Source organism: Rattus rattus, chromosome 1 (genome assembly GCF_011064425.1).
Source record: "Rattus rattus isolate New Zealand chromosome 1, Rrattus_CSIRO_v1, whole genome shotgun sequence".
Taxonomy (NCBI): Eukaryota; Metazoa; Chordata; class Mammalia; order Rodentia; family Muridae; genus Rattus; species Rattus rattus.
This window is the reverse complement of record NC_046154.1, coordinates 161755539-161822686: the sequence shown is the minus strand read 5'-3', so window position 1 is coordinate 161822686 and position 67148 is coordinate 161755539. Positions and strand designations below refer to the sequence as shown.

The 67148-nt window shown below is 37.1% G+C and overlaps 2 pseudogenes; both read right to left on the bottom strand.

The window, feature by feature from the left end:
• Positions 1 to 30609: 30609 nt before the first annotated feature.
• On the bottom strand, positions 30610 to 51190 carry LOC116910962 (annotated as a pseudogene).
• A 3813-nt stretch (positions 51191 to 55003) lies between these two features.
• LOC116889956 lies at positions 55004 to 55985 on the bottom strand (annotated as a pseudogene).
• Positions 55986 to 67148: the final 11163 nt, after the last annotated feature.

Genomic DNA, 67148 nt, shown 5'->3' with positions numbered 1-67148 from the left:
CTAAGGTAGTTCATCATGTCTTTCTTGAAGTTCTCAGCATCATGGTCAAATATGATTTTGAATCTAGATCTTGCTTTTTCTGGTGTGTTTGGATATTCCATGTTTGTTTGATGGGAGAATTGGGCTCCAATGGCGCCATGTAGTCTTGGTTTCTGTTGCTTGGGTTCCTGCGCTTGCCTCTCGCCATCAGATTATCTCTAGTGTTACTTTGTTCTGCTATTTCTGACAGTGGCTAGACTGTCCTATAAGCCTGTGTGTCAGGAGTGCTGTATACCTGTTTTCCTGTTTTATTTCAGCCAGTTATGGGGACAGAGTGTTCTGCTTTCGGGCATGTAGTTTTTCCTCTCTACAGGTCTTCAGCTGTTCCTGTGGGCCTGTGTCTTGAGTTCACCAGGCAGGTCACTTGCAGCAGAAAAGTTGGTTTTACCTGTGGTCCCCAGGCTCAAGTTTGCTCTCGGGGTGCTGCCCACAGGCTCTCTGTGGTGGCAGCAACCAGGAAGATCTGCGCCGCCCCTTCCGGGAGCTTCAGTGCACCAGGGTTCCAGATGGCGTTTGGTGTTTTCCTCTGGCGTCCGAGATGTGTGTGCAGATTGCAGTCTCTTCTGGTTTCCCAGGCGTGTCTGCCTCTCTGAAGGTTTAGCTCTCCCTCCCACGGGATTTGGGTGCAGAGAACTGTTTATCAGGTCTGTTTCCTTCAGGTTCTGGCGGTGTCTCAGGCAGGGGTCCTGCCGCTCCTGGGCCCTCCCCCACGGGAACCCAGAGGCCTTATACAGTTTCCTCTTGGGCCAGGGATGTGGGCAGGGCTGGGCAGTGTTGGTAGTCTCTTCCGCTCTGCAGCCTTAGGAGTGCCCACCTGACCAGGCGGTGAGGTCTCTCTCCCAAGGGGTCTGGGAGCAGAGAGCTGCTGCAGGCTGGGATCCGCGGGTGTGGGACTCCCGGTAAACAAAGGAAGTGCCCGGTCCTAGAGGAATTCTGCCTCTGTGTGTCCCGATTGCACCAGGCAGGTCACTTGCAGCAGATACCTGTGGTCCCGAGGCTCAAGTTCGCTCGTGGGGTGCTGCCCACGGGCTCTCTGCGGCGGCAGCCGCAACCTTATTTTTAATAGCCAAAAGTTGGAAAGAACCCACATGCCCTCCAAGAGAGGAACGGATTAAAAAATGTGGTACATCTACACAATGGAGTACTACTCAGCTATCAAAAACAATGACTTCATGAAATTCATAGGCAAATGGAATGAACTAGAAAATTTCATCCTGGGTTAGCATACTCAATCACAGAAAACCACACTTGGTATGCACTTATTGATAAGTGGATATTAGCCAAAAAGTTCCAATTACCCAAGATACAATCTACAGACCACAGTAAGCTCAAGAAGAAGGATGACCAAAATGCAGATGTTCCCACTCCTTTTTTAAAAAGGGAAAATATCCATAGGAGGGGATATGGAAGCAAAGTTTAGAGCAGTGACTCAAGAATTACCATTCGCAACCTGACATACATTTGGCCCATATATGTACAGCCACTAAAGCTAGATAAAATTGATGAAACTAAGAAATGCTTGTGGAAAGGGACTGGATAGAGATCTCTTCTGAGAGACACATCCAGAGCATCTCCAATACAGAGCTCAATGCTAGCAGCAAACCACTGAACTGAGAATAGGACTCCCTTGGGGGGAATTAGAGGAAGGATTGAAAGAGTTGAAGGAGCTTGCAACCCTATAAAAGCAACAATGCCAACCAACCAGAGCGTCAAAGGACAAATCACTACCAAAAGACTATACATCGACTTCCCCAGGGCTCCAGGTAATGCAATAACAGAAAAAGACACATGGTATTCACTCACTGATAAATGGATAGCAGCCCAAAAGCTCAAACTACCCAAGACACAATCCACAGATGACAGGAAGCTCAAAAAGAAGGATGAACAAAACTTCCACTTCTTCATAAAAGGGGCAGCAAAAATATCCATGAGAAGGGATATGGATACAAAGTTTAGAGCAGCGATTGAAGGAACAGCCATCAGCCATTCAGATCCTGCCCCATGTGTGTCATAGATAGATAGATACATAATAGATAGATAGATGATAGATGATAGATAGATAGATAGATAGATAGATAGATAGATAGATAGATAGAGCCACCAGAAGCAGATAGGATTGTTGAAGTTAAAAAGTACATGCTGAAAGGGACCAGATATAGATATCTCCTGAGAGACAAAAACCAGAGCATGTCAAACACAGATGTGAATGCTAGCAGCAATCTACTGAACTGAGAACGTGCCCCACTGTTGGGTAATTAGAGGAAGGATTAAAAGAGCTGAAGGGGCTTGTAACCCCATAAGAACAACATTGCCAACCAACCAGACCTTCCATGTACTAAGCTGCTACCCAAAGACTATACATGGACTGACTAAGGGCTCCAAATGCATATGTAGCAGAGAAAAGCCTTGTTGTGGCACCAGTGGAACAGGATAACCTTGGTCCTGCCAAGGTTGGACCCCAAGGGCAGAGGAATGCAGTGGGAAGGCAGTAACAGGGGATGCATAGGGGGAAAACCCTTATTTGGGGAGAGGGAGGGGATGGGAGTATTATGGACAGAAAACCTGGAAAGGGAATAATGTTTCAAATGTAAAAAAGAAACATATCCAATAAAAACTATTGTTTTTGAATGCATTAATGGTGTAAAAATACTTCATCAAAGAACAAAGCTCAGAAAAAAAAAACCAAGAAATTGATACTTATACTTATGCCTTCTATATGAAGTACCTAGTACTAACTGATATATTTATAATGCAATGCCTATACATAAGGGTTAGGGATATTCATGGAGAGGATTGTAGAAATAATGTAACAGTCAGAGTCTGATCAGGGTGCTGGCTGCTAGGAAGTGTCTTCAAGATAAGAAAGGGAAGATTCCTCTACCAAACCCCAGAATGTGTTTTCAAAACAAGGAAAGTATAATGGCAAAACCAATTAACAGTTGAAAACCAATGGGTAACTTCACAGTGTTCCACTACTAGATTGCAACTGCCTACTGGAAAGAGTCAGAAATATCAGTGTTCTCTAGGTAATAGTGCCTTAATAGATTATCAAGTCCTCAATGGTCAATTCTAAATACATGAGCATTATTAAATAAAAATGGTAATCCATACATATTTATATAGAGAAATATATTTGTGTAACAATATAATCAAAGAAGGGCTATTCATTGAGGAGTAGTGAGGAGCATTAGAGTATTAAGAAATGGGAGAGAGAGATGGTAAAATAACATAAATATAATGCCCAAATTTGAAATTCTCAAATAAAGTAGCTTAATTTACAAAAGTTACTTGTGATTGTGCAGTTTTCTTTAATGAAAAATATTGTGCATTATTCATGTGCCAGGCATCTGGCATTAATTACTTATTATCTTCTTAATTAAATATCTATTTTCTGACAGTCTTTTATCAATCAACTATCTTTCCACTTTCTTTAATGTAAACACGAAATAATGTTTTTGGAAATAAAAGATTAATTCTTACCCTGTCTATATAATTCCTGAATTGTCATCAGGGTACATAACACTCATGATTTTCAACAGCAGTAAAGTTCATGTTTATACTTTCTTAATATACTATTATGTTTAAGTGAAGTAACATTTACATAACAATTAGCAAATTGTTTCATGCAACATAAGTATTATAATAATTATCGGTATTCAGGAAGATCAAATTTAGATGTTTATCTTCCTTTCCCATAGAAAATGCTCAAAAATTTATTCCCAGATTAAATTATGAGGAAGTTATATTTTTCTTAGTATTGAACATGATAACTTTAAAACAGTTAGAGTAACATTTGGGTTAGGTTTTGCTACTGACAACTTCATTTTGGGAATAAGTATAAAACGCTTAAGGGTATTGATCCCCAAAACATCTACTTTGTTGCAGTGTGTTCATGGTTATCTTGAATTGATAATGGTGACAGTGACAATAATGAAGATGGTTGTAGCAATTGTCTCAATTACTGATCTATTCTCTGATGAGACACCCTGTCTAATGCAACTTATAAAAGGAAGTGTGTCATTACTGAAGGCTTGTTTACAATTTCAGAGAATTAATCCATGATAATCATGGTGGTGAACATGGGGGCAGGCAGACAACTGGCATTGTGCTGAAACAGTAGCTGAATATTGATATCTGATCTGAGATATGGGGGCTGAGAGCAAGACTGGACCTCAGGTGGACTTTTGAAACATTTAGAGCCCACCAACAGTGACACACCTCCTCCAATAAGGTCATACTTCCTAATCGTTTCTAAACAGTCTACTCACTGGGAATCAAACATTCAAACATTTGAGCCTATGGGAGTCATTCTCACTCAAAGCACCACAATGTTGTTAGCAATGATGATAATTTTTTTGGAGATAGTATCTCTCAACATAGCCTTAGATAGTCTAGAACTTACTACTTATCTTAGGTTTAACTAGAGTTCATTTTATTGTATAGGCTGAACTCTAACTCCCAATTCTCTTGCATCCATTCATTATTTCTGGATTATAGGTTATTACATTTTGCTGAAATGATAATTTTTGATGCAACAAAGACTATTAGTATTTTTTCTCACAATGTTTGCAGCAATAAATGGTGTTTGACAGGGTCACTCTTTATATTCTATCCAACTACTGGGTGAGTGATGCTTGCTCAGCTTTCTAAGTGCCATAATTTAGGATTGAGCCACTAAACCTTTCTCTAATAGACTAAATTATAATGCCAAAAGTCCTACACTAAATGCCACAAAAATTCTGCACTGACAGAGTGACGAGCAGCCAAAGAGAGCAGAGAGAGGAAAGCTAGTGAATTTCCACCTTGTTTCCAATAAAATCAACGTTCTCCAAACAGTGGAATGATATCCTACTTCTTTTATTAAATATATTTAATAATAAGTTTAATTTTCTTTGTTTTTTGTAAAATCTTTAAAGTTTACAGATCAGTATAAAATTTATTTTATAATTTTCTCATTGCCTTTATATTTCTCTTACATTACTTATTTACTTATTGTTCAATTTATTTGATTTTTTGTCCTGTTCTGCAGTTCTGGTAATTATTTGGGAATAATTAAACTATAGTTGACTAGCTGCCATGCCTCACTTCCCAACCACTGAGATTAGAGCTGTTAGCCACTACATTCAGTTTTGAATACTTAATTACTAATATTCTTTCTTCCTCTCTTCATTCTCACTTTATTTAGATTATTTTTCTTACCATTTTTCTTTTTTTACTTTCAAAGAACACCTGAACTATAACATAACTTTAAAAACCTCATAGTTAAGTCTCACCAAGAGACTAGAAGAAAAGAAGAAAGAAATTCAGGTGTTGAAGACAAGTAGAGGAAACAGATAACCCAGTCAAAGAAAATATTAATTCAAAATATTTCAAGTCACAAAATATTCAGGAAATCTGGGACACTATGAAATCAATCTATGAATAATAAATATAGAGGAAAGAGAAAAACAAAAGCCAAAGGAACAGAAAATAATTTCAAAAAGTCATAAAATATAATTTCACCAGTTTAAAGAAAGAGATGTCAGTCATGGCACAAGAAGAATACAGACCACAAAATATGCAGAATGAGAAAAAATTCCTATGACATATAACAATCCAAAAACTACATGGTTATAACAAAGAAAGGATATTAAAGGCTGAAAAGATAAAGGAAAAGGATCAAGTAACACATAAAGGCAGACAACTAAGAATAATACCTGATATCTCAATAGAGACTCTGAACCCATATGAGTCTAGATAGAGGCTCTATAAGCTCTAAGATATCACAGATACCCGAAGAAATATAATCACCTAGTATGGGGCGACTCGCAGTCAAAGGTACCCTGATTCCTGTTCAGGACAGGTCAAATACTGGGAAACCCTAAAATGGTCAGCAGATACCTTTCCAGCCTTCCATATCAGGGCCTCACTAGCTGCAGCCCACCACAAACCAATGTAGAGAGGTTTGTGACAGACAAAGTCATGTAGATCAATGCCCCAAGTCCCTGCTCCACAGGTGAGGACATGAATACAGGTTACATAGGCTCAGGACAGAACAGTCATGGAGACAAGACCATGTCCCCAAATATGTAGATGAGGTCTGACCCATCCAAAAAACTGTATTTAAGGGTTGTTTTCAGAAATAAAAGTGTGCAGGAATTATTCTATTATCTGAGAGCTTCTGTCATAAGAGCTGTAACAACGTTCTTGCAGAAGAGATCTGTTCTCCTGAAATCATTGCTGCCAGAAGCTCCCCTTCACCCGCTCTCACCTGCTAGTCAGTTCCCTGCTGGCTTAACCTGGCCAGAGCAACCCAAACAGCAGAAGCAAAAAGGAGAAAGAACTGCAGCTGGGGTTGTGGAAAGCTGTTCCAATCCCTGACTGAGTTCTCTCTCCCCTCGCCAAGACCCATGCATCTAGCCAGGTGAGAGATCTCCTGGAAGAGCACCTTGGCATCAGAACCTTACAACCTAGGAATTAATTAGAAGTTTCCCCCCCAATCCCCCCCAAAACCCCAGGGCTATGTGGTTTTAGTGCAAAATTCTAACAGATCTTCACAGAAGATCTAATCCCAAAACTTCCCAAACTATTCCATAAAATAAAAGCAGGAGGAACACTACTCAATTCTTTCTATGAAGCCAAAGTTACACTAATACCTAAATCACAAAAAGATCCAACAAAGAAAAAGAACTACAAACCAATTTTCCTTATGAATATTGATGGGAAATACTCAAAAAATTCTCAAAAACTGAATCCAAGAAGACATCAAAACAATCATCCACCATTATAAAGTAGGTTTCATCTCATGAATGTACTGAAATCCATCAATGTAATCTACTATATAAACAAACTTAAAAAAAAACTATTACGATATCTCACTATATGCTGAAAAATAATTTGACAAAATAAAACATGCATTCATGTAAAAGTATTGGAGTGGTCAGGAATTCAAAGCTCATACATAAATATAATAAAATCAATATACAGTAAACCAACATCAAACTAAATGGAGAGAAACTCAAAGCAATCCTATTAAAATCAGGGTCAAGAAAACACTGCTCTCTCTCTCTCTCTCTCTCTCTCTCTCTCTCTCTCTCTCTCTCTCTCCTTATTCATTATAGTGCTCAAACTTTTAGCCTGAATAATTAGACAGCAAAAGGAGACCAAAGGGATACAAATTTGAGGGAATTCAGATATCATTATTTGCATACAATATGGTAGTATACATAAGCAACCTCAAAAAGTCTACCAGAGAGCTCCTACAGCTGATAGACACCTTCAGCAAAGTAGCTGGATATAGAATTAACTCTAACATTTCATCAACCTTCCTCTACTCAAAGAATAAAAAGGCTGAGAAAGAAATTAGGGAAAGAAAACCTTCATAATAACCACAAATAATATAAAATATCTTGGTGTGACTCTAACCAAGCAAGTGAAAGATCTGTATGACAAGAACTTCAATTCACTGAAGAAAGAAATTGAAGAGGACCTCAGAAGATGGAAAGATCTCCCATACTCATGGATTAACATTATTGTTATAGTAAACATGCTATCTTACTAAAAGCAATATGTAGATTCAATGTAATCCCCATCAAAATTCAAACTCAATTCTTCACAGAATTAGAAAGAGAGATTCTCAAATTAATTTGGAATAACAAATATCCCCCGATAGGGAAAGTATCCTCAACAATAAAAGAACTCCTGGGGGAATCACTCTCCCTGACCTCAAGCTGTAGTACAGAATAATCTGATAAAAAACTGCATGGTATTGGTACACAGACAGGCTGGTAGATCAATGGAATAGAAATGAAGACCCAGAAATGAACCCACACACTTATGCTAACTTGATCTTTGAAAAAGGAGCTAAATCATTCAGTGGAAAAAAGAAAACATTTTCAACAAATGGTGCTGGTTCAACTGGCAGTCCCCATATACAAGAATGCCAACTGCTTCACTCTTATCTTGCCGTACAAAGCTCAAGTCAAAGTGGATCAATGAACTTCACATAAAACCAGATATGCTGAATTGAATAGAAGAGAAAGTGGGGAAGAGCCTCGAGTATGTGGACACAGGGAAAACTTTGTGAACACAACACCAATGGCTTATGCTTTAAGATCAACAATCAATAAATGGGAACTCATAAAATTGAAAACCTTCTGTAAGGGAATGGTCACTATCAGTAAGACAAAATGACAATTAACAGATTGGAAAAAGATCTATACATCCTATTGAGGGCTAATATTCAAAATATACAAAAAATCAAGAAATTAATCTCATGAGAAATAAACAACCCATTAAAAATGGGGTAGAGATCTAAACAGAGAATTCTCATCTACAGGATCTCACCTGACTCAAGCACTTAAGGAAATGTTCAACATTCTTAGTAATCAAGGATATGCAAATCAAACAACCTGAGATTCCACCTCACACCAATAAGAATGGCTAAGATAAAAAACTCAGGTGACAACAGATGCTAGTGAAGATGGAGAGAAAGAGGAACATCCATCCATTGCTGATGAGATTGCAAGCTGGTGCAATCACTCTGTATATCAGTCTGGTGGATCCTCAGAAAATTGGACATAGTACTACCTGAGGACCCAGCTCTTCCACTCTTGGGCATATACCTAAAAGATGCTTCAACATATAACAAGGATACATACTTTTCTATGTTCACAGCAGCCTTATTTATAATAGCCAAAAACTGGAGCAGCCCAGATTTCCCTCAAAAAAGGAATGATATCGAAAATGTGATGCAGGTACACAATGGAATACTACTCAGCCATTAAAAACAATGACTTCACCTTCTGGTCTCCATCTCTTCTCAGAGCTGGTGCTATTCCTCAGCCCTCAAAAACAAAACCAGACTGCTGAGAGCTGGTCTGCCAGGACAGCTCTCCCTCCTAAGCCCACAGGTAGGACCCCACTTTCTCTCTACTGACTATCCAACAGCTGCAGTGGGCAAACCCAGACGATACAGGACTGAACCTCCACAAAAAATTTACTCATGACGTGTCCTCAAACAGGTTACCTTAATTATTATGATCTTAAAAGAAATTTTCCACACTTAAGATGTTTTCATAGCAAATGGAGCTAATGACGATAACCATTTTCTTTTAAATACTTCTTTTTAAAACAGTGTAACTGTTTCACAGCTGTTTTACAACTTTAAACCCATCCTTCAGAATTAAAAGTCTTAGTTCAATTTAGAAATTGCCTTTTCTCTATTGGGCATGTTCAAGTTTATTCTATGCTTCCTGGCCCTATACATGAAGATAAGGCTTAATTAAAGTTTTTAACCAAAGCTTGTTGCTTTTACTACAAAGCTAACTTATTAAAATTTTACATCATCAAATCACTTCTGTACTAGTGAAACTACTCCTGCATTCCTTCAAGTACAGCTTGGGAATTGTCCTCTGAAGCCCATGTCCTTTTAATTTAGAACAGACAAATGTAACATATGTCCTATGTTTTGGAAAGTTAAATTTTATTCCTGTACATATATACACTTAATTCTTATTTTTATTTATGCCTTTGCCTAGCTTGGGAAAACTTTCAATGATATGATATAGTTTTTGTTTCATTATTTCATAATCTTGCATATCCCAAGGGCTCAAAATCAGACAATACCCTTGTTTAAACTAAAAAGGCCTTTTAAAATTGGGTTTTGACTCCTAGTTTTCATATTCCACTGACTTCTCCTATATAGTTCACAGGTACATGCTATTGTAGAATGAACTCACCAGACCTTAAAAGATATAGACATCTAAATTATAAAATGAATTCATAATTACCCTTTTTCTTGTCATAATTTATAAAAATAAACCTATTTTTTAAAATATTCTAAAACTCTATAAAACAAAGGACTACTAACTGGATAATAAAAAAAAACTGGATGTTTTTCCAGGAGAAGCTCTGTTTATATATTTAGAGGACCCTGCTGATGCCAGACCAGTTGATCATTCCAGACCTTCTCCATGGACAGAGACTTCTACACCTGCCACTTCCTTCAATTCCTCTTCAGCTATCCTTATCTGCAGAATCTCTACCCATGCCAGAGACTCCAGCAAAAGAAGACAATGAAGACATGGTTCCTGACTGCATTTATTGGACTTTCAATTCTATACCCAGGGAATATAGGGGATATAAAATTGGTAAATATAAATCTATATGTATCATTTCCTGCCAGAATGCTATTTGACCAACTGTATAACTTCACTATGTGTCATAATGCTTTTTCTCATTGTATATTAGCTACTTTATACTTTGTTACCAATTACTTTCTTACTGACTTGATGTAATACTGCATTGTTTGCCTTGGTACAAACTGTTAATTCTCTTTCATGACCTAAGAGATTTATAGCCAAACTTACCTTAGGCTTTACTGCTTAAATTGCTATCTTAGGATCAGTTGCAGCTTCTGCTGCCTCCCTAATCGAACAGGTACACATGCTACTCATGTAAATTCTTTAACCATAAAATATTTCTTTAGCCCTGATTACTCAGTATAGAATTGATAGAGGTTTGACAGATAGAATCAATGCACTAAAGGACGGCATCTTTTACATAGGAACTCAGATTCATAATATTAAAACACATTTTACTACCTCATGTCATGACAATTATATATGTGTCGCATGTCACCCCTCTGGCCTACAATGGATCAGAAAACTCCTAGAAATAGGTACAAGCATATCTACATGGTGTGTGGAACAATTCACAAATTTCTATTGATATGGATACTTTACATTCCCAGATTAGTGCCATCAGTCACTCCAGACTGAAGAGTTCTTCAGTAGCAGAATTGGCTGATTATTTTTCAAATTCAATCATAAAGTTTGTTAAAGATACTTCTTTATGGAATTTTCTTATAATTTTGGGAATTATTATAGGATTAGTTGCTCTGCTTCTGTTTCTTCTTCCAATATTCTTCAAGCACTTAGGATCTATCAGGTCTGCTCAAAGGGAGATTTATATGCTGCTTTTATACTATTTGAAGGGAAGAGATGTCACAAGCCATAATGGGACAAGCTAATTACTAGCAGGTGGTCTCTCTTACAGAGCAAGGCTGTAAGGGAATTTATTTTAGGAAAGATTCCTACTATTAATATGCTTTTCCTATTATTAATAAACATGTATAGCAATCATTAAGGAATAGCCCACCCCTTTGGAGTAGATCTTTGCAGATCTATTAAGACATACTGTCTTATAATGATGCTATAGAGACTAATGGGTGACTTCTTAAATCTTAATGATGATCCTTTAAGAATTTATAAAGTTATATTAGTGATTATTAGCTCTTTTATAGTGGGCCTGCTATTAAGTCCTTTTCTGATAGTCAAACCTGCAGTGAGAACTTTGCCAAGTGTCACCAGTTAATTGCTCTTAGTAACCAGATTTTAACTACTCAGAACACATCCCAAGAGGTTGTAAAACAACTAACCAAAGGTCAGAAAAAGGGAAATAATGATTTATTATATAGGTGCTGGAACAAAAGAGAAAATATTGATTGGGTTTACCTATACAAAACTTCACTAATAAATTAGTTATGGTTTTAAACCTTCAGTGAACCTGTGGAGCTAAGACAGGTGAAGGATATTTAACCATATAATTACTCCTAATGGATATGCATGCAAACATTCTCTGTTGTAAATTTCTATTTCAATTTATGATTTGATATTTTGTGTGAACTTTGTAACATGTGATCATGCATTCTGAAGGATGTATAGGTACTGAGGACAAAGATGAAAGAGAGAAAGAAAAAAAAATTCCCTTAGGAGAATTTTTTTGCCTTTCCCCATTTAAAGTAAAATCCCTTTCCTTTTTCCTTATTTAGAAGAACTTTTCCCTTTTCCCACTTAGGATCTTTCAGCTTTCCCCCTTAGATAGCTTTCATAGAAAAGATGTACAACTTAGTAATAAATGCTGTGATCACTTTTCTATTTTTACTGGATAATTTTTACTTACATTTCAAATGTTATTCCTGGTTTCCCATCCATAAGACGCCTAAACCATCCCCCTCCTCCTTTTTGTATAAGGGTATTCCCTCTTCCCAACCACCTCCCCATTCTCACCTCCCTGCCCTGACATTCCCCTACACTGGGGGATTCAGCTTTCACGGGACCAAGGGCTTCTCCTCCCATTGATGTGCAACATGGCCATCCTTTGCTACATAAGCAGCTGGAGCCATAGGTCTGTCCATGTGCAATCTTTGGGTAGTGATTTAGTCCCTGGGATCACTTTTCAAAGTGTCTTCTTTCTTTCTGTGACCTCCAAATAGCAGGCCAAATAGTTAGAGCCCAGCAGTTCCTGCTGAGATAGAACAAAGAATATTTACTTAATCCTTTCCTGTTTTAAGAAGAGGTGGTAGTGCCAGAGATTGCAGTTTCATACCTAAGAGAAACAGAAGACAGGTCAGCTATAGTAGCATAGTAACTTATACTTAGATAAGTTAAATTTTATTATACAGCAACTCTAAATATCTCATAAGACAAAATCTTATCCTCACTAATGCTCTTCTCCCTCCACTGCTTCCAAAAGAACTGACAGAAAAGAAGACCAACATTGGGGTTAAGCCCTGGCAATGAAGGAACCTCCGACTTCAGCCACATATGCAGCAAAGGATGGCATTGTCCAGCATCAATAAAGAGGAATAGCCCTTGGTCCTGTGAAGATTCATTTCCCCAATGAAGGGCAATGCCAGGGCATTGAGGTTGTAATGAGTGGGTAGGAATGGGAGCATCCTAATAGAAGCAGGGGGTGGAGAAGTGAGTATGGGAGATGGGGAAAGTGGAATAACATTTGAAATATAAATACATAAAATATCAAGAAACATAAAATTAAGAAAAAATAAAGAGGGATTGGGGATTTGGCTCAGTGGTAGAGCCCTTGCCTAGCAAGCACAAGGCCCTGGGTTCAATCCTCAGCTCTGAAAAAAAGAATAGAAAAAAAAAAGAAAAAATAAAGAATGAATACATCCTGAGTTTTGCTGGCAAGTAGATGGAACTAGAAAATATAATACTGAGTGAGATAACTCAGAACCCAAAGGACATGCATGATATGTACTCACTAATAAGTGGGTATTAGTTTAAAAAGTACATAATACCCAGGATACAATCCACAGAACTCAAGAAGGTTAACAAGCCAAAGTGTCCAAGTGAAGATGTCTCAATCCCATCTGGGAAGCAGAAAGCAATCACAGGGGAGAAAGGGATGGGAGAGGGGCCTGAGGGGGGGAGGGGACAAGTAGGGGAAGAAAGGAACATGATCAGGTTTTTGGTGGAGGGAATAGGACTGAAGCCCTGAGGGCCAGCTGAAAGAATGAAAACAGGCAACCTTGGGAGATGGGAATTGGAGGGACCCTATAGAAAGTAACAGAGACCTGGGATGTGAAAGAGTCTTAGGACTCAGATGGAGGGACCATAGAAGAAATGTCCTACAATGGGGAGAGGAGCTTGTAGAGTTCTTCTCCAGTAGAAAGACAAAGCATCATGTGGAGGAATGAGGCTGCCATCCCACAGTCAAAAGTTCTGAACCAGAATTATTCCTCTCTGAAAGAACTACAGGGTCAAAATGGAGAAGAACCTGAGGGACAGGATGTCCACTGACTGACCTAAATTTGAATTGAGCTGAAGGGGAGACTCCAAGGCCTAATACTGATACTATGATATATTTACAAAGAGGAGTCTAGCATAGCTGCCCTCCAAAAGGTCCAACAAGCTGGTGAAAGAGTCAGATGCAAATATTTATACCCAACTAATGGGCAGAAGGTGTTGAATCATGATTGAGTTAGGGAAGAACAGGAAGAAGATGAGGAGGAGGGTGACTCTATAAGAACACCAGGAATCTCAAGTAACCTGGAGCCCTGAGATCTGTTAGACACTGAGCCACAAACCAGGCAGCATACACCAGCTGATATGACGTCCCCAACACACATACATCAAAGACCTTCAGGGTTTTGACTCAATCAGGGAAGATATACCTTACCCTCAAGTGACTGGATATCACAGGGAATGGGGAGGTTTGGTGGGGTGGAGGTAGGGGGATAGGGACATCCTCATGGAGACACAGGGAGGGGGGTGGAGGACTTATGGAAAGTGAAACAGATGGTGCACGTGGAGAGGGATAAAATCTATACTGTAAAAGATTAAATTATATATATATATTAAATTATATATATATATATATATGAATACACACACACACACACACACACAATGGTTTCATAAAATTTACAGGCAAATCGATGGAACTAGAAAATATAATCCTGAGTGAGGTAACACAGTCACAAAAAAACAACTGGTATGTACTTGCTGATAAGTGAATATAAGAAAAAAAGCTTGGAATACCTGTGACAACTGAGAGACCATATGAAGATCAAGAAAAAGGAGGACCAAAGTTTGTGTTCATCTGTCGTACTTAGAATGGTGTTATGTAAAGAGGGTCAGGAAATTGAACAGAGGTGTGTAGTAATGGATTATGAGGAATTGTGGCTAGTAACTAGCAAGTTCCAGATTCCAGGAAAGCAAGAGGACACCAGGACCGAACATGGATGTGATTAGATGAAATGCCCAAGAAAAGGGAGGGAGAACCGGTAGAGACCATACCCAAAGGGGAGGAGTGGCCTCCAGTTGAGAGATAGGTCCAACTGACCCTCACAAAATTTTAAATCGGGATTGCTTCTTTCTAAGGTAAATAAAAGGACACAGAGTGGAGTAGACACTGAAGAAAAGGCCATCCAGACACTGCACAACCAGCAGATCAATCCAATATGCAGCCACCAAACCCAGACACTTGCTGATGCCAAGGAGTGCTTACTGACAGGAGCCTGATAAGGATGTTTCCTGAGAGCGTCTGTCAGAGCCTTACCAATACAGAGTCGATGCTTGCAGCCAACCATTGGACTTAGCATGGGGACCCCAATGGAGGAATTAGGGGAAGGGCTGAGGAGTTGAAGGGGCTTGAACCCCATAGGAAGAACAATAGTATCAAACATCCAGACACACCAGAGCTCCCAGGGACTAAGCCACCAATCAAAGAATACACACGATTGGAACCATGACTCCTGCTGTATATGTAACAGAGAAATACCTTGTCTAGCATCCATGGGATGGGAAGCCCTTGGTTCTGTGAAGGCTTGATGTTCTAGCGTAGGGGAATGCTAGGGCAGTGTTGCTGGGTGTGGGTTGGTGGGTTGGGGAGCACCTACACGGAGGCAGGAGGATGGCCTTGGAATGGGGAGTTTTCGGAGGGGAAACTTCAAGGGAGATGATTTGAAATGTAAATAAACAAAATTCCCAACAACAACAACAACAACAACAAACAACAAACAAAAAAGAAAAATGGAAGATAGCCATACCATTACAACAAAATAACCGGCATCAATAAACACGGCTCATTTTTAACTCTAAACATTAACAATCTCAATTTCCCAATTTAAACAAAACGCAAAAACAGATTGGATTAGAAAATAGAATCCACATTTCTTATGAATCCAGGAAACACATTTCATCACTGATAGAAATCAACATAGTATGAAAAGAAGGAAAAAATATCCTGAGTAAATGGATCCAAGAAGCAAGCAGGTGTACAAAGCAGAAAAGATAATGAGAGATATTCACTATTTTCTTTTTCTAAGTGGATATTGCAATTCTAAATTTCTACAAACAAAACATGCAGGAACCTAAGTTCATAAATACTATTACAAGTAACATCAGTTAATATGAGGCCCCTGACACATATATAGCAGAGGACTGCCAGGTCTGGGTTCAGTCAGAGAAGATGCACATAACCCTCAAGAGACTGGAGGCCACAGGGAGTTTAGAGATCTGGTGGGGTTGGCAGGGGGGGGGAGGGTGGGGAGGCAGGGAGAGGGTGGCAACATCCTCAGAGGACCAGGAGAGGAATAAGTTCTGGAATGAATAAAAGATTAAATAAAATTTAAAAAAGAAGTAGAAAGTTAGAAATATTTTAAAATTGAATGAAAATAAAGACAACATACCAAATATATGGGAGATAATGAAGGAAGTTCTAAAAGGCAAGTTCATAAAACTAAGTACATATATAAAAACTAGAGAGGTCCCATATTAGCTTCTTAATAAAACACCCAAAAACTCAAAAACAAACAAACAAACAAAAACAAAAAGAAAAAACAAAAAACAAATAAAACAACAACAAAACCAACAACAAAAAGAAAGAAGAAATAATACCCAAAATAACAAATGGGAAAATTTGATCAAACTCATTGTTAGGATCACCAAACAATATTAAAAACAGTTAATTGTGAATATCAAAAATAACTCTTCTTTGTTATTCTTCAAATGATATAGAAAGAATATCTAAATTAATTAAATTAGAAAGAAAATGGGCATTATTACAGACACTAAAGAAGGTTTGAGAATCATAAAGATATACTTAAAAAAATCTCTACTTCACCAATAGGGAAAACAGAATATAAGTGGATGAATTTCCTGATGTATATGAACCTCTAAAATGAAATACAGTTCAGATAAGCAATTTAAAAAGGATTGATGGTGCCTATGCTGCCATGGCACTGAGAACCAGACACAGGCCTGCGGGATTTAACAAAAGACAGAGATTCAGGTCATTTGTGCTATGAGAATGCCAAAGCTTCACTAAGGTTCACAGTATATATACACCAAGTCCACTGGGTGGAAAAACCCCAGAAGCACAATGGAAAAACAAGTTTATGTTCTTAGGATTAAAAACAGCAACTGACTCAATTGTGTTATCACTGATCAGCCAAACAGCAAAGGCCAAGATGTTCTTTTCTTAAAAACAAAAGTTTCCAAGGTGTCAGCAAGGCTCAGCAGTGGGCAAAAACTGAGTGAGCCCAGGAGGGTACCACAAATTCCCCTTTCATATTTTTTAAAGTAGAGCATGTCTTACATCACTCTGGGAAAATCAACAGCCTTATCCATCATTGGAAAGCTCTGCCACTATCAGAGGCCCTAACTTATCTGGGGCTGATCCCAAATGGTTGCCTGTTATAGGCTAACTACTTGTAAAGACTGAGCCAGATTTGGGCAGAGGTACTGTCTCTTGCCAAGGAGAGCAATACTTGCTTAGTCATCGCCTGGGACTGGGAATGTTGTCTACAAATGTGACAAATAATTTAAAAGCTCAACTACTCTGGCACCAAGGGTCATAACATGGAGGGCCACTAATCTGGCACAGTCTTTGATTAACAGACCAACTAACTTTAAACCAGCCAACAGCCCTTCCTCAAATAAAGGAGGCACACGGGCTTCATCAATCCCCTGGATAGCAACAGATAATCGTTGTGCAAAATTTAAGAAGCTCCAACTCCAAGGTCCTTCAAAATAGGTGCTCAACCTCCTCAATTCTGCACCAACACTAGACATTTTGACAGGGGTAACACAAACAGTATCATAGCTGGATGAACAAGAACACATATGAGCATCCCACAGTAAATCTAATTGTTCTTGTAACAAGGAAGTCTATTGATTTAAGTTTAGAATTCCCAATTGTCAACAAGTTCTCCTTTAGGTTTATCTACTGTGCTTGCAGATTCGGAGAAGGCAATCCCAGACACTGCGGCCACAGTGGCCCTAGTGGCAAATGTCTGTTATAATAGCAGTGATGATGTCAAAGTCTCTCCCACAACAGTTCAGAATCAGCTGACCCTCTCCCAAATGACTGACAGCAATGGAACCATGCCTAGGAGCTGCACAACTAGAGAAGTGTCCTCTGGTCCCCAGCAACTTCACATAGATGACATTCCTTCGATGAATAGTCAAGACTATCTCAAGCATTAGTACCATTCCAAACCACAAATAAAAATGGAGGAATTGCACAGGTGAAGGAAGAGATACTAAAATTTTTACTAAACCTACTATTTTCAAATTTAATGGAGCCTTCAAAGGTGATAGACATATTCCAAGAGGCAGTGGAATTAAAATTAAATTAAAAGCTAACCCATGTCTTAACATCAGAGGAGCAGCACCTAGGCACGTAAGAGGACCACAAAGAAATATTCCAGGGGGAAGTGGAAGGAAGAATATGTCCTGCCTGTAACTGTTCCTGCACAAGTCCATGCACTGCCTCTAATCTTTCAGAGAAATGGGTCCAGTGCTCCACACACACACACACACGATAAGAAGCAACTTAGCAGTAGCCTCCATGTCAAACCTCCCATTCCTGTCCCATCTACATGGGCACAAACAATTAGGTCTCCACCAGACACAGGTTAAGTGTTCCTCTGTCTTCCTTCCCCAAACCCTTACTTGTGGGCAAATCCCTGTCTGTGCAGCATCCTCTGCATTGGTTGGGGTTGGGTAGTAACCACCGCTCCCATATCATTTAAGATGTCTCTCCCCCATCCCACAGCAACATCTCTCTGAGCTGTCAGAGTGCACTGCTCCCAACATTCTCCTCTCCATATGAGACAATCTCCCCTAGAGAGCACTGCCCTACATAATTTTAAGTAAAGGGAGCACAGGGACCGTAAGCAGAGAAACTCTTTAAAATTCAGAGGAATGTGCTGTCTAATAAATTGACCTGCATTGTTGGAGACCAGAACCTCAACAACAGGATATGTAGCTTCCTGTCTAGGAGGGGGCTCAGGAAAAATTATCCTTCTCCGTGGAGCCTTTTCTCTGAAACACCATTCCAAGGAAATATAGGGTTCATAGGCAAGAGGAGCAGTAGCTCCCTGTTCTTTTTTTTTTTTTTTTTAAAAATGAATTCTTTACTAGGAGGATGTGATTCTAACTTCTTAGCAACCCTGCACTTATTAATCTTTCTCTTAAGCTCCTCTATTTCCTTTTTTATATCTCTTGTTCATCCTTCTCTGAAATCAGAGGTTTGTAAAGATTTATTAGAGGCATCATCCTGTGACCTTCCGAATGTTCTTTCTATCTCTGATATTTGTTCCTTTATTTTAGCGTTAGTACTCAAGACAGCATCCTTGACCAATCTCCACAAAGAGAATATGGCAACAGGAACGTTCTCAGGACCATTTCTCTGCAGTGTGTGTGTGGTTTTTTTTTTTAAATCTGTCTTAACATGTTCCCAATCAGGAATATTAAGTCCTTTTGAATGAACAAACCAGGGACCAGTCTTTTCTAAAGTTTTAATAAATTCTTTAGCTATTTTTACCTTTATCACTGTTCCCTATTTTTTGAGCAGAGCTACTATATGACCTGTTAGCTGTAATGTGCAACTTGAGGTTTCCATGTTGTGGTTCTTTTACTTACTGACAAGTAAATTTTCCTTGGTTCATCGCTGTGAAGCCCACCCAATACATTCCTTTTACATTGCCTGTCAGCTTCCTGGAACAATCCTGTCAGGGGCTTCTCTATTTCCCAATCTCAGTGGGACCTCAACTTCACAGCACCAGGGCTGCCACAGTACTGAGAACTGGGCATAGGCCTGAGGAGTTTAACAAAAGACAGAGACTCAGGTCATTTGTGCTAAGAGAATACGAAAGGTTTACTGAGATACAAAGTATATATACACCAAGTCCACTGGGTAGAAAAAGTTCTGAAAGCACAGTGGAAAAACAATTTTACATTCTCAGGATAAAAACAGGACTCAATGATGTTACTGCCCATCGGACCAACAGCAAAGGCCAAGGTGTTCTTTCCTTAGAAACAAAAAATTCCAAATGTGTCAGCAAGGCTCAGAAGAAGGCACAAACTGAGGGAGCACAGGAGGGTCCAACAAAGGACCATAGCCACCAATGAAAAGGGTGACCTCCACCGCTATAGTCACTTGATCTTTGACAAAGGAGCTAAAACCATCCAGTGAAAAAAAGATAGCATTTTCAACAAATGGTGCTGGTTTACCTGGAGGTCAGTATGAAGAAGAATGCAAATTGATCCATTCTCATCACCCTGTACAAAGCTTAGGTCCAAGTGGACTAAGAACCTTCACATAAAACCAGATACACTCAAACTAATAGAAGAAAATTTGGGAAGAACTTTGAATACATGGGTACTAGGGAAAACTTCCTGAAAAAAAAAAGCAATGCTTATGCTCTAAGATCAAGAATTTACAAATGGGATCTCATAAAACTACAAAGCTTCTGTAAGGCAAAGGACAGTGTCATTAGGATAAAACAGCAATCAACAGATTGGGAAGAGATCTTTACCAATTCTACATGTGATAGAGATATAACATTCAATATATATGAAGAACCAAAGAAGGTAAACCCCAAAGAGCCAAATAACCATATTAAAAATGGAGTACAGGACTAAACAAAGAATTCTCAGCTGAGGAATTTCAAACTACCTACAGAAATATTCAACATCCTTAATCATCAGGGAAATGCAATCAAAACAACACTGAGATTCCACATTATACCAATCAGAATGTCTAAGATAAAAAACTCAAATGACACCAGATGCTGGGGAGGATGTGGAGAAAAAGGAACATTCATCCATTATTGCTGGGATTGCAAGTTTGTACAATTATTTTGGAAATCAGTCTGGAGGTTCCTCAGAAAATTGAACATTGTACTTCCTGAGGACCGACTATACCACTCCTTGGCATATGCCCAAAAGATGTTCCAACATACAGCAAAGACACATGATCCACTATGTTAATAGCAGACTTATTGATAATAGCCAGAGCTGGAAAAAACACATGTTCTTCAAAGGAGGAATGAATACAGAAAATATGATCCATATACACAGTATAGTTTTACTCAGTTATCAAAAAAATGACTTCATGAAATTCATAGGCAAATGGATTGAATTAGAAAATATCATTCTGAGTGAGGTAACCCAATCACAGAAAAACACAAATGATATGCACTCATTTATAAGTGGATATTAGCCCAAATGCTTGAATTACCCTAGATATACAGACCTCATATAGCTTAAGAAGAAAGATGACCAAAGTGCAGATGCTCCCACTCCTTCTTAAATGGGGGAACAAAAATATTCATAGTGAGGAGATATGGAGACAAAGTTTGAATCAGAGACTGAAGGAATAGCCATTCAGAGCCTGCCCCTCCTGGGAATCCACCAAAAATAGACAGTATTGATGATTCAAGAAATGCATGATGATAAGAGCATGATATGGCTGTCTCCTGAGAGGCTCAGCCAGAGCATGACAAATACAGATGTGAATGTTAGCAGCAAAGTATTAAAATGAGAATGTGGTTCTTGTTGGAGGAATTGTAGAAAGGATTGAAGGAGCTGAAGGTTCTTGCAACCCCATAAGAACAACAATACCAACCAACCAGAGCTCCCAGGGACTAAACCACTATCCAAAGTCTACACACGGACAAACCCAAGTGTAAAGTAATGGGCCTGCATATTTGATTAAAGCATATTTATATGCAATATGATGTTCTCAAATAATAAAAATGAGTCATACACTAAAAAAGAAAAAAATGAAAAAGGAGAAAAAGTAAAGGGAGCATTAATTAAAAATCTCCTAGACAAAAAAAAAAGTCTAGGAACAGATAGATTCAGCACAGAATTCTAACATACCTTCACAGAATTAATGACAATACTCCTCAGATTGTTCCCCAAACCAGAAGTTAAGTACATTTACAAATTATTGTACCGAAGTTATTAGTACATAGATCCAAAGACTAAATAAAATCTACACCAAGACTGAATAAGAATATTAATGAATATAGATTCTTAACTCTTAATGAAATGCTTCCAAACCGAATTCAAGTATTATCCATCATGATCAAGTTATCTTCATATAAGAGACACAGAGATGGTTCAATATATGTGAATCAGCTTGCTTTCTTATAGAACCAAGGACCACCAGCTGAGGGTTGAGACCACCCATAATGGCCTGGGCCTTCCCGCATTGATCACTAATTAGGAATATGCCTTACAGATGAATCTCATTGAAACTTTTCCTCAAATGTGGCTCCTTCCTCTCTGATGGGTCTAGCTTCTGTCGTGTGGACTCAAAATAAGCTAGTGCACTATATGAAGCTGAAAATGGTCCTTTAATGATCGTGAATAATTGTGTTGGAATTCTGATGGAATCTGTAGATTACTTTCAGTTGAGTAGCCATTTTTATAGTAAAGCTTGTATAAGAAAAATTGTAAAACATTGAAGAAATTTAAGATGATATCAGAATTTATAAAGTTTTGTCGCACTTAAAGAACAGTATGCTTCCCTAGGGAAGAGCACACCAATTTATTATCCAATGGTCATCCCTGAAAACATTCATAAAAGAAATGTACAGAGTTATATTTAGGAATATATGTGTTTATAATTTTAAGTGGCCTTAATTTAAAAAAGAGAAAAGAAAGTATATGAAGAGGTCTGGAGGTATCAAAGGAAAAGGGGAAATTATCTAAATATATTCTAATATCAAACAGAAAAGAAAATCATTTAAAAAGAGTGGGAAACCCTGTTCCTATTACCATTTCCAAATCCATGGCACTGCTGACTTTACACATGCCTAGAAAATCATATGTACCACAACTTTTGCTTCACCCCACATGCTGACAGGTCTTTCACCAGAAAAATCAGAGCTTAACGTACGGTGGGGAATTGAGTGAGCAAGAGAACTTCTGTCTCCCACTACTCCTGCATGAGCTTCAATATTGCAGAGGCATGATAAGATGTGGTAAATGGGAATCTTTACTGTCAATTAGCCTGGATTTGCAAATATTCAAAAGATACATGTGGAAATGTCCAAGGGTATGTCCAGAAAAATTTAATGGAGGAAGGGCTACCCACACCATATGTGCATAGTATAATCTGATCTTCAGGTTTTCCAGAATGGACAAAAAGGGAAGAATTAGTAGACTATCCTTTCAAAAATATGTTGCAATTAGTGGTTAAATGATAAAAACATACAAAATGATGTGACGTGTGATGTTTGTTTACAAAAAGAATTGATTTATCTTGTATTCCTTCTAGTTCTATTTTTAAAAATTATATTATTTTATTTTTTAATATTATACATTATTACTATTATTATTTAATCTTTTATAGTTCAGTTATTATCCCCCTCCTCATCCACCCTCTGACAGTTGCTTGTACCATTTGTCCTCCCTCATCTCCAAGAGGATGTCCCACCTACCCCCATCCCACCAGATCTCCACACTCCCTACGACCTCAATTCCCTCAAGGCTTAGCTGGGTCTTCTCTCACTGAGGCCAGACTAGGAGGTTCCCTGCTGTATATGAGTTGGGGCCTTCAGATAAGCTAGTGTACACAGCCTGGATGGTGGTTCAGTGTCTGAGAGATCTTGGATATTCAGACTGCTAGTCTTCCTATAGGGTTGCCCTCCTCCTCAGCTCCTTGCAGCCTTTTCCTAATTCAACCACAGGGGTCACCACTTCTGTCCATTGGTTAGGTGTATGATCTATATCTGACTCTTTCAGCTGCTTGTTAGGCCTTCCAGAGGTCAGCCATGCTAGGCTCCTGTCTGTAAGCATATCATAACAGTGTCGTGTCAGGCCTTGGAGCCTCCTCTTGAACTGGATCTCACTTGGGGATTATCACTGGTAATCCTTTCCCTCAGGCTCTTCTTCATATTTTTCCCTGCAGTTCTTTCAGACAAGAACAATTAAGGGTCAGAGTTTTTAACTGTCGGATGGCAACCCCATCCTTCCACTTCATGCCCTGTGTATCTACTGGAGGTGGATTCTGCATGTTCCCTCTCCCCACTGTCAGACACTTCATCTAAGGTCACTTCTTCTGAGTCCTGAGACTCTCCCATCTCTCATGTCTTAGTATAATAACATAATTCTCCCTTTCCTTTCTTCCCTCCAATACCTCCCTTGTTTTTTCTTCCTTTCTTTCAAATTTGTAGTCTCTTTCTCTTTAATTACTTATTTTGCATTTTCATTTTTCTTATATTTCTGTTTTAAGCTTTATGCAACTACTGGAATAGGTATTTATTTTGGTTTTATTTAGGAAAAGAATCAACCTTGTTTTGAAGGTTCATTCTGAAGTACTTCTCAAAAAGGAAAATCAGTGTGAATATCAATATCCATCTATCTATCTATCTATCTATCTATCTATCTATCTATCTATAGATATAGATATAGATATATTAAATAAAGTTACCAAACTCCATAACTATAGCTGTGTGAGAAGATCAATGTAGAGTCAGCTATTACCCTAAAAGCAATTTGAAGTAAAAGTAATGACAATAAATGAAGGAAATAAAAGAAGGGGCTAGGGGGAAAAGGATTGAAAAAGAATAGAAAGAAGGAAAAATCCTCTTGTAGGATATGAGTTATATAAATAAAACTAGGAAATAATAAAAAAAATTGTTGTAAAATCATGGGGAAAATGAAGTGATAGTCATATTAAAATAAGTAAAACAGTAATACAAAAATATTAAAAACAAAACAAAAAATCCCCATCCCCAAGTCTAAATGAATTAGAAGAGTGTTTTTTTCTCTATCTGGAATTTTTCATATAGAGTAGGACGTTGAAACATGGTTCTTCTATTACACTTTTCCTATATTAGCATCCAGGTTTGTGCAGAGCCTAAGTCTCTCAAGATACAGTGTTATGTTTTAGTTGTGTTCACTTTAAAAGTGACCCTTATGTGTGTGCCAGTCACCCTGATCTGTGATCTCTAGGCTACACAGATTTTCCTTCATAGAGGCTCTGAGATTTTGCACTGTAGAATGTAGTTGTATGGTTTACATCCATCCCATGTAGTGTTCTCAGAACACTGGAGAGTGAGGGAGGCAGAGAGATGAGATCTGCTCCTGAGCAGGTAAATAAATGAAACACAGAACTCTGCCTGCTGTTCTCCTTGATCTCAGATCCTACCTAGTAGTGAACCATCATACCCCAGGTAGGAGGCTACAGAAATGAAATAACTTACTGGATATAGACACACAGATTTCAGTGCCACAGTCAATTACACGTGGCAGAACATAACTCTGGAGACAGACTTCTAGAGTCATCTGGCCACAGTCTGAAGGCTGCTAGCCTTTGCCATTATTCACAGGAAATGAGGTCTAGAGAGAAGGACTACTGGCTACCTCAGTCCTCAAAGTTTGAGCCTCTTTAACCTCTCAGTGCATCAGTATCTGGTCTTTCTCTGTCCACTGTTGTCTCTCATAGATCACCACCCTTGTGATTCTCTCAGGTCTTCAGAACATCCATATTCAATGTGGCACTTGCAATAGCCCACCTAAATATGAAAGGCCACAAATGATTTTTCTTTGAATTACAGGCCTGCCACTCAGGAGTAGTTTCTGTTGTAGTGAATCCACCCACTGAAATTAATATTGGTAAAGACTGGGTTTGTTTTACATATCGCTTTTTAAGCAAGTGGCACTTGCTTTATGCAAATATTTACAATCTCAGTATGCTTGATATATGTGAAAGAAATTAATATATAGTGAGATTATATATATTAAGAAAAGTCAAGGAGACTATAAAATGCATTTGCACACAAAAATTAATATATAATTTAAATATATAATTTAAAGAAACTTTAAATGAGTGTGAAATTTTTGAACATAATACTCAATTTTAATTGCACTTTGCACTCCTTTCATGTACTGTACGTTTTTTCTTATACAGCATTTACCATTTACCAACATCCTAGGCTATTTCTTTTTCTACTATGGCTGTTTGATGTGGTTGCATTGTCACTAAAAGCATTCTCAAGAAGCTTACGAATCTTGGTCTTTTTTACTCATTTGGGTAAATACCACTATCTAGAATGGATTTCTATCCATTTATTTATCTGTGATTTCAACCACATATTTTAGAGTGATTAGTGTGTGGGATAACCACAGTTTTGATGATGTTTTTAAGTGTCTGATTGACTGATTGACATGCTGGTTCCTCAAGAAGTAAATGAAAGTACCTGACATGGGAGCAATTACAATCATGTGAAAGGAACAAGTAGAAACAGCCTTTTCCCTTTGCTGGGCAAAGGCATCTTCAGAATTGTTTAAAGGATGAGTGGGAATGAGCAAATCACTGAGGCCAAAATTACTATGAGTAAATATTGCACAGAAAAAATGACATCAACTATCTATCTTTGTATATGTGCAAGCAATCTACAACATGTGAGAAGAGTCATGGGTAAAGTGGATGAGGGTGCAGTAATAGAGTTCCAGCTGTATGCAGATCATCACTGGGGAAATTAATTGACTAAAGCAGCTGACCAGGAAACAATTTTAAGATGGTTATACACTTTATTGCTATGATATCTGTGTAGCACCAAGGTTTGCAGATTGCTGCATAATAATCATAGAACATTGCAGCCAGCAAGGAATACTGGTCACTTCTCGAATGAGAAATAAAACACAAAAAAATTGTGACAAGCAACATTATAGCAAATAGCTGTGCTCCCTGCAGATATGCAGATAAGAAATCATGGAATGCAGACTGTAGAAATTATACTCCTACAAAAGAGAAATTCTCAAGATATAAATACACTGGAGTTCTTAACTGAATGTTTGACAGTGTATATGTAATGACGGTCCTGTTCCTCCTTAAACTCAGTAGGCACATTTGCAGCAAAAAGGAGAATCTCACATTTCATAACTCTCAGCCATTTACAACTGCAGAACAATAAACGTGGTATAACTAAGCTCTGAATTCTGATGAGTTTGAAGATAAAAGAGCAGCTACTAATATAATATCAAATACATGGTTAGTGGTTTTGTGGTTTTTTTTTTTGTTTTTTTACACTTGGTACACAATTTAGCTAGATATATTCAACAAGAAGAGAGAAATGATGTAATTGTATTTAAACCTCAAAATAGAAGATTTAATTAGAAAATATAAAAAGTGTATGTTAGTAGAGAGGAAAATGGTAAACTAGTTATCCATTTGAATTGAAAGTTTGTAGCCAAGGTTTTTAGGACTGGAGATAATCAAAACATATTAAATATTAAATTAATTAAAATATTTTATTCCCACTTGGAAAGTTATCTGTTATATACTTTTGATGATAGCATATGGAAATTATTACTCTTTTAGTTGTAAACTCTTAAAAGTTAGGTATGAAATGTAGTCTCTCACGAAGTTGGTGTCATATATTTCTGAACTATGCTGTGACCAATTGAGAACTATCTAGGCAGAAACACTGCGGCAAGAATTGACAAAATGTATCCATGGCATAATACAGCAAGTTGATTTAGAAAAATAAGCACCAGTGCAGATAGAAGTACATAGATACTCAGCTCCATCTTTTTGCAGGCATAGTCCCCACATACTTTGCTGATTATCTATAATTTCTGTTTCAGGAGGGAAATTTTACTTTACTTTTATCCCTTTATCAGACTGTCACTTTTATATTATAAGGTCAATTATAAAAATTAAGCACATTTTTGATTACTATAATTTATCTTTCTGATCTAAGCTCTGGAATCTGATAAGTTTGAAGATAAAAGAGCAGCTACTAATATCATATCAAATACATGGTTAGCGTTTTTTTTGTTTGTTTGTTTGTTTGTTTTTTGTTTTTTTGTTTTTACACTTGGTACACAATTTAGTACCCCAATTAGTAAGGAGTGAAAATTGAGTTTCCTTACTTCCAACATTTTTGTGGTGTTATTTAAATGCTGTGTTATATTATTATTTTTCTATATCGTCTAGTTTTACAAGCTATCTAGAAGTTTTCTCAAAAGACACAGACACATTCTGCCTGTTTTATATTATATTACAAGGGGAATCATTGGGAAGGAAACAGAGCATACACATCCTTGTAGACAGAAAAACAAGTGCATGTGTGACAAATTAATTTTAGCAACCCTCTACTCTGGTTCCTGTGGGAGCCATTATGTTCTGTGGGAATATAGAATGCCATCTGTGACATTAAGCTTCTCATGAAGCAACAAAACAGCCTGATTATTGACAGATTGAGTGCTGAGAAATTGCACTCTCAATTAGTATTTTTAGGAAAAAGACACTCACTTTGGTTCTTTAGTATTTTCAATATGGAAAAGTGATTTTAAGGCTGGACACATAGCTCTGTCATAAAACAATTTCTAACTGGAAAATCTATACTATGTGCCAAAATAAAGAGAGAATTTTCCAAGGTGGCCGTGAAGGACCTTGGGAAAGACTGTGAGTTCTAGTTGAGTGAATCTGAGTAGTAGTAAAGACTTCTCAAAGTAAATCCAGATTAATGTCGGATTTAGGGAGGGTAGGTGAGAAATCTGACTGTTTATTTCACAGTAAACAATTAGCATCATTTACTCCAGGTTTCCAAGAAATACAAGCATTCATATGTGAGAATGCAGCCTAGGCTTCATACTTTGCAATGATAATCAAATAGAAAATATACTCAATATTCAGGATAACAGGAGTGTTCGTGGGGCTGAGATCATAATAGCGGGCACATGAATCATGAGAGGCTGAGTTTGTTTGGGAAAGCCGTGTCACACATATTGTTATTCACAGAATCCTAAACTTTTGGCCGAGAATGCATGATTAGCTTTCAATCATTTCTTTTTAATTTTCTCTATAAGTGTAATATATTTATACACAAAATAATAAATTTCGTTATGCCATTTTCTTACTGACGTTTAATGTAATTTGATCACTTTTCTTTTTGTTATCTTCCCTTTTTTCCTTTACTCTCTGCTGTCCCTATCCTCTTTCCAAAATAGTCCTTCTACTTTGAAGACTCAGAAAAAAACAAAGCAAAACTAGAATTTGTATATATGAGAGCAAATATAGGATTTCCTGTCTTTCTGAGCCTGGCTCATTTCACTTAATTTGAGGACACCCAGTTCTATTAATTTCACCAAAACTATTTCAATCATTGTTTCTGGCTAAATAATACTCTGTCATGTACATATTCTGCATTCATTTATCTGTTGAAGAACATCTAGGCATTCTCTGTCCCCTTAGGAATATCAGTTGTCCACAGATACGCTGGGATATCAGTTGTATGCTAGTTTAGGTTCTTTCAGGTGAATAATCAGGGATTGTATATCTGAGCCACATACCAGCTCAAATTTCAGGATTGTTTTAATGTTCCTATTGCTGTAGTAGCAGAAATAATTTACATGCCCATGAAATACATAAGAATTCTTCATCCTATATCTCTGCCATTATCAATTGCTTTTCATTCTGCAGATGCCACACTTTTTATTTTTTTAAATTGAAATGAAATCTGAAGAAAGTAAATTCACATGAAGACCGAAGAAAATGTCTGCTTGGATAACATGGTATCCACTTTGTCCATTATCAAACTAAGTACTTTTACATGAGCTAAACAATATAATACTAGAACAGCAGATTCAAAGAATTAGTTGCCAAACTGAATGAAACATTAAGCTAGAAAAATTGATAGAACGGAGGTTTTTGTTTTCTGTTTTAATTTTTTGTTTATTTGTCTGTCTGTTTTGTGAGATGGATTTGCTCTATTATATAACCCTGGCTGTCCTGGAACTCACTGTAAAGAAAAACCAGTCTGGTCTCCAATTTACAGAGATCTACCTGCCTCTGCTGTCTTAGGGCTGGGATAAAAGTTTAATGCCACTATGCCTAAGTCTGAATCAATATTCTAAATTCTAGAATATACTTTTGAAAAAGATCTAGAAATAAGCCAATAAAAAAGGCAGCTAAATTTTTATTATGATTATAGTTGTGTGCCTCTAACCTCATTCTCCTTCAATTGACATTGAATATGTCCCTCAACAAAGTTGCCTGGAGAGATTTATAACTACTTTCACTTGTTGGTTATTAACATAAATTCAAAGTAAATTTTCTATAGTTTACCTTGAAAACGTATACATACAAATAATACTGTACAAAATGAGCATGTTGGTTTCTGACGAACTCACACCTAACAACCTTTCTTGGAATGATGCATATCAGTGTATACAGCAAACATTCTTAGTCCCACATTCTCAAACATATATAAAAAGTCAATGCTTAAAAAAAAAACTAAACATAGACAATCACGTAGAACAAATATTACATTTCACTGGCAGAGTAATTCATAGATCCGGAAATGAATGCCTAGAACATCTTTCCAAGAAAAATTTAGATGAGCTCAAAGTTTGGCATTAGCAAATCAACAAAAAACATATTCAAAATGCTTAATGGTCAGGGATTAAGAGTCTGATGGAACTAGCATAGTAATTTTTAAATCAACTTTTAGAAATTGATACTAAAATCCATTAAGTACAGCGCCATGCAGTATGATAATAAAGGACAGGACACACAGCAAAAACATAACTCATGCATTTTATTACACAGGCCACTATTTAATAAGAATAGACCTTAGGAAATACAGTAGGAAGTAGCCACACAGCAGAGGTGGGGGCCATTAGCTCAGAAAAGAGCTCAATTTAAAATTGCCTATCATTAGAAAATATTTTTTCAAAGTTGCTTATTGCTCTTTGATTAGCTTTTGCTTGTTACTCAATGGATAAATTCTTTGAAAATAAATTCGTTTTTTAAAAATGTCATTCTCATTTGGTTGACATCAAATCAGTCACACTCAGAAAATTTTAAGGTGCAATTAAATTTCTAAATGTTAACTGGGTCCAGTAAAGATGGCATGGAAATTATAAAACATTCAGCTAAGTCGAATACAGTAGTGGGTAAGAAATACTACAATGTAAATTCCCAACACATATAATGTTCCTTTTGTAAATGAAGCAGTGAATTTCTTTATCATTAAATTTTATTTGAAATACATCTTTTGATCAAGGTTTTAAAGGATTCTTTTACTTGTTTGTATCTAAGGGAGTAAATAAAATGATTCAGCATTGGGGCAACAGAGGTGTTGAGCACTGCTATACCCTTAGTCAAAGCCACTCCTTCCTTTGCTGAAGTTTTGACATACATGAATATACAGCTTCCATAGGAAATGGAAACAACAATCATGTGTGAGGAACAAGTAGAAAAGGCCTTTTTCCTTTGCTCAGCAGAGAGTATTCTTAAAATTGTTCTAAGGATGAAGGAATAGGACAGAATCACTATTGCTAAGGTTACAATGAGAGTCAATACTGCCAGGAAGAATGCTAAGAGCTCCAGGAAAGCTGTGTCTGTGCAAGAGATGAGCAGCACTGGAGAAGACTCACAGGTGAAATGGTCAATGATGTTGGAGTTACAGAAATCCAGTTGAAGGCCCATGATCACAGGTGGAAAGATGAAGAGAAATACAGCCAGCAAAGAGTCAACCATGAGCTGCATGCAGACCTAGTTGCTCCTTGTTGTGGCGTAATGCAAAGGCTTACAGATAGCCACATAGCAGTCATAGGACCTAGCAGTCAGAAGGAAAAATTCAGTTGCAGGTAGAGTATGAAGTGGAATTCCTGAGCCATGCATGAGTTATAGGAGATGGTCATATCCCCTATTACAATGCTCACAAGGAACCAAAGAATGGAAACTGAGGTAAATGCAATTTCTAAGAAAGAGAAATTTCGAAGGAAGAAGTACGTGGGTGTCTTGAATTGTGAATCTACCAGAGTGAGGGTAATAATGGTCAGATTTCCAGTAATGCTCAAAATATATGTAAGAAATAAAAACATAAAAATCACAAGGTTTAACTTTAGATACTTTGTTAATCACAAAAGAATAAACTCAGTCACAGATGTTCGATTTTTCTTTTCTTTTTATGTTCTGCCAGATCTGTAATTGTGAAATGAATTAGACAATCAGGATAAGTTTGAATTATATTTGTGGTTAAATGGCTTTGTTTCATCATACCATTCGAAACTTGTAACAACATAAAAGGGAAACATTAAATTATTCACCAATTAAACTGTTTAAAATTGAACATTTTCTGTCTCCAAAAATTGCACAACTAGTGATTTCCTTGAATACATATATTTAGGGTCAAGGTAATCAACTATTAGTTATAAGTACATTGATAGATGAAAACAATTCCACACCAGGTCTTTACTGTAGTACATGAGCAGATATATTTGAAAAATAAAATACTTAAAAATAAAAAAATATTTATTCTGAAATCTATTTCAACAAAGGAATACATCACTTTGTATAAACGAAACTTTTACATGTTATTTGTCAATATTAGAAAATGTTTAAAACTATTCTTGACTGTCTGAAGAATCATTTAGCAAGGGAGTCAGAACCATTAAAATTAACATTTGTATAACCCTAAGGAAACAAACTCAGAAATCTCCAAACTTCAAAAACATTTATAGTGTTTCTTTATTGAATTAAATAATATTTTCATTATATGGAAAAATGTTAATAGCCGGGTAAAGAACTCAGGGCACAGAAAAATTAGAAAATAGAAAAATGAATATATGAATTACAGCACAGAACATATGCTTGCAAGTGTGTAATGCTAAGTGATCTTAGTGGAGGAGGTCAAACACAAATGCTCAGTGGATTTTTAATCATCTGACAGTGTTTTATACCTTGTTTTGGGCCATTGTTTGCACCTCTCGCTATGTCTATGTTTTTTTTTTTTTTTTTTTTTTTTTTACTCTCATACATAACAAACTTATACCACAGGTAGCTGAAATTTAGGGAGGTAATGAGCTATATACAGAAACAGGAACACATTATGGGATTAATCCAAAGGAAACCTAAGTAGAAGTCTGATAGGTGAAATGGTTGGGTGTTGTTAGAAACTGCTAAAAGCCAAACCCTCCAATGTAACATTCTAAAATTTGTGGTTTAAGAAATTTGGGAAATCCTGGGGTCCAAATGAGAAGCAAATTTCTCTGTGGGCCCCCTGACATCAGTGAACACTTTTTAAAAAAAATCTCAAAGCTAAAATGTCTTGTTTTTTTTTTCCTTTGCTTGTTTGTTTGCTTGCTTGATTGTTTGTTTCTATTGAACAGAATTTTTTTCTGGGTACAACTTATGACTTAATAGTAAATCTTAATGTTGTGGAAACAAAACACTGAAGCTGACTAACAGAAAAGGAATTCAGAAACAGAAGTTAACCTACCTTGGGAATGTAGCTAATACTCTTGAGTAAGATGGAGAAGGAAGAGGATAGGGAAGAAAGAAAAAGAAAATGGAGCAAAATGAAGAGAGCGCAAAAGATAGAAGGCATCCACATTGTCACAATATGTGAGGCAATATTTATACCTAAAGCTCTTTCTTGGTAAATGAGGAAAAGAAGCAAAGCATGAAGGAGAATCAAGAATCAACATCCTTGGGTGACGGAGATCTACGTGACCTATTAGTAGAAATTGTTGAGATAGAACATCACCTGTAATTCTTAATTGTAACCCTAACAACCAGTACCTGGTATCTTGTGTTTTCTAAAATTTCACAAAATACCATAGTCCTTACCATGGATATTATGAAATTCAACAAATACCATAGCTTCCTCTTTGGCTTCCAGTAAATCTTGGAAAAGAAAGATGGCCTGTAATTTTAAATTCTAACTTTTACACAATTCTTAGAAAATGATTTCACTAAATATTCTCCCTAGAAGAATCATTTACATTTTATGTATTCACCTACTCCTTTAAGCAGACACAAGGGATTCTTCTAGCAAAGCAAAGATAAACCATTTCTCTCTCTCTCTCTCTCTCTCTCTCTCTCTCTCTCTTTCTCCCTCTCTCTCTCTCTCTCTCTCTCTCTCTCTCTCTCTCTCTCTCTCTCTCTCTCTCTCTCGATGCTGTTGATGCATGTGCCCTAAATCAAAGCTGAATAATTACATAGATTACAGAAATTATCTTTTGAAACAACTATTGTTGGAGAAATGTAGAATGCAAACAATGCTGAAGAAATAGCACCATGTATTTTTATTTCATAAAGCTAATACTTTTACTACAAAAACTTGCAAAGGTCATCTAATCTAATTTCATATTAACATATAACAAAGCACAAAATATCTAGAAGAAATGTCCACTGGGACATGAAGTGTGCCATATAAGTATTTTATTTGATAATAAAAACACAATGGATAATTTAGACAAGGTATGGTGAATAGATAGGCATATTGACAAGAACTAGAGGCAATATTTTTACAAATCACCAAATTAGTACTCAAAAATATTTTCTTAGAATCTAATTCATGTTACTAAATAGGTTTACATATTTTTCATTATAACACTCCAATTTTCTTCTTTGTTAGACAATTTGGGGTCTGCTTTACTGTTGTGAGGCACTAGACATTTTGATTTCTGTTTGTTTGGTATGGATGCTGAGTCTGAATTGCAATTTTTGTTCATAAAATTCCATTTACACTTATTTATAATAAAAGCTGCTAACACTATTTAACCACAGCTTCAGCTTAATTTTCCTCTACAATGAAGTGGGCATTGCTCCTTTTCTATACAAGGATATCTTAGGAGAAGATACATACTAAAATTCTGCCCATCTTCAAAATTATTAAAATGTAAACATTGGCAAAAAGTCAGAAGACATACTGAACATTTACCACCTTTATTCAAAATAGAGGAGCAAATCAGTCTATTGACTAGGTGTAATGTGTGTTTAGTAACCTACCATTATATATTCACTGATCTATTCTTATCTCCTTGTACAAAACTCAAGTCCAAGCAGATCAAGGTCCTCCACCAAAAAACAGATATACTGAATCTAATGGAAAAGAAAGTGGAGAATAGACTAAAAAAATGGCACAAGGGGAAATTTCCTGGACACAACACCAAGAGTTCATGTTCTAAGATCAACAATTGAAAATAGTACCTCATAGAATGGAAAAGTTTCTGTAAGGCAATGGGACAAAACAGCAACCCATAGTTTGGGGAAACACCTTTACCAAACCTATCTGATAGAGGGTTAATATCTAAAATATACAAAGAACTTAAGATATTAGACTCCAGAGAACAAAATAACTCTATTTAAAAATGAAAGATATTTATCAATCCTACAATAGGTAGAGGGTTTATATCCAAAATATACAAAGAAATCAAGAAGTTAGACCGCAGGGAGTCAAATAATCCTATTAAAAAATGGAGTTCAGAGCTAAACAAAGAATTCACAGCTAAGGAATGCCAAATGGCTGAGAAACACCTAAAGAAATGTTCAACATCTTTAGTCATAAGTGAAATGCAAATCAAAACAACCCTGAGATTTCACCTCACACCAGTGAGAGTGGCTAAGATCAAAAACTCAGGTGACAGCAAATGCTGGCGAGGATGTGGAGAAAGAGGAACACTACTCCCTTGTTGGTGAGATTGCAGACTGGTACAAACATTCTGGAAATCAGTCTGTAGGTTCCTCAGAAAATTGAACTTTGAACTATCTGAGGACCCAGCTATACCTCTCTTGGGCATGTTCCCAAAAGATTCCCCAACATATAAAAAAGACACATGCTCCACTATGTTCATAGCAGCCTTATTTATAGTAGTCAGACACTGGAAAGAACCCAGATGCCTTTAAACAGAGGAATGGATACAGAGAATGTGGTACATCTACACATTGGAATATTACTCAGCTATCAAAGACAATGACTTTATGAAATTCATAGGCAAATGGATGGAACTGGAAAATACCATCCTGAGTGAAGTAACCCAATCACAGAAAAACACACATGGTATGCACTCATTGATAAGTGGCTATTAGCCCAAATGCTTGAAGTGCCCTAGACGCACAGAACAAATGAAACTCAAGGCGGATGATCAAAATGTGAAGGCTTCACTCCTTCTTTAAAAGGGGAACTAGAATACCCTTGGCAGGGAATAGGGAGGCAAAGTTTAGAACAGAGGCAGAAGGAACACCCATTCAGAGCCTGCCCCATATGTTGCCCATACATATACAGCCATCCAATTAGATAAGATGGATGAAGCAAAGAAGTGCAGGCTGACAAGAACCGGATGTAGATCTCTCCTGAGAGACACAGCCAGAATACCGCAAATACATAGGCGAATGCCAGCAGCAAACCACTGAACTGAGAATGGGAACCCCGTTGAAGGAATCTTAGAAAGGACTGAAAGAACCTGAAGGGCCTTGAGACCCCATATGAACAACAATGCCAACCAACCGGAGCTTCCAGGACTAAGCCACTACCCAAAGACTATTCATGGATTGACTCTGGGCTCCAACCTCATAGGTAGCAATGAATAACCTAGTAAGAGTACCAGTGGAAGAGGAAGCCCTGGGTCCTCCTAAGACTGAACCCCCAGTGAACATGATAGTTGGGGGGAGGGTGGTAATGGGGGAAGGATGGGAAGGGGAACACCCATACAGAAGGGGAGGGAGATGGGTTAGGGGGATGTTGGCCAGGAAACTGGGAAAGGGAATAACAATCAAAATGTAGATAAGAAATACTCAAGTTAAGAAAGAAAAAAAAAAGGAAAAAAATGTGGTATAGAGCTAAACAAAGAATTATCAACTGAGGAATCCTGAATGGATGAGATACACATATCAAAATGTTGAAGATTCTTAGTCATCAGGGAACTCCAAATCAAAACTACCCTGAGATTCCACCTCACACAGTCAGAATAGCTAAGATAAAAAATCAGGTGACATCAGAAGCTGGCAAGGATGTGAAGAAATAGGAATACTCCTCCACTGCTTGTAGGACTACAAGCTATTAAAATCACTTGGAAATCAATCTAGAGGTTCCTCAGAAAATTGGAAATAGTTCTACTTGAAGACCCAGCTATACCACTACTGAGCAGCCAAAAGATGCTCCAACATAAAGCAAGGATACATGTTCCACTACGTTTGTAGCATCCTTATTTAGAATAGCCAGAAGCTAGAAAGGACCCATATGCCCCTCAACAGAGGAATGGATAGTGAAAATGTGGTACATTTACACAATGGAGTACTACTCAGATATCAAAAACAATGACTTTATGAAATTTACAGGCAAATGGGTGGAACTAAAAAACATTATCCTGAGTGAGGTAGCCCATACACAAAAGAAATCACATGGTATGCACTCAGTGATAAGTGGATATTAGCTCCAAAACTCAGACTACCCGCGATACAACCCACAAACAATATTGAACTTAAGAAGAAACACCAAATTGTAAATGTTTCAACTCTTCATAGAAGGGGGAACAAAACAATCACAGGAGGTAAAGGAAAGGAGGGACCTGGGCAGGAGAGATGAAGGGGAGAGAGGGAATGGGGGCATGATCAGGTATTGAACTGGACAGGAGAGAAGTAGAGAGGGTCAAGAAATTTAATAGAAATATATACCAGTGGGGTTGGGGGAACTGTGCATAGTCACTAGAGAGTCTCAGACCCCAGGGAAGCAAGAGGCTCCCAGGACTCAATGGGGATGACTTTAGCTGAAATGTGTTTCAAAGGTGAGATAGAATCTTTAGAGACTACCTCTGTATGTAGGCATGACTGTCAGTTGAGAGATGGGGCCATCCACCCATCTCAAAATTGTTAACACAGAAATATTCCTGTCCAAAGGAAAGACAAAAAGTGGAACAGAGGCTGAAAAAAAGGCCATGCAGAGACAATTCTACCTAAGAATCCATCCCATCTGCAGATACCAATCCCAGACACTGTTGCTAAAGCAAAGAAGTGCTTACTGACAGGTGCCTGGAATGGCTGTTTCCTGAGATATTCTACCAGCACCAGACTAAGAAAAATGCAGGTATATCCAACCATTGAACTGAGCCTGGGGAGCTCAATTAAAGAGCTATTGGAAGAACTGGAGGGCTGAAGGAGATTGCAAACCCATAGAAATAATAATATCAACTAACCAGACCCTCAAGAGCTAACACAGATTAAACTACCAACCAAAGAGTATACATGGAGGGATCCATGGTTCCAACAGCACATGTAGCAGAGAAAGCTCTTATATGGCATCAATGGGAGGGCAAGCCCTTGGTTCTGAGAAGAATTGATGCCACATCATAGGGGAATGCTAGGGCCATGGAGCAGGAATGAATGTGTGGGAGGGAGACCACCTGCTTGGAGGTAGGGGGGGAATGGAATGTAAGAGTTTTGGAGGGATAACCTGGAAGGGGGATATTATTTAATATGTAAACAAATAAAATGATTAATAAAAATATCATCCTGAGTGAGGTAACCCAGTCACAAAAGGACACACATGGTATGCACTGACTGATAAGTAGATATTAGCCCAAAAGTTCTGAATACTGAAGATACAATTCACAGACTATATGAAGATGAAGAAGAAGGAAGACCAAAACGTGGATGGCTTAGTCCTTCTTAGAGGGAGGAACAAAATATTCATAGGAAGAAATACAGGGATGAAAATTAGGGAAGAGACTGAAGGAAAGTCCATCCATCCAGCGACTGCACCACATGGGGATCGATCCTATATGCAGCTCCCAAATCCAATCACTACTATTAATGCCAAGGAGTTCTAGCTGACAGGAGCCTGATATAGATGTCTCCTGAGAGGCTCTGCTAGAGCCATACTGATATAGAAGTCTATATTTGAAGCCAACCATTGGATTGAGAAATGGATCTCCCCAATGTAGGAGTTAGAGAAAGGACTGAAGAAGCTGAGGAGGTTTGCAACCCCATAGGAAGAACAACAATATCAATTGACCAGAACCACTCAGAGTTCCAGGGAATTCAACAACCAACCAAAGAGTACACATAGAGGGACCCTTGGCTCTAGCTGCATATATAGCAGAGGATGGCATTGCCTAGCATCAATAAGAGGAGAAGTCCTTGGTCCTGGGATGGCTCATTTCCCCTGTGTAGGGGAATGCCAGTGTGTTGAGGTGAGAGTGGGCGGGTGGGAGAGGGAGCATCCTTATAGTTGGGGGATGTGAGAAGGTGGAAAGGGGATAACATTTGAAATGGAAATTCATAAAATATCCAATGAAGAAAGGAAAACATAAAGTAGACAGAGGAGCTAGCTATTGATTGTGAAGCTATTCATTCACTACTCCCATATAGTAGTGTGAGGTCAGCATTGGTGTGTGTGAATATGAGTATTTGTGTGTGCTTATATACCTGAACATTCAGGAGTGTCATCTCCTTAGAGAATGTCTGTGAGGATCCTGTCTTCCCCAAGATAATATGGTTTCTACCCAGCCCCTTTAATTCTCTTGAGTACTCTTGTCTTAAAACAAAACAGAATCCGTATTTGCATATGCAAATTTCTGTATTGAATGGTTGGGGGAGAGAAAGAGGGAGGGGGGAGAGATCAGGAGAGGTGAGGAGCCAAGAGAGGAAAAGAGGTAATGATATTTTGTGTAATAGAGTCACCAAATGCTCTACAATATTTTTATAGCAAGAGCCAAAGAAGGAAACCCACTTATGTCTTAGTGATATTACAAGAAAGCTAATGCAAAACAGAGTAATTTTTTAAAATGATTTAGTTCATTAATTGAATGTGTTTAACCAACCCTGTATTTTAGGGATAAAGCTATGAATAAAGTTTTTAACACACATATCTACATTCTGTATACAGTTAGATTCTCTCTCTCTCTCTCTCTCTCTCTCTCTCTCTCTCTCTCTCTGTGTGTGGTGTGTGTGTGTGTGTGTGTGTGTGTATGTGTGAGAGTGTGTGTGTTGGTGTGTGTTGGTATGTGTTTTCTTTACCTGGTTTTGGTAAAGAGTGATAGATTAGAGTGAAACAAGCCTCATAGAAGAGGTTTAGAATGCTACTTCGGTTTTTATTTGTTTTCATAATTAAAGGATTAGCTAAAGATATTCATTTTATGTCCGGAAGAATTTGCAGTGAATCATAAGGCTCTGGTACTAATTACTCTGATAGTAATGTCTTCTGGACTAACTCTTCCTTTAATTACAATGAAGTGTCTCTCTATTTCCTCTGGTTAGGTTGAGATTGAAGTCTATTTTGTCAGGTATTAGGATATCAATGCCTGCTTGCTTCCTGGTTCCATTTAAGTAGAGTAAATTTGTCCAACTTTTATTCTAAGGCAATACCTATCTTTAAAGCGAAGATGTATTCCTTGTAGACCTCTAGCAAATAGATTTTGCTTTTTGATTTATTAAGTCTCCATCTGTGCTTTAATTAGAGAATCAAGGCCATTGACATTTAAAGTTACTATTGAATGTATGTGATCATTGTGTTGTTGATTTTTGGTGATGTTTATGTTCTCGGTGATATTTTGTATTTTAGTAGTTATGGTTTTGTAGGTCTTTCTATAGTCTCTCAGCTATGTGCATTCCTACACTTCTTGATTGTGAGACCCTCCGGTGCTACCTTGTTGTTCTCCCCCTGATGAGCCTTTCTGTAGCATGTGGAAAAGTTTATTCTTAAGAAAAGAGCATCCTGGCCTTTGCCATTTGGCCAATAACTGGTAACAACATTGAGTCAGTTCCTGTTTTTATCTTAAGAGCATAAACTTGGTTTTTCACTGTGCATCTAGGGATTTTCCATCTATTAGACTTGATGTATATATACTGTGAACCTCAGTAAAGCTTGGGAATTCTCATAGTACAAATGACCCAAGTTTCTGTTTTTTTGTTAAATCCCCCAGGCCTACACCCAGTTCTCAGTACCATAGCGGTAAAGGTTCCATCAAGTGGAGGTCCCAACAAGATCGGGAAAGAGAGGAGCACCTGATGGGATCCTTCCAGGAGTCTGACCGGCAAAGTAGAAGGAACATATTGGGTGAGCAGCTCAGCAACAAACTGAAGGTAAGTTTAGTTTGCAATAAGTAAAAGGGTCACCCGATGGGAACCTTGAGTTCCACATTATAGCTAACAGATGAGATAGTAGCTCTGCTCATACAGCAGGGAACAGGGATAAAGGTAAAAATAGCTAAAGAATTTATTAAAACTTTAGAAAAGACTAGTCCTTAGATTGCTTTTGGTAAAATGGCCATTTTTACTATATTAATCCTGCCAATCCATGAACATGGGAGATCTTTCCATCTTCTGAGATCTTCTTCAATTTCTTTCTTCAGAGTCTTGAAGTTCTTATTGTATAGATCTTTTACTTGCTTGGTTAAAGTCACCCCGAGGTACTTCATATTATTTTGGTTTATTATGAAGGGTGTCGTTTCCCTAATTTCTTTCTCAGCTTGTTTCTCTTTTGTGTAGAGGAAGGCTACTGATTTATTTGAGTTAATTTTATACCCAGCCACTTTGCTGAAGTTGTTTATCAGCTTTAGTAGTTCTCTGATGGAACTTTTGGGATCATATCATCTGCAAATAGTGATATTTTGACTTCTTCTTTTCTGATCTGTATCCCCTTGACCTCCTTTTGTTGTCTGATTGCTCTGGCTAGAACTTCAAGAACTATACTGAATAAGTAGGGAGCAATTCCCATCAAAATAACAATCCATTTATTCAAAGAGTTAGACAGAACAATTTGCAAATTCATCTGGAATAACAAAAAACCCAGGATAGCTAAAACTATCCTCAACAATAAAAGGACTTCTGGGGGAATCACTATCCCTGAACTCAAGCAGTATTACAGAGCACTAGTGATAAAAACTGCGTGGTATTGGTACAGAGACAGACAGATAGACCAACGGAACAGAATTGAAGACCCAGAAATGAACGCACACACCTATGGGCACTTGATTTTTGACAAACTAGCCAAAACCATCCAATGGGAAAAAGATAGCATTTTCAGAAAATGGTGCTGGTTCAACTGGAGGTCAACATGTAGAAGAATGCAGATCGATCCATTCTTATCACTCTGCACAAAGTCCAAGTGGATCAAGAACCTCCACACCAAACCAGATACACTCAACCTAATAGAAGAGAAGGTGGGGAAGAGTCTCGAACACATGGGCACTGGAGAAAATTTCCTGAACAAAACACCAACGGCTTGTGCTCTAAGCTCAAGAATCGACAAATGGGATCTCATAAAACTGCAAAGCTTCTGTAAAGCAAAGGACACTGTGGTTAGGACAAAACAGCAACCAACAGATTGGGAAAAGATCTTTACTAATCCTACAACAGATAGAGGCCTTATATCCAAAATATACAACTAACTCAAGAAGTTAGACTGCAGGGAGACAAATAACCCTATTAAAAATGGGGTTCAGAGCTAAACAAAGAATTCACAGCTAAGGAATTCCAAATGGCTGAGAAACACCTAAAGAAATGTTCAACATCTTTAGTCATAAGTGAACTGCAAATCAAAACAACACTGAGATTTCACCTCACACCAGTGAGAATGGCTAAGATCAAATACCTAGGTGACAGCAAATGCTGGCGAGGATGTGGAGAAAGAGGAACACTCCTCCATTGTTGGTGGGATTGCAGACTGGTACAACCATTCTGGAAATCAGTCGGGAGGTTCCTCAGAAAATTGGACATTGAACTGCCTGAGGATCCTGCTGTACCTCTCTTGGGTGTATACCCAAAACATGCCCCAACATATAAAAAAGAAACATGCTCCATTATGTTCATAGCAGCCTTATTTATAATAGCCAGAAGCTGGAAAGAATCCAGATGCCCTTCAACAGAGGAATGGGTACAGAGAATGTGGTACATCTACAAAATGGAATATTACTCAGCTATCAAGAACAACGCCTTTATGAAATTCGTAGGCAAATGGTTGGATCTGGAAAATATCATCCTGAGTGAGGTAACCCAATCACAGAAAAACACACATGGTATGCACTCATTGATAAGTGGCTATTAGCCCAAATGCTTGAATTACTCTAAATGCACAGAACACATGAAACTCAAGACAGATGTTCAAAATGTGAATGTTTCACTCCTTCTTTAAGAGGGGAACAAGAATACCCTTGGCAGGGAATAGAGAGGCAAAGATTAAAACAGAGACAGAAGGAACACCCATTCAGAGCCTGCCCCACATGTGGCCCATACATATACAGCCACCCAATTAGACAAGATGGATGAAGCAAAGAAGTGCAGGCAGACAGGAACCGGATGTAGATCTCTCCTGAGAGACACAGCCAGAATACAGCAAATACAGAGGCGAATGCCAGCAGCATACCACTGAACTGAGAACAGGACCCCTGTTGAAGGAATCAGAGAAAGACCTGAAAGAGCTTGAAGGGGCTCGAGACCCCATATGAACAACAATGCCAAGCGACCAGAGCTTCCAGGGACTAAGCCACTACCTAAAGACTATACATGGACTGACCCTGGACTCTGACCTCATAGGTAGCATTGAATATCCTAGTAATATCTCCAGTGTAAAGGGAAGCCCTGGGTCTTGCTAAGACTGAACTCCCAGTGAACGTGATTGTTGGGGGGGAGGGCAGCAATGGGGGGAGGATGGGGAGGGGAACACCCATAAAGATGGGGAGGGGGAAGGGTTAGGGTGATGTTGGCCCGGAAACCGGGAAAGGGAATAACACTTGAAATGTAAATAAGAAATACTCAAGTTAATAAAAAAAAAAAAAGAAAAAGAAAAGAAAACTGAGCCTTAGAGGGCTAAATGACATACCTGCCATGACTAGAAACTAAGATATTTACCAAGCTACATCAGCTCAAAAACCCATGATCCTGAACATGTGAGACTCCCATCTTTTAATGCTGCCTCTCCTAATAATGCAGACAGAACAATAGTCACTTTATCAAACACAAAAGAAAAAAAATTAACTCAAGAAATGTATCCAAGGTCACTCAATTCTGAAGAAAAACTTAACACTAGTGTCATTTCCATTACAGCTCTTGAAAGTTAGGAAACTGAACTCATATGTCCCAGAGCATAATCAATACTGCTCGATCCGTTTATAATTCATTGAAGCCTATTTTCCCTGACCTAAGCAGTAGAAGCAAGACATTCAGAAATGCTCTTTTCCAGATGTTGTTAAATCTTCCAAAGCTGCCCTGAATCTCCAAAACAAATGGTCACCTGGCTATTAAGCAGAGGGAGAAAGGAATTGCTCTGCCCAACAGTACACATAAACTGAATTTTTGAGGTGTAATGAATACTTTCTCCTTGAAATTTTTTTTTTAATTTAGGTTGCTGGAGTCCAAAGAGACAAATATAGCTCGCTGCTCCTCTGTATTGGAGGTAAATCACAACGTGCATCTTTGTTTTAAAATCCCATGAATGCCAGAATAGGAAACCATCTAGCATCAGCTCCTAAACGGAGTATTCTATTTGAAACTTTGACAAATGATTCTCTGGTTTTGCTCCTCTTTGTTGAGGAAGAAACAGTGGCCTTCTGGGACAGCTCTTTAAGGTATTTCCCTGAGATTTATGTGGCACAGAGAGCTTCCAAAGACAAATCAATATATCCAAGTAGAGCGTTCTAATATAATCACACTGATGGAGAAGAGGGTGTCATGGCCACGGATCTGTCATCTTTCCTCTCACTGTGTGAAGCTGCCAAAAGTTTTTATGCTCCCAAAGCAAAGCTCTGGATGACACTCTTCACTCGTGTTTGATATTAACTGAATTCCATTCAGTCAGTCATACCCCTAGTCACAAACGCTCTCTTAGGAAACCATTCAAGTCACAACTCAATAGGAGAGATAGCAGACAGAAAGCACACCTATTGAAGAACATGAACCTGGATTATGCCCTTAGAACTTGTTCTGAGTATGAAACACACACAAAGTGAACCTGTAAATTTTTGTTAAATCCTAAAACCTGTACCCGTAATAGCTGTAGGAATGGTGGTCGAATTGCTTCACTGATATCATGATTACTGATATCATGATTATTAGAGGTTGAGTTCTCACAGGGCCCTGTCTCCAACCATCTCCAGTTCGAGATGTGCACATCCCTGCTACTGCCCTCCACTAGTATCTTTTTATTGAGTATCACTGTCTCACTTAATCTTTAAAGAAGCGAAGCAGAACCCTAATTAAAATATCCCTAGTGCTCGGCATTGAAATAGAGTGATATGGTGTGATTGTTAGCTTAAATTTCAACTTGACACAACCTAGAATCACCTGGAAAGAGAGTCTCATTAAGGGACTGTCTATACTGCATTGGCCTGTGGAAATATCCATGGGAGGTTATACCAATAAAGTTAACTGAAGTGGAAAGATGCCCACCGTAGGCAGCACAATTCCCTAGGCAGGGGATCCTGAACTGTACAATAGTGGGAAAATCAAACTGAGCACAAGCAGCAAAATGATCGGACATATTTATTGTTCTCTGACTTTGACTGTGAATATAGATTAACTACCTGTCTGAAGTTCCAGTCTTGACTTCCCCCACGATGGCAGGCTACAGTGTGAAATTGTAAGCTGAAACAAACAAAAGAAAAAGACTAGTCCTTGGTTTCTTCATTCAGGAGGACTGAGTATTCCCAATTGGACACCTGTTAAGACAGATTTGCAAAAAAACACTGCAGAGAGATGACTCTAAGAGCATTCTGCCATTATGTTATCTTTGTGGAGATTGGTGAAGGATGCCCTGTTGAGTACTAACACCAAAATAAAGGAACAAATGTCAGAGATAGAAAGAACATTTGGAGCAGCACGGGATGATGCTTCTCATAAGTCTTTACAAACATCTTATTCAGATCACTATTCAAGCTCAGAGAATGATAAAGAAGAGACATTAGAAATAGAAATTGAGACCTCATATGAACAACAATGCCAACCAACTAGAGCTTCCAGGGACTAAGCCACTTTCCAAAGACTATACATGGACTGACCCTGGGCTCCAACCTCATATGTATCAATGAATAGCCTAGTAAGAGCACCAGTGGAAGGGGAGACCCTTGGTCCTGCCAAGACTGAACCACCAGTGAATGCGATTGTTGGGGGAGGGTGGTAATGGTGGGATGATGGGGAGGGGAGAGGGAAGGATTAGGGGGATGTTGGCCTGGAAACTGGGAAAGGGAATAAAGATCGAAATGTAAATAAGAAATACCCAAGTTAATAAAGATAAAAAAAAAGAAATAGAAATTGAGGAGTTTAAGATGAAGATTAATAAGCACATGGTTGCTAAAAATCAGAATTTCATCTTCCTAGTGAAAATCCCTTCTTTAAAAAAGAGGGAGATAGTGCTCCTGCCTTTGAACCGTAACCATCCTTGGAGTGGTGTTATGGAAAGAAGGCTCAAGGAGAGGGCACATTTTTTTCTGAGCCTCCCCCTGGACAGTGAATGCTGTATGTTGTTTTGAGTTCCTGGACCCCAACAATGAAGGTCTATTTATTAGAAAATATGTTCCTCTAAGTTTTAAGGAATTGAAAATCCTGAAAGAAGCTGTCTCTGTTTATGGCCCCCTTGCTTCCTTTACTTGTGCCATTTTTGAATCCTATATTATGTCCACATTGGCTCCTGGAGATTGGCAACAATTATATAGGGCAGTGTTAAGTGAGGGTTATAATCTATTATCGAGGGGAGAATATCAAGAACAATGTGTGCAACTAGCTAGACTTAATGAACATGAAGGATTCCACCAAAGAAGTCTAGAAATTTTGACAGGAGCAGGACAACATGCTCCCTTTCCAGCCCACATTCAATATGATCCTGCCATTACTGCACAAATTTCCACTATGGCAGTTAGAGCCTGGAAGGCCCTGCCTAATAAGGCAACCAGAGAACAATTATCTAAGGTAACACAATGGCCCTCAGAGTCTTTTCAGGAATTTGTGTATAGATTATTAGAGTTGGCTGGAAAATTGTTTGGAGACGTTCATACTGCTATGCTCATAGTAAGACAATGGCATAGGTAAATTCTAATCAATGGTGCAAGGAAGTGATTAGACCACATAAGAATAAAATTTAAATGATTGTGTTAGTTGTGTAAAGAAATAGATAGGAATTATATGATGGGACAGGTCTTAGCTGAAGCCATGCAGAAGGAAAGTGGAGGGCCAAGACATGTGTTGGGTGTGGACAACAAACATTTTAAAAGAGTGTCCTCAGAACAAAAAGACAGGGGGCCCTGGATTATGCACTTGGTGGCATAAAGGCTATCATCTGGGAAATGAGTGCAGACCTTAACAAGATGCCAAGGGATGGCATTCACACCTTCCAGGAAATGCAAGACAGTGCCCATTGTGGGAGCCATGAAGACTTCGATGGTAGAACCTACTTCAATTCTACTTATCCCAATACATTTGTTCCCTCAAACCAACTACTTCATGTCAAAGACCTTTTAAAAGGTACCCCAGGGAGTGCTGGGCTGGACCTCGGCTCCTCCACCAGAGGAGTATTAACACCTCAAATTGGCCCCCAGACACTTGGCACTGGGGTATATGGGCACCTACCCTCTAGGAGTATAGGCCTTTTCCTAGGCTGCAGCAGTGCCTTCATCAAAGGAATAAGAATTTTCCCTTGACTCTGATTTTATGGGAGAAATTAAAATTATTGTTTCTGTAGAAAGAGGAGTTGTAGTTATTCCTCAAGGGGATGGGATAGCTCAATTGCTTCTTTTTCCCCAGTTTTATACTAACAATCCTGTGTTTAAATCCACCCGAGGAAATCAATGCTTTGGGTCCAAAGGGCCTGGAGCATTTTGAGTGTCCTCTTTAGAGAAAAGTCCCACATTCACTCTATGTGTTGAAGGAAAACATCTACCTGGGATTCTAGATACTGGAGTTGATACGAATATTATAGCTAAAGTCTTCTGGCCAAAGGCCTGGCCCTTAGAGGTATCTCACTCCATGTTATAAGGAGTGGGGACAGCTACAGCTCCTCAAAAATGCAGCAAGATTCTTAAATGGAGAGATGCGGAAGTACATGAGGGATGGTTTCAGCCTTTTGTTTTGAACAAATCCCTATCAACTTGTGGGGACAAGATATACACAATGATATGAAGGCTGTGTTAAAAGCATGATGCAGAAACAAGGTTTCATCCCACGGAAAGGGTTGGTCAAAATATTCAAGGCATACCTTATATTGTAAGTGAAGAGCTAACAGTAATTAAACATCCTCATCATACAACAGGCTTGGGAAATTTATCCTAAGACTCACATAAGCCTTCTCACATTAAACCTTTGCCCATTACCTGGAAGTGAAATGATCTGGTGTGGATTGAACAGTGGCCCCTGTTCAAGGAAAAATTGGAGGCTGCTCATCAACTAGCACAGGGACAGCTACAAGCTGGTCATATTGTTCCTTCCACCTCCCCTTGGAATACACCCATTTTTGTGATTAAGAAAAAGTCTGGAATGTGGAAATTATTACAATATATAAGGGAAATTAACAAAACTATGGTGTCTATGGGATCTACTCAGCCTGGACTCCCTTCTCCTGTAGCTATACCAAAAAATTGGCATATGATAGATATTAAGTTACAGAATTACTTCTTTATTATTCCACTAGATCCTGAAGATTGTGACAGAGTTGCTTTTAGCATTCTTTCCATAAATTTTCAGGAGCATTCTCATCACTTTCTTTGGGTCATGGTACCTCAGGGGATGGTCAATAGTCCTACTATGTGTCAGGTGTATGTAGCCTCTGTGCTAAAGCCTTTGAGCTGGAAGTATCTACAGATACATATTATCCCTCTATGGATAATATTTGTTAGCAGTTTCAAGATGGAAAAGAATTGTTGACAGCATATGCCGATTTACAAGAAGATTTGGGCACTGCATAGTTAATGACTGCTTCTGAAAATGTTCAAAAGAATATCCCTTATCAATATTTATGACATGAATTATTACAAAAAGGGATTCAACCACAAAAACTTAAAATTAGATTACATACACTAAAGACCTTAAATGATTTTCAAAAATTATTAGGGGATATAAATTGGCTTCAACCAACATTAAAATTAACCACAGGACAGTTGAAGCCATTATTTGATATTTTGAAAGGTGATTCATGTCTAAATTCCCCTAGATAATTAAGTCCAGAAGCACATGAATCATTAAATTTAGTACATCAGGCTATGGAAGACACTCACCTTAATTATAATGATAATTTTTGGCCTCTTTTGTTTTGTACTTTTGTATCTGATCTGATTTTGGTAGAATGACCCTTTAATGTGGTTTTATTTACAAGCTTCACCTGCAAAAATAGTGATGGCTTATCCTCATGTCATTGCTTAATTACTGTTCAAGGCTCAAATAATTATCTTACAGACTTTTGGCAAGGAAGCAGATCTTATAATTACTCCCTATACCAAGGAGCAACTACAATATTTAGTCCAGGGTTTTACAGATTCAGTTATTTTAATGAGCACTGTGGTTAGTCAGTTTGATAGCCATTATCCTGATAGTAAGATTGGTCAGTTTATTAAAATGTATGCAGTAATTTTTCCACAAATTATTGTTAGTTCCCCCTTGCAAAAAACTCATTTAGTGTTTACTGTTGGTTCTTCAAATGGATGTGCTGCGGTAGTATCTGGAGAGAATGTAGAGTTTATAAAATTTCTAATTTTTCTGCACACCTAGCAGAACTGAAAGCTTTACAACTAGCTTTGGTAATGTTTCCTGATGAACCTTGTAACATATACAGATAGTGTGTATGTGATTAAGATTGTTTCACCTCTTGAGATTGCTGCATTTTTTGCTCATATTTCATCCATTTTTGCCTGCTTATTACAAGTACAGGCTTTGCTATGGAAGCATCAGGAACCTATTTTTGTAGGCCATATAAGAGGACATTCCATGTTACTTGCCCCTTATCACAAAGCAATGAGTTGGTTGATTCTTACACTCAGTTTCCATGTTATTATACATTAATGAATAGTATTGCCTATGATAAAGCTTTACAGATGCATAAAAATCATCTTATTGCTAATTCTTTGAGGTTTCATAATGGAATAACTAAAGAACAAGCATCCCAAATAGTCAGTCAATGTCCCCACTGTGCCCCACTTATTTCCTCCACTTATAACAATTTGAGAGTTAATCCAAAAGGGCTAAAGTCTAATGATTTTCCTTTGGGAAATTATGGTTTGTCCATGTGTCTACTGATTCCTATTCTGGCTTACATTTTGCCTCTGTACATAGTGGAGAGAAAATTAAGGATGTTAAAAGTCACTGTGTACAGGCCTTTGTCTTTATGGGTGTCCCACAACATTGAAAAACTGATAATGGTACAGGATAGTGGGCCTTTTAAGAAATTTTGTGAGAATTGTGATATTGTACATAAAACTGATATTCCTTACAATCCTCAAGGACAAGCCATAATAAAAAGAGCTCATTTAACACTTAAGAATTATCCTGAAAAAACAAAAGCAGGAAACCTGATTTCCACACTAGCTTAACTTTCATTACTTATATTTTAATTTTTTGTTAATATATAGGAAAAATTGTTCATCAACAGATAGACATTGGAAAGGAGGAAGATGTAAGGAAGGTCTGGTCCATTGGAAAGATTTGACCTCAGGATTGTGGAAGAGAGCTGATCCTGTTTAGTTAGGGTTAGGGGTTCTGCTTGTGTTTTTCCTAGAGATGCTAAAGCACCCATTTGGGTTCCTGGGAGTTGTGTTATGTCTTGTCTCTATGGAGTCTGGTATGGATGGAAACCTATTGAAGCTTCGTAAAAATCCTCTGATCTTTATGCCAGTGGGAATAAGGAGCACAGTTTGGTCAGTAATGATCACCACTAATAGGACCACAGAAAAACAGTTGTCCTGTTTGTTGACAAATTCCTGAGAATATGAAGCTCCTGTGATTCGGGTCCCTGGAGTCATTCCTATTCCCTTGGATAATGATGGAAGATTTCCCCTCACTTTATATTGTCACAAAAGGGATTTTGGCAGTCATTATTACCGTCATTGCCATTTCGGCCACCGCCCCTGACATAGATGGTATTGCCATTTCACAGTCTGTGACTTCTGCTCATACATTGGATAAACTGTCTGGAGAAGTCTGCATCTTTAACTGTTCAGAATGGTTTGAATTCACAGATCCAATTGGGAATTCTGAACTTAAACCAACAGTCTTCCTTGTTACAAGAACAATTGGATTTATTGTGTGATACTCATATGCCTTCTTGCTCATCATGCTGTTTGTGTTACCTGAATGACACTAATGCTGGTTTCTTAATTAGGAGGGATTGTTGAAGGAAGGATTAAGCAGCATCAATCTGATAGCCTCTGAAGTAGAATGTGTAGAATCTAGATTTAAAATCATGAACATTGATTTCAGCACGGGCATGATTAGTAGACTAGGTCACTGTATATGGGGCCCTAGTTAGATCTTCTGGCTTGGAAGTGGGTCATGGAGGATCAAAAGGAATCCCCTGACTAGACCTTTGAGAAGCATCAAAATTATAATATCTAAGTGTTTAAATTTTTCTCCCTTTGTTTCTTGTACCATAATCCTAATTTGCTGATTTTACTTGTGATGTTTAGACGTCTTTGAAATTATTCACATTTTCATGTATTGATATAATTTAGACAAATTTCTTTAGTCTTATTTCTTTGGCATTTAAGATTTGGATTTATTTTTTAATTAATTTATTTACTTATTTTTTCATATAATATATAAAATATATGATCATATTCTTTCACCTACCTACTCCCAGATCTTTCTCACCTCGTATCCACAAAACTTCATGTTCTTCTTCTCTTTCTTCCGTCATTAATTCCTGCAAACAAAAACATAAACAATATACAAAACCAAACACTACAAAACTATCAAAAAAGCAAAAAGCACACATGAAGCATTTAGATCTGTCATGTATAGATCCATCTCATAGAGTGGATCCAAATTTTTTAAAAATGGTTGGTTACTTCCATAACATTTGTGTCACTATTTCACAATATCTTGAGGCAAATAACTATTACCGGTCACATGATTTCCAGATATTGATGATTAGTTTTCCTTTTGGTAGCATGCAGAATACCTTCCAGAACTGTGAAGTACAGATGAACTGTAAGTACAGATTAAGCTTTTAGTTTATTATCAGCTTTATTTCATCATATTCAATAAAATCAGTAAGTTGCATCTTTAGCAATAGGGCCTTATCATCAGGTTGTTGGGGATAACCAATAGACTTGTCAGTAACCTATGATATTGAGGGGGAAATTATGGGACCCTTTTGGAGAAGATTCAACAAGATGATTCATTTCCGGCACTATTTAGTAGCATAATATTCTACTGGGGGCATTGTCTCCATCATTATTTGGTATTCTTCTTAAATTCTTCTCATATATATGATTTAGAAAATTCCTACAGTGGTAGGTTTCCTTATGACATGTCACCTTTATCACTATTTAATAATATTTTTAATTGCCATTTATCTTTTTATATTGATGTAGTTTACTTAGCCTTCCTTGGAAGATCCTCTCTTTCTTCATGGATCCCTACTAGCTACCTAAACCTTGAAACACAACATATCTAAAGGTTAAATGCTAATATCCACAAATGAGAGAAAACATGAAGTGTTTTTCATTTTAGATCTGAGTTATCTTACTTAGGATGGTTGTTTCTAGCTCTAATAGTTTACCTAAAAATTATGATTTCGTTTTTCTTAACAGAAGAATAATATTTATAAAGTAATGATAATATATTCCATAAATATACCATAATTCAATTTCTTATCCATTTATAAGTTGGTGGACTTCACATGTTGTTTTCAATGTCTGGCAATAATTAATAGAGCAGCGATGAACATGAAGGAACAAGATGTAGAATATTTTGTGCATGTCCAAGGAGCTAGAGTGATCCTTAGGTTTTTTTTTGTTTTTTTTTTTAAGAACTACCACACTGTTTTTTTGTAATAACTCTCCCACAAGTGAATTTTCCTTTCCTCATATTCTGCCAACTTTGTTGTCTTGATCTTAGTCATTGTGACTGAATTAAGACATAATATTGAAGTCCCTTTAATTTGCATTATCCTGATGCTTAAGAAGGTTAGAAATTGATTTTCAGTGTTTCTCAGCATGTCGTTTCATCTTTTGAAAACTTTATTTTATATTTTATTTTAAATTGCATTATTAGCTTTCTTGATGTTTAGTATTGTTTAGTTCTTTTTATATATAAATCCTAACTGCTGTATCAGATATATAATCAGTAAATTTTTCAATTATGTAGGCTTCTGTTTTACTCAAATGATGATACATGTTGCTATTTAGAAGTTTTTACTAGCTTCATGAAATCCCATTCACTAACAGTTTTACTATCAATATGTTATCAGTGTCCTATTCAATTTGACTGTCTCATATATGATTTCATATACTTGACTTTATGCTGGTGTCCTCGACTCTTTTAAAATTGAGCTTTGTTTAGCATAGTAGGTATTGATCTACACCTTCATTCTCCTACATGTGCACATTTGTTTAACCAAGACCATTCGTTGAAGATTTCTTTTTTAATGTGTGGGTTTTTTGTCTAAATACTTGTCCAGAGGTGTATAAAGTATCAGCTGAAAATTCAATTTGATTCCATTGATCCATGTGTCTGTTTTTATGTTGATACCATGATATTTTTATTCCTATATCTCTGTAACACAGCTTAAAAATCTGAGATGGTGATACCTTCAAGAGGTCTTTTATTATTAAGGATTATCTTAGCTATCTTATTTTTCATGTTTCCATATGAAGTTGAAAATTGTTACCTAAAGTTTCTGTTAAAAATGTCTTGGAATTTTGGTGGGGATTACATTGAATTTTTGATTCCTTTTGGCAGGATGCCCATTATCACAATATTTAGCCTACAGGTCCATTATCATGGGAGATAACTCTATCTATGCATGGTATATACTTTAATTTCTTTCTTCCATGTCTTAAAGCTTTTATTATATACTTCTTTCACTTTCTTTTTTTTTCTTCCGGAGCTGGGGACCAAACCCAGGGCCTTGCGGTTGCTAGGCAAGCGCTCTACCACTGAGCTAAATCCCCAGCCCCTTCTTTCACTTTCTTAATTAGAGTTACCCCAAGGCATTTTTTGAGGTTATTGTAAAAGTTGTTTCAATGATTTGTGTTTTATTTCATTTGACATTTGTATATAGGGTAGGTGCTTATTTTTAATGTATTAATTTATGCCTTGCCACACTGATGAACATATTTATCAATTACTTAGTTTTACTGGTTGATATTTTCCTTGGGTTGATTTATGAGAGAATAATAATCATCTACACATATGGATACTTTGACTTCTTTCTTGTGTTTGTCCTCTTGATCCCCTTCATTTGTATTATTTCTCTAGCTAAGACAAAGTGTACTATATTGAATAGGTATGGAGAGAGTGGATAAGCTTGTCTTGTTCCTAATGTTAGTGGAAATATTTTTGAGATTCTATCTGGATAGGACGATGTTGGCTGTAATATGGTTGAAGATTTCCTTTTTTGACAGTTGTAATCTACATCTATCCATATTCATTTATTGCAAATGAATATTGGATTTGATAATTTTATTTTGTCTTTGCATCTGTTTACCTTATCAATTTATTTATATTGAACTATCCCTGAATTTCTGGCATCAAGCCAACTTGATCATATTGGATTTCTTTACTTATGCGTTCTTGAATTTAATTTGCAAGCATTTTAAGTAGAATTTTTATATTGATATGTGTTCATGAGGGATATTGATCTAATTTTTTGTATTTGTTTTTGTGCGGTGTTAGTATCATGGTACCACAGTAACAGTAACTTAATAAAGATAATTGGAAAATATTTCCTCAGATTCTATTTTGCATAATAATTTTAGTAATAAAGTTATCCATTCTTCCTTGAATTTCTGCCTTGAAATTGTCTAACAGTTGGCTTTTTTGGTTGTGATTTTAAATTATTACTTCTATTCTACTAGGGTTTGTGGGTTTGTCAAATTCACTGGAGTTGGAGTTACAGGTGATTGTGAACTACCAAATAAAGGTTCTGGGAAATGAAATCCATTCCTTTGGCAGAGCAGTACATTCTGTGAATCACTGAGCCATCTCTCCAGACTCAGAACTTCTCCTATTTAATATAAAGAAATAATAAATACATCTTCCCAGTGATTGTGGATACTTTTTCCAATATTGACTAATCATGGGATATTATTCATTTCTCTTTTCCCAATTATTTTAGTTGTCCTGGATGCCTTATTTTTTTAATTTTATTAAATCTCTGGTAATGTTATTTTCAGTTTCAGTTGCTCTGACTTTTGGTTTTATGATTTTTTTAGATAACATTGCACTAGAGAAAGAAAAAATGACACCAATTTGAGTACATGTTTAAATATCATTACTATTCTTTCTTCCCTAGAACAATGTAGGGAGGGGGGAGACCAGGTAAGATTGCAGAAAACATTAGTTTCTTGGGTGTATATTTTGTAGTTTCAGCATTAGTGATGATAACATAGAAGTTTATTTTAAATAATGAGTTTCTTAAGGTTAAGATCTGAGTGAAATATTGGATATCATGGCAAAGACTAAATCTGAAAGGAGGTAATAGAGAATCTTTTTATTACAACTTCTAGCTCTTTGATATAAGTGTAATTCTCTTCACAGAGTCACTGAACACCTGTTTCACTTGTTTGTTCCTTAAGGTATAAATGAAGGGGTTCAATAGAATTGTGAGAGAAGTAGTGAGGGCTGAAACTCCTTTATTTATGACCATTTCATCCTTGGCTGATGGCTTGATGCAGATGAAGATGCAGCTCCCTTATTTTCTTGGCTGTGTGGAAGGGAATCTCAGAATTGTTCTGATGATGTATGTATAAAACATGATCAGATTAGGGTAATAATGAGTGCAAAGACAGCCACAAGTATAACAACCTCTTCTATTACCCATGTGTCTGAACAGGATATCTTTAGAAGGGGACCTGCATCACAGTGGAAATGATCAATGGCATTGGAATCACAGAAGTCAAGTTGGAGGCCCATGCCAAGGGATGGAATAATAATCATTAAGCCAGGCTCCCAACATGTGATAACTAGTAAGATACACACCCTGGGATTCATAATGGTCATATAATGAAGGGGTTTACAGATGGCCACATAGTGATCATAGGACATAGCTGCCAAGAGAAAAAAATCAGTTGCTCCAAAGAGAATAACAAAGAGTATTTGACTTCCACAAACATTATAGATAATGGAATTATCTCCACTTGATATACTGTATAGAATTCTAGGAATACAAACTGTGGTAACAGAAACTACTAGAAATGAAAAATTTCTGAGGAAAAAGTACATGGGTGTTTTCAGATGGGGATCCATCAAGGTAAGGTTGATGATAATCAGGTTTCCTGTTACACTAAGCATGTATGTGAAACATAGGAAGATAAAAAGCAGAACTTGGGGTTGGGGATTTAGCTCAGTGGTAGAGCGCTTGCCTAGCAAGCACAAGGCTCTGGGTTAGGTACTCAGCTCCGGAAAAAAAAAAGCAGAACTTGATGTTGTGGGCCATCTGCTAGTCCCAGAAGGATGAAGTTTGTTATTGTTGAGTGGTTTCTCATTACTGACCTTTGAAATCAAAATTTTATGAAGTCATAATAATGAAAGTCTAGAAAGAACTGTGGATACAGATGCCAGGAAGCCAGCCTATATTTATTTTTGAAGTTTATATCATAACAAGAGTTGCCATTTTCTGACTTTTCAAGAATAGTGAAAACTTTATTAAAGACTCATTTTCTTATAAAGAAGACAATTCTAAAGAATTATCTGTTCATTTTAAGGATGTCCATATGTAGTTAATTCTTGTGTAGATGGGACTTATAAATAATGCCACCCAACAGACACACAGAACATGATACTAAGACAAATTCTGAATATTGAATGCTTATACATATCTAAGAACATTAATTTGCTTCAATTGTTACTACCTAGATAATGCTTTAAGTATAAGATGTTTCTCTCTTGGAAAAAAATTAAGGAACAGAGATGACAGTAGATTTCTTAGCACTTGCAATATTATTTGGGTACATCTATTTTATCTATAGTGAAAACACTATGTTCAAAACATTTGTGCAATTAATATATTCATTTTCTTTTGTTATATATTTCTGTTAGTAGATTGCACTCACAATGAATTTTACTATCTTTTATTAGCGAGTTCTAGGCTGTGCCCTGTTTTAGGATCTCACATTTTTTTGAAAACACAAATTATGTGATTGAAGATGAGGAAAACATGGAGCTTCTTGAAAGGGGAAGTAAGAGAGAAAATAACAATAAGGATCACTGAAAAATCTACAAGGTATCATACTGTTAACTACTTACATAAAAAATAATGCATGTACTTTGGTTTATAAATATACATGCATAGTTTAAACAAACTTTTCTCATTTGAGCTGAGACTCTTCAAGAGTCAAAGACCACATAATAAAAATTCTCAAACCAGACCTGAGAACCTTCCTTTTCAGTTATTAACAAGGGCTGTCTAATGGACTTCGGAAACATACAGCTAATTGCTATTGTATCTTTGGTCCCATAGATGGAAAGTAAGTACTTCCTATTCCTGATGATATCATAAACTTCAGAAACAGAGTCCCTGAGCTGAAACTGACCTAAATTTATCATCTCTGAGGACTAACACTTAAGGTACTAGAAGGAACCATATAAGCTTTCAAAGGAAGAAGGCAAAGGATAGTCCTACTTTCCTATGATGTCTATGAACCACATCAATGACCAGCATAGCACAATTGCCCTATGGGCACAGTTGTGACACACATATTTTTGCAATAACCAACTATTTCTAATTGAATTTAAGACCCATTTAAGAAGAGAGATACTGTGCATGCTATGGATAACCTAGCTGACTACTCAGTGCTAATGAAATCATTGTTATTGGTAGAGAATCTAAAACTACTAATTTAATATAACAGCATAATCTCCAATAAAGATCTATAAAAATGTGTTCATATACTTACAGATAAATACAGTCTTCACTGCTCATCTAAGAAAATTCTCTTTGCAATAGATGGTGACCACTATGGAATACTAGAACCAATAAGTAGGTAGAGTTGTAGAACCCAGTACTAATAGATATATTTACAAAGCACTCCCATCTCTAAGGCTCATGGAACATTGCAGAAGAGTGGGTGGAAAGATTATAAGAACCAGAGGATCTGGCACTTTGCCATAAGGTTGTGTCTCTGAGTAACATCAGAAGCTGCCTATAATGTCTAGCTGACATGATTTGTTTTGTTTTTGTTTTTACTTTTGTCCTACATGCCTTCAATTTTGCTAGCATTGAGTTCTTGCAATTCTTGCTTGTGCATGTGCACACATATATCATGTTTTGAGGAACTGATTCCTAGTAGTTGCTCGGGGCTCCCATGGGACATTAGTTCCTCAATAGAAATTTAAGTACCCACCTACAAAATGTAAATTTTCCTATGCATATGGTTTAAAGTTGGACAATTTTGTATTGGACAACAAGTAGAGTCTTATCCTTAGGAGAGATATTTTCCTTTCTCCTAGAGTTCAGTAAAAGTTCAGCAAGTGGAAACTAAACACAATGTAGACATCAACCTAGGGCTCATGGTGTATGTAGCCCAGCTCCAGTGGATAGATACAACACCACAGCTCCTACAATTACAGCTTAGAGAACATCATGGAAAAGGGAATGTAAACATTGTAAGAAGAATAATATCAGAACTGTTTTTTCTGAAAATGTCTGCACAAATAAGACTAGAACAATGGTAATATCTATGGCATGCTAATGGGAAGGGGAAAACATTCTAGAGTTCATTGTTAGACAAAAGACTACATGCTTTTGATGCTCTTAAAACCATGCTTAATACAGAGAACACATTTAACAATTTTATTAACTTTATAAGTGACAAAATTTTAAGTTTTATTTTAAATTTTTAAAATGTATTTTCAAATACTCCTCATACCTAAAAGGATCATGCTGCAATATTAGGAGGATTTGAACTGATGCTAAATTCAAGGTAGTGTTTTTGAAAAAAAAGGAATAAATCTTTGTTTACTTTCCTACCTATGTTCTAAAACATAGTGCTCTCTGTCATACTAACTTTCCCATCACCTTTATTGTTACAATCAGAATATAATTAGTTAAATGGATTTTTCGTAGAGCATTGATTCTATTCCTTATGCAAGTATTGGAATGTTCACTTAACTGTCCATTTTTTACTATTCAATATCTATTTCACAGAGTAGTGTTTCTAGAAATAAATGTTCTTTACATAGAGATAAATAAACAAACCTATTTTGAATAACAGAAAACAATGTCATCCTGTACACATCATTCAAAAATAAGTTTCAAAAAAGTTGTCATTCAATTTTCTGTTATCTTATTTTAACTCACCATTATAAACTAGTAATATATCAAAAAATATTATAGCCTAAATATTAACTACCTATCACTCTTTAAAGTTAAAGTCACAATCATGCTATATTAGAGAATTATAGTCTTCTGCAATGACTTGGAATCAGTTTCAGAATTCACTATGAAACAATTGAGTAAGAAAAGCTTAGATTTTTAGGAAGGTTACTTTTTTCTCTTTTTTCTTTTTGGTGTACCTCCTACAACTTAAGAAGTATAATCATACTTAAATATGTTGCAAAACAGTAGAGCTTAGATAATTGAGATCAGACAGTAGAAATATATTCTAACTAATCAGATTTCTATCAACTAAATGTTATTTGTGCAAAGTCTAAATCTTTGTTATCTAAAAATGGAGAAATTAGCAAATAATAATTCTCAGAATTTGTGTTTGAGAAACAATTGATGAAATGAGAGAAATATTTTCAAAGTACATATTGAAAAGTACTAATCTACACTAGTCAAGAACTCGGCAATTCATTTTTCAATGGGCAAAAAAGAAGAATAAGCATTTCTCCAGGGAGACACAAAAAATGGCCCTACACACATGTGAAGAGTACATCATTATTAATCATCATAAAACACAAGTAAAAGTTATGATTGGAAGTTACTTCATATGTACTAGGATACTCTTAACAATATAAATACATACTATATTGGTTATATGCAGAATTTGGAACCTTATACAATGTTAATAAGAATCAACTACAGGGAATATTATAAAATCTTCTTAAAAATCAAAGGTAGGATACAATCTAGCAATACAATTTCTTGCCAAATATCAAAAAGAGTGAATTAGTTATCGAGTAAATATCTGATTTCTGTGAACATTGTAGTGTACTTCATAAAAGACATGCTATAGAAATGACGCAAATATATACCAACAGATAAGTAGTTTAAAATGTAGCATATGCCTACAATGGAGGAATATGAGATCTGGAAATCTTACAATATGCAATAAGGACGAACCTATAAGACATTTTAATGGGAATTATCTGGCTAGAGAAGAATGAATAAATTGATGGATATGAGGTATCTGAAATATTCAAACACACAAACTCAGAGTGGGAGAGAGAGAGAGAATGCTTGAATAGAAATGGCCCAAGACATTTCAGTGGATTGTTATTTAACAGCTTTAAAATTTTAGTACAAGGATGGGGAAGTTAGGATCTGCTGCACTATAATGTTCCATGATTTATGTTTCCTTACTATACACTGAAAAATATTAAGAGAAATGCTATATTATAGAAAAGCTGTATTATAGAATAACAAAACATGGATGCATATGTTAGGTCTTCATTGTCATGGTGGCTTCATGGAAATTTTTAAATTTTCAAGACCATCAAATTGAGTCATATCGGTTTATGCAATTATCTGTCTCTTTGTCTATCTATAGTACTTAATTAAAGTTGGACAAAATAATGTGTATATCAAAGACCATAGCACTATTAAAGTGAACTGTAACTTCCTTAATTATTTACAGGTTGTGATAGATTCTACACAGTGGCATCAGTTCCTACATATACTGCCCTCCGTCTCTTGATAATAAACTGTTATTCAATCCTATTTGTTCATTTAGAAAATTACCAGCATCATTTAGAAAATTCCCCCAAATAGGTTTGTCTTTTTAAATTATTTCCCCCTTTCTATTTGATCCTTACAGAAACTTTAAATTTAACAAGTTTTCTACCTATTTTTCTTCTTTGAAACAATTATTTTTAGTATTTGTAAATTTTGTATATGAGTGAGTACATTGTTCCTACATCAGAAGATGAGTCCTTCAATTTTCCTATTTTGCAAGAATTTTATCTTCTCAGAAATTGTTTTCTAAGTACAGGATAGAAAAAGTTGTGATAAGGGCCATGCTTACCTTATAACCTTATATCTCCATGGTCTTCTTTCTGAACCTCTAGCGTCCTTTTGTCTAGCTTCTGGGACATAATGCTTGTGTATATTTGTTACATGGAATGCTCCAATCTGACACCTTTTGGCTCCAGTATTTCTGGGGAATGAAGAAATCTCCATCTTTCTTACATTAGAAGATATTGTTTAACTTTATGTTCTTTTTCCCTTTTCTAACTGTTGGGAAATATGAAACAATTTTATGTGTGCTATCTACTCTGGTTTCTACTACTTGACTAATAGTTGGTTAGACTTCACATCTTAAAACTTACTTAACTTGTACTAAAAATCTGTCAGCAATTTTATTTTATGCATTTCCATCCACTTCCAGACATGCCTGAAATTGACTTTTATTAAATACATGCAATTATATAAATAATATTATCAGAAAATACTCATAGATATTGATTCTAGAGTAAGTAAGTCAGCACCTCTACATTTTTACAAGGAACTAGAGGAAGATATGATAGTAATGACAAAATTAGAACCTAGAATATTTGAAGACTATCATTCTTTTTGTATATGCTAAATAACATGAAATTATTTATTTTATTTTATTTTTCATTCATCTTCCTCCATCTTTATTAACTTGGGTATTTTTTTATTTACATTTCAATTGTTAGTCCCTTTCCCTGCTCCTAGGCCAATATCCCCCTAACCCCTCCGCCTCCCCTTCTATCTGAGCGTTCCTGTCCCCATCCTTCCCCCATTACCATCCTTCCCCCAAAAATCACATTCACTGGGTGTTCAGTATTGACAGGACCAAGGGCTTCCATTTCCACTGGTGCTCTTACTAGGCTATTCATTGCTACCTATGCAGTTGGAGCCCAGGGTCAGTCTATCTATAGTCTGGGTAGTAGTTTAGTTCCTGGAAGCTCTGGTTGGTAGGCATTGTTGTTCATATGGGATCTCAAGCCCCTTTGAGTTCTTTCAGTCCTTTCTCTGATTCCTTCAACAGGGGTCCCGTTCTCAGCTCAGTGGTTTGCTGCTGGCATTCGCCTATGTATTTGCTGAATTCAGGCTGTGTCTCTCAGGAGAGATCTATATCCGGTAACTGTCAGCCTACACTTCTTTACTTAATCCATCTTATCTAGTTTGGTGGCTGTATTTTTATGCTCCACATGTGAGGCAGGAATGAATGGATGTTCTTTCAGCCTCTGTTTTAAATTTTGCCTCCCTATTCCCTCCCAAGGGTATTCTTTTCCCTTTTAAAGAAGGAGTGAAGCATTGACATTTTGGTCATCTTTCTTGAGTTTCATGTATTCTGTGCATCTAGGGTAATTTGAACACCTGGGCTAATATCCACATATCAATGAGTGCATACCATGTGTGTTTTTCTGTGATTAGGTTACCTCAATTAGGATGATATTTTCCAGTTCCATGCCTTTGCTGTTAATTTCATAAAGTCATTGTTTTTTAATGCTGAGTAGTATTCCATTGTGTAAATGTACCACATTTCCTGTATCCATTCCTCTGATGAAGGGCATCTGGGTTCTTTCCAGCTTCTGGATATTCTAAATAAGGCTGCTAGGAACATAGTGGAGCATGTTTCTTTGTTATATGTTGGGGCATCTTTTGGATATATGCCCAAGTGTGGAATAGCAGGGACCTCAGGTAATTCAAGGTCCAATTTTCTGAGGAACATCCAGAATGATTTACAGAATGGTTGTACCAGTGTGCAATCTCACCAAAAAATGTAAGAGTGTTCCTCTTTCTCCACATCCTCGCCAGCATCTGCTGTTACCCGAGTTTTTGATCTTAGCCATTCTGATTGGTGTGAGGTGGACTCTCAGGGTTGTTTTGATTTGCATTTCCCTTCTGACTAAAGATGTTGAACATTTCTTTAGGTGTTTCTCTGCCATTCAGCATTCCTCAGCTGTGAATTCTTTCTTTAGCTCTGAAACCCATTTTTAATATGGTTATTTGTCTCCCTGCGGTCTAACTTCTTGAGTTCTTTGTATATTTTGTATATAAGCCCTCTATCAGTTGAAGGATTGGTAAAGCTCTTTTCCCAATCTCTTGGTTGCCATTTTTTCCTAACAACAATGTCCTTTGCCTTACAGAAGCTTCGCAGTTTTATGAGATCTCAGTTGTGCATTCTTGATCTTGGAGCATAAGCCATTGGTGTTCTGTTCAGGAAATATTTTCCAGTGCCCATGTTTTCGAGATTCTTCCCCACTTTTTCATCTATTAGTTTGAGCGCATCTGGTTTGATGTGGCGGTCCTTAATCCAGTTGGATTTTAGCTTTGTACAGGGTGATAAGAATGGATCAATCTGCATTCTTCTGCATGCTGACCTCCAGTTGAACCAGCACCATTTGCTGAAATTGCTATCTTTTTTCCATTGGATGGTTTTTGCTCATTTGTCAGAAATCAAGAGACCATAACTGTGTGGATTCATTTGTGGAATCTTCATTTCTATTCCACTGGTCTATCTGTCTGTCTCTGTACCAATTCCATGCAGTTCTTATCACTATTGCTCTGTAATAATGCTTGAGTTCAGGGATAGTTATTCCCCCGGAAGTCTTTTTATTGTTGATGATAGTTTTAGCTATCCTGGGTTTTTTGTTATTCCAGATGAATTTGCAAATTGTTCTGTCTAACTCTTCGAAGAATTGGATTGGTATTTTGATGGGGATTGCATTGAATCTGTAGATCGCTTTTGGTAGAATGGCCATTTTTACTATATTAATCCTGCCAATCCATGAGCATGGGAGATCTTTCCATCTTCTGAGGACTTCTTCAATTTCTTTCTTCAGTGTCTTGAAGTTCTTTTTTTTTTTTTTTTAATTAACTTGAGTATTTCTTATGTACATTTCAAGTGTTATTCCCTTTCCGGTTTCCGGGCAAACATCACCTTCCTCCCCCTTCCTTATGGGTGTTCCCTCCCCACCCCTCCCCATTGCCGCCTCCCCCGACAGTCTAGTTCACTGGGGGTTCAGTCTTAGCAGGACCCAGGGCTTCCCTTCCACTGGTGCTCTTACTAGGCTATTCATTGCTGCCTATGAGGTCAGAGTCCACGTTCAGTCCATGTATAGCCTTTGGGTAGTGGCTTAGTCCCTGGAAGCTCTGGTTGGTTGGCATTGTTGTTCATATAGGGTCTCAAGTCCCTTCAAGCTCTTTCAGTCCTTTCTTTGATTCCTTCAGTGGAGGTCCCATTCTCGGTTCAGTTGTTTAATGATGGCATTCTCCTATATATTTGCTGTATTTTGGCTGGTTGGGAGACTTTTAATGACTGCTTCTATTTCTTTAAGAGTTATGGGATTGTTTAAATGTTTTATTTGTTCTGGATTGAACTTCAATACCTGGCATCTGTCTAGGAAATTGTCCATTTCCTCCAGATATCAAGTTTTGTTGAATATAGGCTTTTGTAGTAGGATCTGATGAGTTTTTTAATTTCCTCTGATGCTTTTATCATGTCTCCCTTTTCATTTCTGATTTTGTTAATTTGTACACACTCTCTGTCTCCTCTGGTTCTTCTGGCTAAGGGTTTATCTACCTTTTTGATTTTATCAAAGAACCAGCTTTTGGTTCTGTTGATTCTTTCTATGGTCCTTTTTGTTTCTACTTGGTTGATTCCAACTCTCAGTTTGATTATTTCCTGCCTTCTACTCCTCCTGGGTGTGTTTGCTTCTTTTTGTTCTAGAGCTTTTAGGTATGCTGTCAAGCTGCTGATATAGAGTATCACAAAACGTTAATGTATAGAAATCATTTAGGCAAGAAAATGTTGTTTAACCATGACATATCATCTATGTCTTTCATTACTGCACTTTTATGTCATAAGCAGTCATTTAAATCATATGTATACATTATAGTTGAGACACAAATGAAGGGCTGTTATTTGTTGCTCCTTTTACCTGCATTAGATTTCTCATTTTGTTGATGTCATTTCTTACTCTTGGGAATCTTTTTCAGCCAAAGAAAGGGCTAGACTTTTGATCATAGAATAATATCAACTCCTACTCCTCATCCAGCATTAATTATTTATAGCAATTGTTATATATAACACAAAGATTTATATAACCAGCAAGCACAGTCTCTAGGGTTCTTTTTGTTTCTTCATCATTGAATGATATTATCATGGCCCCCAGGGGAAAATTAGTTTGTTGTACAAATTATGTTTTACATTTTATACTCCTTTTTTGACAATTGATAAGATATAATTGCCCACCTAATCATACAAAGCCCAGTACCTTCCATCCCTTAGGAACATTTATAACAACCTGTAAATACACAGTGTGGAATCATAACATCAGTCTCCATCATCCTGTCACTGCTTCCCTTTCTCCCTCTCCTCTCCTCCTTTTCCTTCAAACTGCTCTCCCACTCATCCTTCCTTCTCCTCCAGTGACAGGCCTCCTTCTGTCGTGTACCTGCCACTCACCTGTATTTTACAAATTCAATGGGGAGAAGTTTCTGGTGAAGTCACCTGATATCTGAGCAAATGACTAGGCTGCTGTCCTTGTGGCAGTGGAATTAGCATCAAAATACAGATAACTCCAGGGCAATCCACAACATTTCCCCCTCTTCTTTCAGTTCAAAAGCCTTTTCACTTATATATATATATATATATATATAAGTTGTGCACAGTTATTACCATTCTATAATTTATAAAGCATGTGATATACTCAACATCCTGTCCATCACTATATCTGTTAAACAGAACATTTAATTATCCATTCCATTTAAGAAATGCTTAAAATCTATACTACGTCTTGGCTAGGTTGTGTACTATCTGATAACTGTTCAATAAAATATGTATTTTCAGAGTTAAATAGCCCAATAGGCTATGAGACTATAATCAGTCTTCAACCCCATCAGAAATCTGAGAATGACCAAATATCTATACACATAGGAATGGAATTCTAACATGGCTTCCAGAGCTGAGAGGTTGTAGAGACAAATCTCTACGAGCACGGTCCCCTATTAGCAACAGCCTTCTGGCCCAAAATCAACTGACAGACTCTTGAAATGCAGATTTTTGAAGGACTGATCACCCTGTCTTGGCAGAGTGTATCAGTCAACTATTCTGCATAATTTGTCTTTTTCTACACAGTATTAGTCTGCAGATGAAACAGGCAGTTTTGTCCAGTGGCAGCCTAGCCACAAGTTATTGCCTCACCTGGAGGTAGAGATGTTCAAATTCTTCATTAACTCCACCAAAGGGAAAATATTAGGAGCAGATCTGTCTCAACAAAAGATAAATAACTTTAAATCTCAAATTTTGTGGATTTGTGATGTATTTGAAAACCATCTGTCTATAGAAGACAATCTGGATTGTTGTCTTTATATCTTAATATTATCTTAAAAGAACCGTCACAATGTCAGAGCCATGCTTTGGCTATTTGGACCTTAACTCACATGTGTAATCAACTCAGAAGTTTGTAGTGACATCTATAGAAGGACTAGCTCTAAACCTTGTACTTTTAAACTTTTAACAAATTAATTCTATATTAAAGCAAACATAGTATTTTAGCTTAGCTAACAAATGAGATTACGATTGTATAAATCAATATAGCTAATTCCTCCCTGTTAAAAATTACAATTATTTCTAAATTCCTCCTAAAAACAACTTTAGAATAACCACTTTCAGACCCCCAAATTCCAGGGAATTGGGGCAACGACTCCTCTATAACTTCTACAAGCTGTACATGGGCTTTGAGATAACTTTGGGGGTAGGAGTAGGAAGAATGAAGCAAATGCTGTAGCCAATGTGTCCTGACTGGACCCAGCTGAAAGGTCTTGAGACCAGGAATCCAAGGAGGCACACTCTGCAAAATACAGCTTTCAAGACAAAAGTTTAGAATCCAGCTATTTTTTTTTTTTTTGCTTGATTCTCCTGAATACATTTTTCAGGCGGTCTACATCTATGAAATCTGATCAGTATGACTGTGTGAGGTTTCCAGAGCCTAATCACACTTTTTAAATACACAAAGACAAAATCTTTCTCTCAAGATGCTGTGTTCCTTAGTCTGTAACCAGAAAAGCTTGTATCTTGCACTCTCTCCCAGAGTAATAATATATCCATAAAACTCAAAGTCACACCCATTATGAAGATTAAACAATTTCTTTAAAAAGGAAGTAAGCTAAACAATGAGCCGATAGGCTTTTTTACTCTGCAATATCAGGAAATTAGCCCAAAATTCCTGTGAAACCCATGTTAAGAAAATCTGAGCCTCCTGTTGTGGTAGGTATACAAAATAACAACAAACCCTCACTAGCTGGCATGAACGAGCCATATGGCCTTTAGCAGGGTTATTCATAAAACAAACCAAATCCTTCTATTAATTCCAATATCAATAAGCAACATATCAAACCAGGACTTAATTCCAAAACATATCCATCTGTTAAGCTCTCTACCCGGAGCCACAGATTTTTCTTTAACCTTAATATCTTCTGTAATATATGTCTGCATTCACTCTCCCTGGTG